This window comes from Gordionus sp. m RMFG-2023, chromosome 1 (assembly GCF_954871325.1).
Source record: "Gordionus sp. m RMFG-2023 chromosome 1, tfGorSpeb1-WG-v2, whole genome shotgun sequence".
NCBI classification, from domain to species: domain Eukaryota; kingdom Metazoa; phylum Nematomorpha; class Gordioida; order Chordodea; family Parachordodidae; genus Gordionus; species Gordionus sp. m RMFG-2023.
In genome coordinates, this window is record NC_088775.1 from 89,208,464 (window position 1) to 89,280,552 (window position 72,089).

General features: G+C 27.8%; 5 protein-coding genes across 7 annotated transcripts; 1 reads left to right on the top strand and 4 right to left on the bottom strand.

Annotated features, from left to right (window-relative positions):
* Positions 1-3,409: 3,409 nt before the first annotated feature.
* LOC135930910 (uncharacterized) lies at positions 3,410-4,837 on the bottom strand. Its single transcript, XM_065467710.1, has one exon. The coding sequence runs from the start codon at positions 4,835-4,837 to the stop codon at positions 3,410-3,412; it is 1,428 nt and encodes a 475-aa protein (XP_065323782.1).
* A 7,584-nt stretch (positions 4,838-12,421) lies between these two features.
* On the top strand, positions 12,422-28,845 carry LOC135931314 (probable ATP-dependent RNA helicase DDX28). 2 transcript variants are annotated; one of them, XM_065468345.1, is made up of 13 exons: positions 12,422-12,593; positions 12,640-12,766; positions 12,808-13,029; positions 13,070-13,127; positions 13,177-13,358; positions 13,639-13,745; positions 15,021-15,376; positions 16,008-16,087; positions 25,408-25,659; positions 26,341-26,674; positions 27,116-27,334; positions 28,195-28,286; positions 28,700-28,845. In XM_065468345.1, the coding sequence occupies exons 1-13, from the start codon at positions 12,448-12,450 to the stop codon at positions 28,793-28,795; spliced, it is 2,271 nt and encodes a 756-aa protein (XP_065324417.1). In that variant the 5' UTR covers positions 12,422-12,447; the 3' UTR covers positions 28,796-28,845. The 2 variants fall into 2 exon arrangements, with proteins under 2 accessions (XP_065324417.1, XP_065324418.1); XM_065468346.1 differs by lacking the exon at positions 12,422-12,593 and having other exon boundaries at positions 12,661-12,766; positions 12,815-13,029.
* Positions 28,846-38,344: 9,499 nt separating this feature from the next.
* Positions 38,345-39,486, bottom strand: LOC135931963 (probable ATP-dependent RNA helicase ddx42). The gene is made up of 4 exons (XM_065469285.1): positions 39,321-39,486; positions 39,107-39,278; positions 38,977-39,067; positions 38,345-38,933 (listed from the first exon to the last, which is right to left on the bottom strand). The coding sequence occupies exons 1-4, from the start codon at positions 39,470-39,472 to the stop codon at positions 38,353-38,355; spliced, it is 996 nt and encodes a 331-aa protein (XP_065325357.1). The 5' UTR covers positions 39,473-39,486; the 3' UTR covers positions 38,345-38,352.
* Positions 39,487-40,485: 999 nt separating this feature from the next.
* On the bottom strand, positions 40,486-42,201 carry LOC135931870 (homeobox protein 3-like). The gene is made up of 4 exons (XM_065469174.1): positions 41,976-42,201; positions 41,762-41,933; positions 41,632-41,722; positions 40,486-41,588 (listed from the first exon to the last, which is right to left on the bottom strand). Exons 1-4 carry the CDS (start codon positions 42,125-42,127, stop codon positions 40,918-40,920), a joined length of 1,086 nt encoding a protein of 361 aa, XP_065325246.1. The 5' UTR covers positions 42,128-42,201; the 3' UTR covers positions 40,486-40,917.
* Positions 42,202-50,974: 8,773 nt separating this feature from the next.
* On the bottom strand, positions 50,975-57,590 carry LOC135922028 (rac GTPase-activating protein 1-like). 2 transcript variants are annotated; one of them, XM_065456432.1, is made up of 10 exons: positions 57,448-57,590; positions 53,064-53,266; positions 52,509-52,633; positions 52,279-52,342; positions 52,121-52,232; positions 51,956-52,067; positions 51,701-51,833; positions 51,446-51,548; positions 51,291-51,348; positions 50,975-51,108 (listed from the first exon to the last, which is right to left on the bottom strand). In XM_065456432.1, the coding sequence occupies exons 1-10, from the start codon at positions 57,548-57,550 to the stop codon at positions 51,042-51,044; spliced, it is 1,080 nt and encodes a 359-aa protein (XP_065312504.1). In that variant the 5' UTR covers positions 57,551-57,590; the 3' UTR covers positions 50,975-51,041. The 2 variants fall into 2 exon arrangements, with proteins under 2 accessions (XP_065312504.1, XP_065312505.1); XM_065456433.1 differs by lacking the exon at positions 57,448-57,590 and adding an exon at positions 54,320-54,451.
* Positions 57,591-72,089: the final 14,499 nt, after the last annotated feature.

Below are 72,089 nucleotides of genomic sequence, written 5' to 3' on the forward strand. Positions count from 1 at the left end.
TTGATCTTCTTCTTTGGAAGCTTTTTCCAACATTGGCGGAGGAGCCACTTTTATCCAATTGCACGGACAGTAGCGAGTGGGTATATTCACGGATTCACAAGTACGGTTCCTTGGTATGAGTCGCAGCAAACTTATGCCCTTGTCGCTACTCGAATCGCTCGAGTATAATGTGTAATATTCTCCAGGATCATCTGTTACGGCCGAAGAACCTCGTTCGTTGTTCGTAATCTCAAGCAAATCGAGCAATGTTTTATGGAAATCGAAAGGGGTTATTAAACTCCGAGTGTTGGCTTCGAATATGGTTTCGTCCTGATTGTATTCGGTGAAGAAGTCATCTGGAGGGATTGCTAGAAGGAAAGGCATGCGATCTTCCATCATTCCTGTCAACGATATTTATAAATGGAATAGCAAAAAGAGTGTAAAGCAGATAAAGATCTGAGGCAACGAGGCTTAATAAAAAAAAATACCGAAAAAATATTCAATGAAAAAAACTGAGAAGAATAGCCCAAAGTTATAGATCTGTTTGAGATCTAATAATCAAACACCACAATTAGATACGAACTGTTAATGATATAAGAAGACCATGGGTTTGATTGCACGAAAATTTAAGGTCAGCAGCAACTTCATTTTGCAATTAATAAACTGATAAATTGTCCTCTTAAGCCAAATATTTTTTTTCCTTCCCATTATAAAATTTTGCAACCTATAGCGGACCATAAGCTTAAGAAGCCCCTGATGTTTTGACATCTACATACCTTGGGTTATGGGAAATCTAATTTGGACTCCCACATGCGGTTCAGCAGTCCCTGATAAATATTAAAACTATGGATACCCAGTGAATCATTCCCCGGGGGCAAAAAATTAAGATTTTTTAAAAATTAAACTATAAATGTTTTATCTTTAAGCGATCCAATTTAACTATTCTTTATTGATTTCAAATGTAGTAATTATTATTTTTTAAGAGAATGAAAGAGATTATTATATAATTAAGTGGGGAATGTATATTTTATAAATTTTCTTCGGGCAAATTGTTTGCCATTGTCAAATAAAAAAAGAATGATGATAATATGAAAATAGGAGGTGAATAAATATCGCATATACCTCGTTCTTGCAGCCACCAGTTAGTGAATTAATTGTTAATTAAGAAAAAAAAAGCAATTTTAATAAAATGCGCTTTTTTGGAATTGGCAAAGTTTGATAACACTAATTCCTAAAATGCGGCTATAAAAATTAGTGTCCTAAATTTCAGGGAGCATGAGTTATTTTTAAAACATAGTTTTTATATTTGACAAATGGAAAACGATTCGCTTGAAGAATAAATATTTTATAATGTTAAATATCGTTTCCCATTAATTAGTGTTGTTAAATCTTTTGAGGTAACTTCAACATATAATTGAGTGTTAGAGTTTTGAAAAGATAATCTTAACCTGTAACTGGTTACATTTTAGGGAATTTAAAACTGAAAAACATATGATTTTCTTTTTTTTATATAAATGTGGGACCATTATAGTGCGCACAAATTGAGCGTTTAAGTCTTGCCGTAATTTTTAAATAAAAAAAAAACGTAATAGTGCGCACAAAATGAGCGTTTCAAACGCTGCGTTTCAAGCGCAAATAATGCATTTCAAATGACCTCGTGCAAATTGGTAAAATTAGAGTTTGGCGTTAGCAACCATTTTAAAAAACGCAAATAGGTTTGCTTTTTCATTACTTTTTATTATTATTCGCTGTGTAATATTATATAAAATGTAGTATAAATATCTTACTTATATCCTAGAAAGGAATATTTAGAAATTAGAGAAATAAAAACGCAGACGATAATATAATTTTCAAAAGACAAATCCTTTTTTTAAAGAACTTATTTAAAATGTTGCGTTTGCAACGCAGCGTTTGAAACGCTCAATTTGTGCGCACTATAACGCGTCCCTTGTTTAAAATTGAGGTTGCCTTTTTTTTATAAATATCCGTCGATTCAAAATTTAAAATAAGTTCTAAAAAAAATAGGATTTGTCTTTGGAAATTATATTATCGTCTGCGTTTTCATTTATTTAATTTCTAAATATTCCTTTTTAGGATATAAGTAAGTTATTGATATTACATTTTTATATAATATTACAAAACGAAGAATAAATAAAGTATTGAAAAAGAAAATTTGTTTGCAATTTTTTTTAAAATAGTTGTCAACGCCAAACGGTAATTTTACCAATTTGCATGAGGCCATTTGAAAGGCATTATTGGCGCTTGCAACGCAGCGTTTGAAACGCTCAATTTGTTGCCGTTATTATTTAAGTTTAAAGTTTTAAAATCAGCTGAGAAAAAAACTTGTTCTACGAAACACTACGACAATACGCAATAAATGATATTATTATTTTTTTCCTTAAAGCTTGCCTTTTGTTTTTAATGCATTAAAAATAAGACATATTATTAACATCATATTTAGAAAAAAAATTAAGGTATAACTATAATATAACTATTAGATTTGAAGTCACCGTAACAATTACATTTCACGCAAGTCTTAAGATTTTGCTCATATGACATAAAGTTTTGGAAATCTATTAGTGAAATCTCTAGGCTTAGACAATATTCTTCTGGCTAAAATATTGAGTTAGCCGTTTTTAAAAATCTGCTCAAATCGAGCCGCTTGACCACCCTTATTATGATATGTTAGGTTTTGGGCAGGATAACCTTTGAATATAACTTGTTACTTTTTGGTTAAGTTTTTTTTTTGTTTTGAATGATTTTAATTTACTTCCTCAAATATAAACTCATTTCCCCATAATATTTAAGTTCCCTGATTGCCTAAGATTATACAACCCCAATCTTCATTTTCTTGATCTTCCTAAATTTGATCTCCATGATGAGCTGACTCATTGTAAATTAGTGCGGTTTTTTATAAACTTTATTCCCCATTATTTAGACCTAACAATTCTTTAATGCTGTAGTGGCTAAAATAATAAATAATTTTAATAAATTCTTTATTAATTTGTAAGATTTCTATTCTACTCTATAGATCCTAATAATTTTTTTTTTACTCTTCGAGTTTCCAATGCTCCAACATAGGAACACGAATAATAGAATAGATTATTTAAATAATAATAAATAACGGAAACAAAATAATGTGTAAACAAGAAAAAAATATATAAAAATTTTACTAATTTTAGCTACTCAGATGGTTCAAAAATTTTAAACTAAAATACTAAATAGGAAATGCCACGTATCAAAGAAAAGGGGGATAATTTAGCCATCCGCAAGGTCGGTTTGATCTACCCCCCTGCTTGAGTTCCAAATTTAGGTAAGCCTAATTTTTTTAAAAATTTCAGGTCGGGCCTAATAATATTTAAGGCCCGATGGTAGATCCATAATCGAAACATTGGACAGCAACAAGAAATTTTTTAAAAAATGTGTAAATTCATGTTATGAAAATTACGAAACCATTTAAATTATGTCTAAATGACCCGTATCTTAACCCGTGATCACCGAATAAGAAGATAAAAGTATTCTTTAAGCGATGACTCTCTATAAGTTCGTTAAAATAATTATACAAAAGTCCATCTACGTCATCTAGTCCCTGTAGTTGCGAGTGGGTGTATCTAGTTAAAAAGTTAAAATTAAAATATGGTTGATCTGATTCTTCCAGTTCCTGAATCAATCCTTTCGAATAATCCAGCAACATTTCTACCTCATTTTTGCCATACACACAACAATATTCTTCGGATGACAGTCGTCGCATAGTTTTTTCTAATTCCAGTGTAAACGGTCTGAAATAGAAATGAGAAGGGGATTTATAAAATCCGTATTTCTCAAAATTGTAAGTTGACCAATAGGGTTCGTCCTCTAAGTAAATGGTAGAATAACCATGTTTCTCGTATTGCCGCCATATCATGCTGATATTATCGAAATAGGTGTGCTCATCGCTAGGAATTTCCCGCGTAAATTTTCCGGTTAGGAGTGCGTTTAAATTCGGATACGTATTTTCTCCTATCTTAGCGTAGCCCTTGAATGTAAATACTTTTTTTCTTTTGCGTCTCAAGTATTCGTAGGTTTTGAGCAAACTTCTCTCAAAATTCTTATTCGATGTAGATTCTATCCCCATAAGTAATACGTTAAACTTGCGTACCGCTTCAATAACTTTATTGTTAGATCGTTGGGACATCACGTAACGAGACACTGATTCTCGGGGAACTGTGTGCACGTATTGATAAATTACCGACTTGTCACTATGGAAACATCTGACCCGTATGAATATATCGAAATTCTGATTGACATCATTTCGCTTTCGAAAAGAAGTCGAATTTAAATGAATAGTAGTGTCGTATTTAAACTTGACAGATTTTGTGAGAGTAATGCTGTCATCCGGATTGTCCGATTTTATGTCCCTCAATATTCGTTGGTATTTGCAATTTTTAAAATCGTCATCGCCACCATAATAAAGCCGTAAGGCGGTTAAATTTACCCTCATATTGAAAGAATAAACGTGTTCGTTTTCCGACTTTTCCTGCTTTCTACCCGAGTCAATGTATGTCAAAGGAACTGTCTTGCCGGGTACACATTCTAACCTCATATTCAGTTCTTCGGGTTCTGGATACTGTATATCAGAAGAATTTAATTTTAATATTTTGCAATGAGGTAGAACTAGTTCGTAATCCGTAAATTCTTTCGTCATTGAATGTCGAGTCGCAATATTAGACGAATTCGAATTCGAGTGATCAGTTTTTGGATATGTCAGAATCGTCGATATTTCGCGTTTCAAATACGAAGCGTAATAATAGTTAATGAAATAACACGTAAATATTGTCACGATTATAAAAATCCATATTCTTTTGATAAGGTCAGTCATTTGGGTTTATCATATAAGGGCTTATATAATAATGCTCAATTACTAGGGTAGAAGAGTTATTTAAAAATAATTAATAAATCTATACATAAATATATATATATACATATTTAATTAACCCCCCACCCCTTACCTTACCCATATTGAATGAAATAATATTAAATTTAACAAATTATACCTATTTTTTTGTTTGTTTACATATTATTTGTTTATTGCGACGTATTTCAAATTTTCAAGTTGTTTCTCGGTAATTTTGTATACTTATAGTGATTCCTTATATAAAATTATAGTAATTTCTTATATGACTACGTGGAATATATGGTTCCAACTGGCAGAATTCAATACAATAATAGTTTTAAAAACGAAGGATTATTTTATTCAATTTAAAGTTATATCAAGAACCTTCATATAAAAATAATAATCATTTAAACAAGAACGTTATTTATTTATTTATCAAAAATACATAACACTCTCTATCATCAATCACCATATCCATCTCTCAAATAATCATGATTACAACATATAATAAGAAAAGAATAGTCTTAAAAATTAAGGATCTTAAGCCTTTGGTTTGTTGTTGTTTAAATGGTCCAATTTTTGATAACGGCCAGATCAGGATTTTAGCCAAATTAATATTTATGTAAGCATCGACCCTAACTTTTCTGCCTGTAGGGAATAGGGGGATCGTAAAGACCAGAATATTCGGTAGTTATTTTGACTCGGTGATTTTTTTTTTGGGTTCGTATGACAATAATTTATATTCGAAATAAGATAATAAATGTTAAATATAAATTGAACATATTATATCACAACACTGCACTGCCTATCTATAAGCAAAATATCCAGGCATGTATAATATTATTTTGGCTAAAATCTTAAGCGGACCATTTTAAAAATCACCCCAAAATCGGGTCTTTTAATTAAACTACCCTTTGGTAATAGTGTTTGTTAAAACGAACTCGATTTGGCCCATCTTAAATCAAAATTTTAGTCAAAACAATATTACGAAAGAGCATTAAGATTTCCATAATAGATGTCCAAACCTTCCTGCCCCTCATGAGCGAAAATCTCCAGGCTAGTACTTCTTTTTGGCTAAAAAATATTTGGATATGCCATTTTTAAGAAATCGAGCCGTTTAACAACACTAAGTCATCAGTAGGGTAAAACTAACCTTTCTCAAGAAGGTCTACACCCAGCTCACGTTCCCTATTAGTGGGTGAATAATCCAACGTTTGATAAATTCTGCTTAACAGTGATAGGAGGAACTGACATCGTAATTGGTCCTCTGAATTTCTGTGCCTCAGATGTAATTTTTTTTTTATAAACTTCTAAAATTTATTTCGGACACCATATAAATTGGATTTCAAATATTTATTTTTTTTAAAAAAAAAGTTATTCCTTACATCTTAAAACACCTCCCCTCCCCCACTCCCTTACAAAATTTTATATATTATCCTTTAAATAGGCATTCAGAGTTAGCACAAATCCGCGTCTTTTCTTTCTTTCTTTCTTTCTTTCTTTCTTTCTTTCTTTCTTTCTTTTTTCTTTCTTTCTTTCTTTCTTTCTTTCTTTCTTTCTTTCTTTCTTTCTTTCTTTCTTTCTTTCTTTCTTTCTTTCTTTCTTTCTTTCTTTCTTTCTTTCTTTCTTTCTTTCTATACTTAACCGCAGAATTCTCGTTAACCATGAACGCAGGGTATGTTGTGCCCTGGTTTCGTTCCTTTCTAAAAAGAAAAACTTATCTATGCTTAACCCGGGCTAAACATGGATAAGAATTTGTTATAATGGGTTGTTGATTAACCAAAATCATCATAAAGTTAATTGGCTTTCATCATTTGAAAATTCATGCCACGATCAAGCTCGATTAGATATCAGATTATTCTTCGGGTAATTTCTTACGTTTAATTGTTGTTAAAATTTTCGATAATTTTAATGGAAGGGGGGGGGGGGGTGAAATCTTTAAAAAATATTTTATTTGTTAGAAGATTATCTACTTAGATATAAAATCGATTATTAATTTGCCACCCTCAAGATACTTACGGAAATTTTTTTTATAATTGATCTGCATTTTTTTTTGGTTATGGAATGGATTGTTCCCTTAGCCACAGCCTCGCTGGCTCCCTGATATTTTTTGTACATTTATAAATATATTAGAAATCAGACTAAAGTTGGGTTATTTTAGCCAGAAAAATATTGCACAAGCCTTCGAGATTTTGCTAATTAAATGTCCCAAACCTTTGTGCCATCTATGACCAAAAATCTTCAGGCTTGCCTAATGTTTACCTGGCTGGAATATTGAGTTAGCCGTTTTTAAAAATAGGCTTAAATCGAGCTGTTTAACAACACTACTTGGGAGACATACATTTTATGAAATAAGTTATTATCTTAATCAATTATATGGGTTATATGAATTTTTCCTCCATAAATTTTTTAATATCAACTTTATTTATGTACATTAATTAATTTATCTTAAATCTAATATATTTATTCAATTTTTCAAAAAAAAATTACTTATTATATAAATTAATTTCTCAAAAACTTAATAAATTTTATGAAATCGATATCATCTTAACCTAATAATCATGTTAATTAATTAAAGGTTACTAATTGCTCCAAAAAAAACTTGTATTATTTTTTATAATGTTGATGATGTCATCTTTCAAATAAAAATATAATGTAATCCTATTGACCAATGAATGTATCAGTCTAACCCCTGGTGATCTTATTTTTACGCCATTCTTACCTTCAATAAAAAAGCGAATCAAATAATTTTTCAATTCGTATTCGTTTCTCATAAACAGGGATCAAGAACATTTTTGCGTTCCCGTTCTGTTTCCTGTTCCGGTCAAAAAATGTTCTTTTCTAGTTCCGTTCCAGCTTTAGAAAAAATGATGTCTAAATGTATATTTTTTAAATCTACACACTTTAATTAATCTTTATATATGATTCTCTGTTGTGTTAGAATAAATAAATTTTTTATATATTTAAGAACATTCCCAGGACTTTCTGGAAAGTTCCGGTCCATGTCCCTGCTTATAAAAGAATCCAATGATATCTTATCCGTACTCACGCGAATAATAAATTTACTATTCGATTTGTATTTGAATAATTCGCATTTTAATATTATTTAAAAAAAAAAAATATATATGTATATTAATTCATAGCGAAAATATATATTAGAAAAATTTTATATAGTTTAAAATTGGCACCAATAAAAATTGATTGACTAATGCGAGTGAATCAAGATATTTTTATAAAATCTTTAAAAATTCTCTTAATTTTTTACAGTTTTAAATGATATTATATAAAAGGTTTTAACAAGTTATCTTTAGTTAATATATTAAAATATATTAAGGATATCCTTTTACCTTGAGAATTCATTACTAAAAATATGTCATAATTTATTTTGTATATCAATTTATCCATAATAATTTATTCATCCAAAATCAACGCGATATTTCTTCAAAAAATAAAATCAATGGCGATCTTTTCCAATATAATATAATGGCAATCTTTTTTCCGTTGAAACAAAAAATGAATCCTTGTGTTGCCACCGTGTTTACTTCTTTTACCTAAAGTAAATAAAATACATGGTCAACGACAGGGTCAATTATCTATTTATAATTACATATATATACTTATTTATATTTTTGTCTTTCTTTTAATTAATTAAATATAACAATTTAAAAGTTGACAATTTGCAGGCCTTTAGAAGATATTATTTTTACTTTCAACTCTTTTACTTTCGGGTGTGAATGAATGGAACCTTCTTTTTTTTGTAATGATTAATAAGAAGTAATTCTATCTTTCTTTTTCCTTACATATTATAATATTTTTTTTCTATTATTATTGAATGGGATAAAGGGGAAGGTGGGGAGTCGTGTTGTTAAACGACTCAATTTGAGCCGATTTTTAAAAATGGCTAACTCAATATATTATCCAGAAAAATATTATGCAAGCCTAAAGATTTTGCTCATAGATGGCATATAGGATTGAACATCTATTGGCAAAATCTCGACGCTCAGACATTATTTTTCTGACTCTTATATTGAGTTAGTCGTTTTTAAAAATATGCTCAAATCGAACCGTTTAACAACACTAGTGGGGAGGGGGGGGGGTTATGATGTTTGCTTCTATTGAAACAAGAATGGATTTAAAGGTTTTACATTCTACAAGAAAATTTACTCTTTCATAATTAGCCTATGTTAATTTGTTTAAAAAAAAAATAAATATTAATTTTAGCACGAAGTTAATCGTAACCTAATTTATAAACTTCATTTTCGAAATTTTTTATCTCGCAATTCGCGCAATCAAAAAGAAGAGAGAAAATCTGATAATGTATAAATGAGGGAATCATTTCATTATTTCGAAAATATTTTTTTGACCTTGGAAAGAACCCTTAAATGTTGTGAATTCATAAAATAAAATAGGCGATAATCAGTTTACATTAGCCACTATTCTTGTTAAGAGATGTAAGGAATTAATAAAAACAATGTATAGGCCATTAAAGGGAATCCCGCCGAAGCCCTGCAAAGGGCATGGCGGGGTGGAACCCGATACAGTACCGCATCGTAGGCCGTCCGCTCCTGAATACGAATATAGTGAAGGAATAGCTATATTAATACATTATAAATATTTTAAATATATTTTTAAAAAAAAGTAATAACCGGAAGAGAAAAAAAAATAAATTTAAAAAAATATGCATGGTTACATAGTTAACACTTAAACAGGGATCCAAACCGAACCTGAACCGAACCGTAAAACCGCTAAAACCGGTATTTTTATCGAACCTGAACCGAACCTAAACCGCTAAAAAATTCTAGCTGAACCTGAACCGAACCGCTAAAATGCCTCTGAACCGGTTCAAGCCTCATGATTTTATTCTTATAAAATAATATGTAAGTTATTTTTAGTATATAAAAAAATTTCAATTATATTCGAATTATTTTAAAGATTAGCATCAATCACATTTGATTGGTCGGTCATAATTTTTATAAACTTTAGTATATTGTCCTTTTACAACATTTTTTAAATATTTTAAGCTTATAAATTATAATGCTTAGAGAAAAATTAAATCCAAAATATTATTATAAATGACACATCAAATCTGATATCATATTGACAGTGTCGGCTATCCAAGTTAGTGTGGAAAGATGTTTTTCAACAAATAAATTTATACTATCTTCTTATAGATGTAATTTGAGTGAGAAATATATTAATTGTCCGGCTTAATAAAAAAAATTTAAGTAAAAAAAAGTAAAATATTGTTTATATTAAAATTAATTATTGATTTTTATATTTATAAATTTATAATGTAAATTTATTAAAAATGAAGGTTTTATATATGTGTTTTTTAAATTAATGATAAAATAAAAAAATATATTTTCCCTATACATAATTCGAATGTGGGTTTGAATACAAAAGTGTTCAAACCGGTTTTTAGAGGTTCAAACCGAACCGAACCTGAACCTTGAACCATTATTTTTATCTGACTCTGAACCCAAACTCAACCGATATTCGTTTCGGTTTGGATCCCTGCACTTAAATATCTTTTAATGTAAGTTGGCTATAAGTATTTTATTTGGCAATAGCTATTTTTTTTTGGCAAAAAAAGATATAATATGATTTCCACGGACAAGTATTTCCTTAAAATGAAATGAAAGGATTAAAACAACTCGGCTTAAAAAAAATAATATGTAGGAAAGCAAAATAAGCCTGATTAACAACTATAAACATTTTCAAAAACTTCAGATAGTAATCCCCTGCCCATAGGCGTAGCCAGGGGGGGGGGCAGGAAATCCCCCCTTTAGAAATTTATAACTTTTTATGAATATCATTTTAAGCTAATAAAAAATATCCCCCTTAGTTCTCCCCCCACTCCCTGACCCTCAAAAATGTATGCAGATATATCTTAAACAATAATTTGAAAGAAAGAATGTAGTTGATATTTTCTTATAAAATTATTCATCATAATTTATACATTTTCGGAAAAACGCATTTATATATATAAAAAGTGAACCAAAATTTTTTTTTAAGAAATGGAATATAAGCCAAAGATAAGTCTTAAGACAATTAAGAGAAATGTATTATAATTATTAATAATACATCCATAAAATTACTAAATAATATAATATATCAAAAATAATTTTTTATAAAGTGATTAATTTTAATTTATTTATCTTAATAAAAGTAAAATATAATTATAAAACTATTGATAAAATTAAATCATAAATTAAATAAAAAAATTAAAGCACAATACAAACAGTAGAATATTATATGTCGATCAACTATTGCCTACTTACTTTTTATAAATAAATTTCTTATACTAGTTTTGTTTGGAATAAATTATTACCATGCTTTTATTAATGTATATACAAGTAATACTAATAAAAATATATTTCATATTTGTTCCAGGCTTATTTTTTTTTATTAAAATTAACCTCTTATCTTGTAAAAATATTTTATGACTATATATAGACAAAGGTAACCCGGCCAAAGGCTCGCCTAAATTGGGGTCTGGGGGCGAAGCCCCCGGTAATTTTGTAATCCCTCCCCCCCCCCCCCCCTTTAGGAAAATCTTGGCTACGCCTACTGTCCATAAAGATCATAATGTAGATAACAGTTTTGAAATAGTTGCAACGAAAGCCGTGGGGGTTGTCATAGCGATTATTATAATGGTTGTAACAACTATTGTAGCGATCGTCATAGTGGTTGTCATTATAATTGTCAACGCTATAGTCGTTTGTCGTCACGATTGTCGAAACGATCGTCATAACGGTTGCCGCAACGATTGTGGAAACTATCGTGTCAAGAGATTGTCATAAGCACTTGAGTTCTGTATAGGTTTTGGCCTCATTAGCTTTCCCAGGTGTTTTATCTCCTCTTACATTCGAGATGACCTCCCTAAATATATAGCTTCATTCGCTATGAGCTTGATATCATTTGACTCTATGGTCCTTCCTCTAGACCTAGGTTGTAGATTTCTTTACTCATTGTGTTCTTAATTCTTCTAATTCTTTTGGAATTGTGTCCACCATGACCTTCTTAATAATGTTGAATAGCACTGAATTTGCAATCTTTATTTAGTCTGCCAAACTGATCCATGACGTTTTCTTCCTCGGTGAGCTTGGAATTTTCTGTCTTGGTGTTGTAGTTAATATTTATCGAGAAGAGCGACGGGGTGGAAGAGGTTTGCCTGCTGAATTCATTTTCAGGTAAGCTTAGAAGAAACAGAGCAGCCTTTTCCCTTTTTAAAATCTTGGTGGTGTCGATTTGTTATTCTCCTATATAAGCGCTATGGTCGTAGCTGCTAAATTTTAGGTAAGTCAATTTTTACAAACTCGGTCGGGAAGAGGAGTTGTTCGTTGTGTCCATATCTGTTGATATGTTTTAAATCGTTAAAGAATTTTATTTGAATATAAGAATCAAGCGATTCTCTGAAAATTTGTAAAACACGGCATCTAGTTTTAATACGTTTGAGCCCGTATATGCTTCCACCTAAAAACGCTAATTCATTCCATAATAATATTAATATTTTTATTTGACTGACATACTCGAAAAATATAGTACTTTTTAACAGCTGATATTTAAATGATTTATAAAATTTTTCAATAACTATGTCTACAAGATTGAATATAATTAGATCCCCGAAATTTTTTGATAAGAAACTCAAGAATGCAATCGCAAAAACAGAATATTTTAAAGAAAATATTGAAAAAAATAGAGCCTTTAAAAGATCAAGTGTATTAGTCATATCTTGCAAGTATATAAATTAATATATATTTTATAATTTTCTATATAAAAATTAGTAAAAAATATATGAATCATTATTACAATCAAACATATTCTAAATATAAAGAAATGCCACTTGCCTCTATTGGGTGGGGAAATACAAAATCAAAAGGAGATGTATTTACAATTAATTGTTATGAAAAGGTAAATTGAAATCATTTGATACATATGTAATGTATATTTAGAATCCAGCATATATGACAAAAGATAATACTGAAAAACTGGTCAACTATGATTTTGAAAAAGCAGGTGAGCTTTTTGATGATAATGGTCATTTATTGTCTAAAGTTGATGATAAAGCTCAGCAGATACAAACAAATTTAAATAGTAATAATTTTGACCTACTTCATTCAAAGATTAAACAAATTCTGACTTCTTTAAACATCAAAATACCAACGAAAATTCAAGTTTATAAATTTTATTATATATATTCATTTTTTTATATAGTCATCATCAATTCCATTGCTAATAGAAGATAAAAATATTCTCATGACTGCAGAAACTGGTTTTTAAATAGGAAATATTCATAAATTTTTTTTATAAATAATATTTAGGTAGTGGAAAAACTTTTGCATATCTTTTACCTACTTTAAATAAAATTATCAATGATCATATTAAATGGGAACAAAAGTGTTTATCAAACTTAAAAAATTTAGAAATAAATAAAGAATTTAATTTCATTTTACCCATGACAATTATCTTGTTGCCCTCAAAGGAATTATGTGCACAAATAACCGTATTTAACATTTTATATATAATTATAAAATAAATTACACTATCATTAAATTTGTACCATTTAAATATGGTAGAACCCAGTGTGAAAATGACAGTATTTTAATTTAAACAGCTAAAGAGCATTAAGAAAAGATAACAATGTTAAATAAGAAGTCTAAAATATCTACTGATGTCTCCCATGTTATGAGACCAAATCTAATTTTTTTTGAGAGATTGTTTTTTTTTACTGCAAGCATCATTATCATTTGTTTTATAAATTTATTTAAAATATATATTAACAGAATGTTGCGGAAAGATTTGCCAATCCACTTGGCTTAAGAATAATAAAATTTGCCAGTGGCTCCTTATATGACAATATTAACCTTTTAAATTCATCAGATGCTGAAAAGTATATATCTCAAATTCAATTACTACTATAAAATGTGGGCCGGGATATGTTGTAAAATAAAATTGATTTATATTTTAAAATTATTTTGCGAGAATTGAGATGCCAATAATTTTCGTGGAATATTTGTTATTTAGGATTTAAAAAAAAAATTAAATTTTTCTATCTTCAAAAATTCGGACAGGACCCGGCGTATAAATAATTTACATTTCCGGTTTTTTGGGACAAATTAAAAATAAATTCGTTTGAAATCGGGTCGAGTTGATGAAAAAGTTAAGCTCGTTTGTCGATCACAAATATAAATCATTATAAAAATTTCTAAACCCCATCTTTTATGATTTTTATATTTCTTAGTAACCATAATAAATATGCATACTATTAATAAACTATGTTTTTTTTTATAAAATATCTAGTGGGGGGGGGAGGTAAAACTTTTGTTGATCTCCAGGGTGCTGCTAGACCCCCAATGACATATAATAATACCTAGACTGACGATGCATTGATAATAATACATTTGAAAACGTCGTTGAATGTAAATCACACGCCATTTTGGTAACCCATATAGTAATTATTCTCATGTTAAGAACTACCTCCTTTAAATTGATAACTTGCTACCTTATTAACTCGATTATCAGGCAATTCTTTAATAAAGTTTGCATCAGACATAGGAATAAATTATCATATCGTTAAAAGTTTTCAACAATGATATGTGTAACCAAAATGGCGTCCCCAGCTGTTTTCATTGATATATATATTTTTAATGAATGCATCGTCTGTATAGGTATTATTATATGTCATTGTAGACCCCACGATACATCTCGGTTAATGATGCTTACTACCAAGTGAATGTATGGAAATATTTTAAATACCAATCTAATTTGCTAAATACCGACCAAAATTTATTAAAATGTAATAAGACCCTTATTATTTAATATATTAATACGGAATCACGTGGTCGAGTCCGGCCTCCTATATATTATCCCCCAAGGATGGAACCACCAAGTTAGAATAAGAAAAAAAACATGATCATTCCCGGGATTCGAACTAGGGACCATGGGATAAGTAAACCAAGCTCTTGCCTACTAGGCCATAGAGGCTTTCCAAAAATCACGATTTTTCAAATATATATTATAAATATATTTGGTAGTGCCTATCCAAATGAAAAATGAACAAAATTCAAATTTGATAGATGTACCTTATCATTAACCATACATCTCGACTCTCAAAGGCTTAACTCAAAAATGTTTTTGTTACATATTAATCGTTAACACAAAAAAGATATCGTCGGAATCTAGTCCACCTCCTTGTCACCACTCCAGAGCTTTTGCTAAAGGTAAGCGATCCCAAAAAGTTCTACAATATATGTCGTCCTAAACAAAGTTCGCACTCCTCCTCGAAATTCGTTCCTACCGAGTCCCAATCCTCAATATCGGATCATTCCGGGACAACGGGACACGGCGAAATGGAGTCGAGGAACGAAAAAATGATCGCACCGAAAGTCGCTCGCATAAACGCGTTTTACTTTGACAGGGATAGTGCCACGACGATCATCTTCGACGAGGCCGACACCTTATTCGACGATTCCTTTGAACCCATGACCCAGAACTTCATATCTCGGAGATCTGACGCACCCGGTTTGTCAACAATAATATTTTCTTCTCACCACTTTATCAAGACTAACATCGAGTGTTTTAAAGAAACAGCTGATTTATAATAGGATTCGAATATTTATGCTGCCCTCGCCCCACTCCCATCCATGTTTTGTATAAAAAATTTTAAAAAAAGTAAAAGAATTCTTTAGAAAAACTGAACCTTGATATTACTCATCCTCGAGAAAAATGAAATTCGCCTATGCTCGTATTTGACAGTTTGCACAAATTGTGGCGATTTATTAAGATAAATATCTGAAGGAATGAAAACAACGGCTTTTTTTTACTTTAAATCATATTATTCTGAGCCCCTCTTAATTTTAATAAATGTAATATAGCGGAAACTGTATTATTAGCTTGCGAATTGTTAAAAACCGACTCAGGTCGATTTTTAAAAAACGGCCCAAAAACAACCGTTGTATAAGCCTAAAGATTTTGCTCATACCTTGGCAGAAATGCTTGGAACATCTATTTCCCAAATCTCGATGCTTACTTAATATTATTTAGGGGGAGGCGGGGGGGGGGGAAGGAGAAATAGCGATCGCCATTTAATTTGCGAAAAATACGCGACTTCCTTTTTTATACATTTTGATATGTTACGTGTTTTTTTATTTAGGTCACTCGCCTCAATTGATATTCGTAGGAGCGACTAAACCTATGGGTCTCAACGATATATTGACCGATTTCGAGCTAAAGGTTAAAAATTACTCTCAAATTTATTCCTCTTTCAGATATAAATCCTTTCAAATTCTAAGGAATAGGAAATTATTGACACTTTTATTTTCGATCATTTTTGAACCCAAAATAAATATTAAAAAAAAATACCCTTTTCACGGAGATACACGAGGAACGATTACTATTGGTATGATCCCGATACTTAAAATCTTAGCCGATACGGTCGTTATTCTAAAATGGTAACTAACCTTAAAAAAGTGTTTTACTTTTTTTTTTACTCAACACTATGTTATTAATTTATATTTAAAAAGAAGGGAAAAAAATATCATATAAAAAATTTATAAACCAATAAAAAAAATTAAAGTAAATCGTATTTATAAGTTAATTTTTATAAGATTTATTAATTTATTATAAAATGATAGAAAAGATAAATGAAAATATATCTTTGCTATTTTTTTCTTCGAATGAATGTAATTTATTATTTTTTTGATATCGGTATCGGCTAAAAAGGGTGATATCGTCCCGTCTCCGCTTTTAGGTCCTGTCCGCTATACCGTAAACTTATTGACTCATAATGATAGATCGGTAAATCCCCATACAGAAAAAAAAATGAAGAAATTTTTAGAGCTACCGATCTTTTACCGAACGTAATTAAAGTGCGTGAGATGGGAGGGGGGGGGGAGAGAATTGATTCTAAAATTATATTAAACTTAATAATTATAAATTGACTTACTCACTGTATCGCATGAATTTTTGGGTCCAATCATAATAAAATCCGTTCCTTTTTATTAATCCATTTTTTTTCAAATCTAATAAAAAATTTTAAGCTCAGAAATCAGCACCCGGGTTTTAAAACCCGGCCCGTAAGTAGGTTATCGCAAGTTTCTTGGCCGAGTTCATTTAAATCGTGAAAAATTTTCCAGAAATTTCCATTTATCTAAGTTTTAATTTTTGTTAAAAAAACGTAGTTCTAAGATTGATCGGAAAAATATTTTGCAGAAATATTTGGGGGATGGGGAGATTCGAAAGGGACGTATCTCTATTATTAAAATAAAAACACGATTGTGTAAATTGAACTAAGCCAATTTTAATATCGGCGAAAAAATGGACATAGAACTAGTGTTGTTAATTTGCTTGGTCGCAAAATTTACGACCCTTTTATGTGCTCAGGTCGACCCGGGGTTCAGACCTGGGGTCCAGACCCACCTATGGATTACACCTGGGGCTCGGATAAATGAAAAGTAAGAAGAAAAAAATAAATCTCATTTAAGCTTTAATCTCATTTTCTTACCATTTAAATATTTGCTTAAATTTGGGGTCTTTTGATTAAAATGTTTTCCGACCCGAACCCAAATTTTTTTAAAAAAAAAATTTTTACCGGCATGGCCAGAATCTATTTAAAATATATAGTTAATTTTTATTTTACATTCTTTTTAAACTACGTATATTTATTTTTATAAACTAATCCCCCACATAATCTCCGATTACAGTGAAGTGAAACGTAATATTATTATTATTATTTTTAAATATACAATATAAGGTGGTAAAAATAAAAAAGTAAAATTTTATTTTAGTAATACATATTGTAATTAAATATAGACAAAAAAAAATAAAGATTAAACGTCATGCATGTATAAATAATAAAAATGAATTTTGTTGTAGAATTTATAATTTGTGATGAAAAATGGCAAAGTCTCAGTTGTTTATTAAACACAATTATACTTGCTTTTTAGGTAAATTTTTATAATTTTAAGCTCTTTTTAGAGCCTTCGATACTATTAATATATTTTTATTTAGCAATTTTATATATTTTTACATATTTTTATAAAGTTGTTATAATATTTTAGTGTTTTATCATTTTTTTTTTAAATTGTACCAATATCAGTATTATGAAATTAAAATTTAAAAAATTTGTTATTTAACTTAGAAAATTTTTTCTTAAGAAAATAATAATTTTAAAAATAAAAAGTTTTCTTTATATTTGAAGTTACGTTTATTATATAATTATTTATTTTTTTTATAAAAAGTGTAAAATTTTATATATCGTCGGTCTAGAATTGGAGTGTCCACTCCACTCGACATTTTCAAAATTTTTGAGTTAGAATAGAAGTGGATAAATAACTTAGTTATTCCCAATATATATATGTCGTAATTTTTTAAAGGGATCTGAACTATCCGGGATCTTCACGGGTTTTAAAGGTATAACTAAAAAAATTAGGATTTTAAGTTAAGGAATGATAATACGGTATTATCGCGTTTTAATCGTGATAAAGAGGAATCTTATTTTTAAAAGCGTTTTTTTTTATTTCTTTTTAATTTTATTGTTGTTTATTAATTTTCAATGTTGTTTTTTTTTGACTTTATGAAATAAGGTATGTCTAATATAGGGTATCAATCGATAGCTAATCAAAAGATCTATTCAACTAAAAGTCAATCTCTCCCCCTTAATAGGCGAGTCTAGGTCTGAGGGAGTGGGGGGTCAGGAATATTTTTTATCAAAAATGACAATATGAAGATGATTGACTTATTTTTAGTAATTATATGACAGATTTAAGTGACGACAAGTATTTCTAGGTGATATATGTGATATAGATGGACCCTAATAAATTTAACATATTTGACAATTTATTTTTATTTATTTACTTAGAATCAATACTTTTATATAAAAAATTTTTTAAAAATCTAAAAATAAAAAAGCGCTATGTGACACAACGTGAAAGGATAATAGGTACCCCGGGTGTTCATAAAACTTAAATTTTCATTTTTTAAATTTCGCATTAATTAAAAACTAAATGATTTTTTTCTCTTAAATATTAATTTCTACCGTTAGAGATATATGTAAAGAATAAAATTAAGGTAAAACATTTTAGAAAAATTGCTTTGTCCATTTTTTATAGCCCTTCAATTTTTTATGGACAAACTGTCCCCGGTCTCCCCTATTATATATTTATAGTTATTGACCAAGAATATTAACATAGTACGATTACAAATATATTTATTTTCAAAATTTGATTTAAATAAAAAAATATACAATGATATACAGAATACAATTTTAAATAATTATAGAATTTTTTCATTTTTCTTGATTGTGGATATAGACTTGAATTGATCATGCATACAAATACAATACCAGCCTAAAAAAATATTAAAAAATAAATTATTACTATGCCTTACAAATTATTGCCATATACCGTCATGAAGACCCATTATATTTATATCCCAAGACGATAGCAATATGCATTGTTTTAAGGTGTAGGGAGCCATCCTGTTCCTCAATTTTGTAATAGTATTTCCGACAAGAGAAAAAGTTATTTCCGATGCCACTGAAGTTGTTTGTTGACATAGAAAGTCTCTTGCCATCTTAGCTAAATGAGGAAATCGATTTGCATTCCCTCTCCACCAATCAAGCACGTATGTTGTCTCGGGGGCTACCGGCTCAAGAAGATAGGTCTTTATCTGATTGTCACTATCACCATTTGATGATACTTTTCTAAAGAGATAAATTTAAAATAAATAAAAATCATAGAATATATAATTTAAATTAATTCTATCAAAATATATTATATTTACCTTCTTTTCAATCCCTGCAATAATGAAATAGTTTTAAGGTTAGAAGGATTGATATTATTGAATAAGTACTCATCAAATGACTCCGTCGTATATTTTGAATAAATATCTTTGAATATAGCCATATTTTTAATTGCTGCATCTTCCTTTAAATTAGTGATTAATGTATTTTTAATCCTAGGATCCAGTATTGATGCAGCATAGTTGTTTGGTGTTAATATATGCTGGCTATATTCGTCGTATTTTTTTATCATAGATGTTGCTGCTTCTCGTATTGAAGCATCAGAATTACCTATTTCTTGATTTTTTAAATTCTCCAGAATATCGTTGAAAAACAATATCGCCATCCCTATTGTTGGAAGCTGCGAGCTTATTTCAACCGTTATTTGATAAAAAGGCTTTAGAAATTCTTCTAAATTTGAGAAGAATTCTATATTCTCAGGAGCCAAATCGGTTTCAATTAATCCAAGCTCACTGAGATGTTATATTGCCTTGATATTCTATAAATAGATATAAAAAGAAATAATATTATAAATATACAAAAATATTTTTATTTTATACTTTATTAATGGCTGCTATCATAAGATATACGCTGTTCCATCTTGTTTTAACTGGAAGAGGTATTTTGGTAGCCCCATTAAAAGATTGATAAGTCTGCAATCGTCAAACAATAACCATAAAATTTAGAGAAAATGTATCATATGCCTAAAAATCAACTTATAAAAAAATTAAATAATTTTAAAAAATAAATTTGCCTTAACAACGGACATCTGGGCATCCCATAATGGTTCATCTTTCTGTTCATTAACACTTCACTACATCAACGAAGACTGGAATATTATAAACATAACCTTAGATTTATTATCATTCCCCCATCCACATACGGGGGATGATATATCATCTCTTATGATAACCTCCATGCATGATTTCGAATTTAAAGATAATATAATATCTATTACGCATGATAACGGCGCTAACGCGGTAAAAGCCGTAGAAATAATTAAGAAGTATCACCATTTAAATTATAAGACTGTTTTATATAGTCATCGTTGTATGGCACATATCCTTAACCTAATCATCAACGAGGGACTTATATTTTTGGATGATAAATTAACAAATAGGCTTTCTTTTCCATATTACATGTCTCACCAAATTTATTGAAGACTTATCAATCTTTTAATGAGGCTACCAAAATACCTCTTCCAGTTAAAACAAGATGGAACAGCATATATCTTATGATATAGCCATTAATAAGGTATAAAATAAAAATATTTTGGTATATTTATAATATTATTTTCCTAATTTTTTTTATATCTATTTATAGAATATCGAGGCAATACTACACCTCAGTGAGCTTAAATTAATTGAAACCTATTTGGCTCCTGAAAATCGAGAATTCTTCACAAATTTAGAAGAATTTCTAACTCCTTTTTATCAAATTACGGTTGAAATAAGCGCAAAACTTTCAACATTCGGGATGGCTATATTATTTTATAATGATATTATGGATAATTTGAAAAATCAAGAGATAGGCGATTCAGATGCTTCAATAAGAGAAGCAGCAACATTGATGTTAAAAAAAATACGACGAATATAGCCAATATATAATAACACCTAACAACTATGCTGCATCAATACTAGATCCTAGGATTAAAAATACACTAATCAATAATTTAAAGGAAGATGTAGCAGTTAAAAATATTGCCATATTCAAAGATATTTATTCAAAATATAACTCTTTTCAACGAGAATGTTGCAATAATACATTAGAAATCAGGCTGGGCCCATATTTTTTTAAAAAAAATCATTTTCCTGCTGGGTCGGGCTTAATATCTTTTAAAAAAATCGGCCAGGTCGGGTTGAGCCACGGAAATTTTTTAAATATATGTAAATTTATCAATTTTACGTTGAATTTTTTATGTATAATAAAAATATTTGATTATATTTATAGAAACTAGTGACGCTAAGCCACGCGTTAATATCACATTTATATTTTAGATTTTAAAATCATGTACAAATATATAATTTAATTTTTTTATCATATAAGAAAACATGGAATTTTATTTAAAAAGTTAGCTACAGATACTTAATTTTAAACCGAAAATAAAAATTATTTTTTAAGTATATTATGAAATATTCGTCCTTTAGTTGATGAAATTAACCAAATTCGGCCTGAAAGTTCGTATCTAATTCTGAACTAGGATCAGGATGGGATAGCTGGAAATAATCTCTCAGCTCACCTACATAATAATTCATTTTAAACTAAAAAAACCCTAAAAACACCAACTAAACCAACTACTAACCTTAAACAAATTCCCGGAACTCAACCAAATCTTCTAAAAATAAACTGTCAAAAAAGTATACTAAATCAATAAAATCCAAAAAAACAAAGCTGAAAATATATATTTTATTCTTAATTTATCAAAATTAAATCCAAAAAAATAATTCCTAATTTTTTATAAAAAAAAATTAATTAATCAAAACAAATAATATCAACATATATTATTACATCTAATTTTATATCCAATCAACCTTATTTTAATCGGTTGATTGGCATTTCGCGTAAAAAATATAAAATGTTAACGTATTTACAAATACGTCATGCCACCCCTTTATGGGATCAGGGCATGTCGATAAACAAAAAAAATTTTTTTACATGTATAAAAAAAATGTTCATGCTCACCTTCATGTTAAATGAATATTCCTCACCCTAAGCCGACATGGGACTGCTCCAAAAATCCCCTGCACTAGTCGTCGGTAGAACCTCAGTAGCTATAGTAGCCATAGCTCTCTGCAACATATCTACCTCTCGATGTCCGCGAGATTCCCCTAATTGTGGCACTCCATCATTATAACTTGGTCTTTTCGGAGGACGCCTATCAGCAGGTATGGCCGGTCCCATAAGAACAGAAGTTGTCGGCTGCTCCACATTCATCTCGTTATATATCCTCTTTTGTCCCTCATATGGTTCTACCCGCGGATTCTCCGATAACACCCCCATAGGTACACGATCCCTGGGTAGTTGCGTGCATTGATGTCTAAGATGACCCTCTCCCTGACAATTATAACATTTTTTCCGTCTAATCCCATATGTCGGTGGCTGATTCTCCTTCCGGCGTCCTTCTCCCAATTGAAGTTTTTGTTGTTATAAAGTTTTTTTTTTAAAAAATTAAGTCATTACTACTAATTTCTGAAAACCAAAATAAAGAAAAGGTCCACGTATATCCTTGAACCAGATATCCACAAATATTTTATCACATTCGAGAAATGGAAACAATCTCACGACTTGTGGACCTTGGAGATTTCTATCTCCAGGTCACGTTAATCAAGAAGCATGATGGTATGACCCTGGGAGAAGGACGCCGGAAGGAAAATCAGCCACCGACATATGGGATTAGAAGGAAAAAATGTTATAATTGTCAGGGAGAGGGTCATCTTAGACATCAATGCACGCAACTACTCAGGGATCGTGTACCTATGGGGGTGTTATCGGAGAATCCGCGGGTAGAACCATATGAGGGACAAAAGAGGATATATAACGAGATGAATGTGGAGCAGCCGACAACTTCTGTTCTTATGGGACCGGCCATACCTGCTGATAGGCGTCCTCCGAAAAGACCAAGTTATAATGATGGAGTGCCACAATTAGGGGAATCTCGCGGACATCGAGAGGTAGATATGTTGCAGAGAGCTATGGCCACTATAGCTACTGAGGTTCTACCGACGACTAGTGCAGGGGATTTTTGGAGCAGTTCCATGTCGGCTTAGGGTGAGGAATATTCATGTAACATGAAGGTGAGCATGAACATTTTTTTTATACATGTAAAAAAAATTTTTTGTTTATCGACATGCCCTGATCCCATAAAGGGGTGGCATGTCGTATTTGTAAATACATTAACATTTTATATTTTTTACGTGAAAGCCAATCAACCGATTAAAATAAGGTTGATTGGATATAAAATTAGATGTAATAATATATGTTGATATTATTTGTTTTGATTCATTTATTTTTTTTTTATAAAAAATTAGGAATTATTTTTTTTGGATTTAATTTTTGATAAATTAAGAATAAAATATATATTTTCAGCTTTGTTTTTTTTGGATTTTATTAATTTAGTATACTTTTTTTGACAGTTTATTTTTAGAAGATTTGGTTGAGTTCTGGGAATTTGTTTAAGGTTAGTAGTTGTTTTAGTTGGTGTTTTTAGGGTTTTTTTAGTATCTTATAGGATAAATCACGGTTAATGTTCCGGCTGTCGGTAATAAACAAGGAAAAAGATTGAAATTGTGGTAATATATGTATTGTAAATGAATATTCCTCACCCTAAGCCGACATGGGACTGCTCCAAAAATCCCCTGCACTAGTCGTCGGTAGAACCTCAGTAGCTATAGTAGCCATAGCTCTCTGCAACATATCTACCTCTCGATGTCCGCGAGATTCCCCTAATTGTGGCACTCCATCATTATAACTTGGTCTTTCGGAGGACGCCTATCAGCAGGTATGGCCGGTCCCATAAGAACAGAAGTTGTCGGCTGCTCCACATTCATCTCGTTATATATCCTCTTTTGTCCCTCATATGGTTCTACCCGCGGATTCTCCGATAACACCCCCATAGGTACACGATCCCTGGGTAGTTGCGTGCATTGATGTCTAAGATGACCCTCTCCCTGACAATTATAACATTTTTTCCGTCTAATCCCATATGTCGGTGGCTGATTTTCCTTCCGGCGTCCTTCTCCCAGGGTCATACCATCATGCTTCTTGATTAACGTGACCTGGAGATAGAAATCTCCAAGGTCCACAAGTCGTGAGATTGTTTCCATTTCTCGAATGTGATAAAATATTTGTGGATATCTGGTTCAAGGATATACGTGGACCTTTTCTTTATTTTGGTTTTCAGAAATTAGTAGTAATGACTTAATTTTTTTGAAAAAAAAACTTTATAACAACAAAAACTTCAATTTAATAAAAAAAATATAATTTACTGGTTCAAGGATATACGTTGACCTTTTCTTTATTTTAGTTTACAGAAAATGGTAGTAATGATTTCTTGTAAAAAAAAATTGACTCTATAACAACAAAAACTTCAATTTATTTGGTATTTCTAAGCCCTAAGTAAGTGGTCTCGACTAAAAAAATTTTAACCATAAGCTGAGTTGCTTGCAGGATTTTTCTATCTAAGTTCGATATTATTGATAAATATTTTTTTATTTAAAATATTTGAAACAACATTATTCATCTGGATCCCATGTCTGAACCCCTGTGCTCGGGGTTCGTTCTCAGAGCTGGTTTAGTCGATTTTTTGATCCAAACCCTGGGGCTAGGTTTTACATAACCAACCAATTAACTACACTACCCATCAAGACAAAAAATGAATACTTTCAATCCAAAGATATTTAAATTAGATTTTATTTGATACCCATATCGGCGTTGATAAAAAATTCCTGACCTCTCCCCCCACCCCAAAACTTAGACCCGCCCTCTATGAGTGATTATTATTATTACAATAAAATAATATTTTAATTATCAACATGTTTATTAAATCGTCACAACACAGCAACACGGCCCGGGTCTGCTCGGGGTTCATGCTCAGAGCTGGTTTGGTCGATTTTTTAGACCCAAACCCCGGGTTTGGGTTTTACATAACCAACCAAACAACACTACATAGAACACTATGATATTCAGCCAATGAAGTGTTAGTGCTTTTAAAAAAAAGGAATTCTATGTTTTATCCAGCATGTGTTATATATATATCCCCTTTTGAAAAAAAAAGGATATTTCTTCGAAACCCCGTTATCATCATACTGCCAATCTCGAAGAGGCCGACGACAACGTTAGCGCACAAAATTCCAGCGTTATAAATTGCGTTCAAACTGGGCAGGTTCACAAGGTTATGCCCCACGTGACCCAAAAGTTTTTCCGGCTCATAAATCCGGATAAGCCGGGAAGATTGTTGAAGGATTTGAAGAAGCATTTGGTGGAGGAGCGACAGACCCATTTAAACCAATCGAATCACGAGAAAAAGGTATTTTATTTTTTTGAGTCATCACTTTTGGAGGTTGAAATATTCTGATAGGCCGTGAAACAGCTCAGTATTTTATCGCCCCCGTTATACATGCATTACGTTCTAAAAAATAAAGAAAATGGAGCTTTTTAAAAATAGTTTTATATAAATTTATATTGCTAGTTAGGGTTGGGCTTATTTTTTTTAAGTTCGGCCCGATCCGAAAGTATTTAGCCGACCTATATCCGACTTTCTTAAATCCGGTCAAAAAAATTGAAGGGAATATGGAACTAACAAACAAAGAGCGACTTTTTTAAGAAGTAGAAGGATGAAAGAAAGCTAGAAAAAAAGAAAGTTAGCTTGTTTTTTCCTCTTCTTGAATTAGATGCATTTGGAAAGCAAATTTATTTTAATATTTTACAACGTGGCCTGATTAGGATTGCAATTTTTAATATCAAGATCCGGGATCGACCCAGTCAGAGAGAATGTCTACCAGACCTTACGTATCGAGCAGGTCTGATTAATATGATTTTATAAAAAAAAAAATCGCTATTAATTATAATAGTTAAAGAAACAAAAAATGCTAGTAGTAGAATTTCGATTCCAGACTAGTGATTTTGTTCATCGTAAAATTGTATGTAATTTATATAAATAAATGTACCCCCCACCCCCTTCTCCCCTTACAAATCACATGTTCGAAAGGTAAAAACTTTCAGAGGAATCGTGTCCGATCATCCCGCGAATGTCGCCGATGAGCGGGTTTCGCGAATAATAACCACTCCTCCCGTTACCATGGTGTTTTGCCAAACTCACGAGACCGTAGATTGGTTGATGAACTTTTTAGCGGAAAATCTTCGAAATTGGGGGTTCTACGCTAAATACGGTTCCGCAGAGCTATGTCAAAATTCCGAAAGGTCTAAAACTGCTTATATACCTATCGTTAAAGCGATGGAAGCGTTTCACGGGAAAATGGATTACCTCACTAGAGATACCATTTTTAGGCGTTTTTTCTCCAAGGACACTGATATATACCAAGGTTTTTGTTACAAAATATCTCGACAAATTATAAACCGGATATTTAATTTTTGATTAATTTCCACTCCTTTAATTTATACATTAAATCTTTCCTTCTGGGATAAGCTTAAGTGTTTCTTTCCTTTCCTTTCCTTTCCTTTCCTTTCCTTTCCTTTCCTTTCCTTTCCTTTCCTTTCCTTTCCTTTCCTTTCCTTTCTTTCTTTCTTTCTTTCTTTCTTTCTTTCTTTCTTTCTTTCTTTCTTTCTTTCTTTCTTTCCTTTCTTTCTTTCTTTCTTTCTTTCTTTCTTTCTTTCTTTCTTTCTTTCTTTCTTTCTTTCTTTCTTTCTTTCTTTCTTTCTTTCTTTCTTTCTTTCTTTCTTTCCTTCCTTCTTTCTTTCTTACTTTCTTTCTCAATTACTATTCAAAAAAAACGAAATTTATATTATTCATAAAATAAATTAAGATCTCACTTCTAAAAGTAATCCAAAAGATCCCCGATTAAATTTAAACCTCAAAAGCCCTTTCGCCGCGGTTCCCCTCGTATACCTCATAACCACCGACGTAATGTCTCGCGGTCTGGACACGACGCACGTGAACAGGGTCATAAATTACGATTTCCCGAATTACATTTCAGATTACATTCACAGGATAGGGCGCGTCGGGAGATGCTCCGTTAATACCGGTAATCTCGCTCAATAATATTTAGTAAAAGATTGATCTTGTACAATGATTTATTATTGTATATTTATTATCAGTGATGTCGGGCCACCTAAGTTTAAGTTGCGCATGCGTCTATTATTGTTATAGGCAAAAAGTCAAACATATCCTAGATTAATCTTTTTTTTTTTTTGTAATGAAGGTTTTGTTAAAAATTGGAAATAATAAAATGAAAGTCTCGAAATACAAGAATTCTTTATTTTGTCTACCCACCTATTCTGTGAACCTTTTCACCGAAATCTTTAAATTTTTTAAAAAATTATTGCTATAAAATAAATATTTTAAATAAAAAAAATTTTTATTCCTACGCCAAAAAAAAAAAATTAATTTGAAACTAGAAAATTATTGTTCCCTTTTGGGAACTCTGTAAAAAATATATCAGGCTGCATATTGAGTTTTTTTGTTTTAAAATTAATTAATTATTTTTCTTATATTTATCGTTGTATATAAGTTATTCTATAATATATGTAATGTATATAGAATTTTTGATTTCCATTTAAATAAATAGTGCTGCTATTTGCCTATAACTTAGCTAAATTTTTTAATAGAAGGTAGTGGCTGCTGAATAAAATTTTAAATGTATGAAACCTTTTCTTAAAATATATCAACTTTTCCCCCGAATTTTGCAAGTTATTCAAATTTTCTTGATTTTTTTTTCGTCAAATATAAAAATTAACTTGGAACCAGTTACTTTTAAAAACTGTAAAATAACGAAAAGTTATCTTAACAACAATAATTATTAAATATTTTGTATGGTCTATTTTTATAATTATAAATTAGGGTTTATCCGACTATATCATCCCTATTTTATATATATTATTTTAGCCAGTGTTAACGATATTCTAAATAATCATACCAATTTGGTGCTCAATTACGTTAGCTCGCCCAGGGAAGCGAGATTGGTGCAGTTAATCGAAGTAATTATTTTTTACACATACAATCTTCAAAATTTTCGGGCTGTTTCCTGATTATCATTTTTTTTTAAATGTAACTGCTTTATATCGTTTAATATTATTAGAAATTTTTATTTAATTAGACAATTAGATTCACTTAAAAAATATCAAAATCTTGAAAACATTTACGTAAAACCAATAAAATATCTCACAAATAAACCTAAAAATGATACTTTAAATATGATCATAAATATATTATATTATCTATCGGATTTAGGTTATTATGATCAAATTGATAATTCATTTTAAAAAAAAATAATTATTAATTAAATCAGCTGTTAACAATAATATTCGTGAATATTTTACATAACAATATTTTCTATTTTTCGAGATTTGATTTAAAAAAATATTTGTTTTCATTTAAATATATATATTAGGAAGCCGTCAGAAAAAACAAACCGCTATATAACGTTAACGCGAATATCAAAAGAAAAATATCATCGTTAAACGAAAATAAACAAGAACCGCACTAATTTTATTTATTATAAATAATAGATTGATGGATGTCAATAAAAAAATCTATTCGAAGAAGATTAAAAAAAAAATCATACTATCGAAATTATATTACGATTCGAATATTGAAATATTCAATTCAATTTTATGATGTCTACTTTGATACATGTATCGCATTACGAAGTATCTTAACATTGAAAATGGTGTCTTTACTCAAATTAGTAACTAATTTATTTACCTTGTGCTGGAAAGTATTTACGAACAAATTAAAATGATTTGGCTGGTTATGGTTGTAAGTTTGTTTTCTAATCACTTATAAAATTCAATTAATTTATGTATATAAAATTACCTTGTAGAGATTAAGTTAGAATTTGGTCGTTATTATTATTATAAATTGTAATTGTTTATAATAGTAACTAACTTCTTTCTTATTGTTTATGTAAATTTTGATCAAAAATTACAATTTACTCTCCTAAATTAATTCACGAGGCGTAAGAAGTGAATGAATATCATATATGCTTTTTTTTTCTGGATTTTTGTAAACATTATTAATAAATTTTTGTTATATTCTTAAAATGGGAAAATATAAAAGCGAAAAAAAAACGAGAAATTAATCATTACATTTATTTTATTATTCAATATGTATTTTCTTCTGTAAAATTTGTCGCTAATTGCTACGATACAGATCTATTTGACTTGAATTCTAATTAATTGTGGTCACCAAAACACATTGGTTTCATTACCAAAAATAAGTAAGAATGAAAGTATATAATCCCATAAACATAAAAGTATTTTATGTTATCAATATGAAATCAAAGATGAATAATATAATAAATGTACAAATATTTAATTAATTCGCATATAATCGTCAGATATGTTTAGAGGATAAGTGGTTGGAGTAGGTCTAATTATACTGTAATGGTACACTTCAAGTAATCTGTAAGTTGGTAATGTCTAGTTATCTCAGTTCTATAGTAAGTTGTATGATTTGTCATAATTTTATGGTTAATGGATAAGTAGCTCTTATATTGCAATAACATATAAATGAATAAAATTTAAAAATGTAAAATAAAAGTTACTTTACTCAAAATGTAACAGTTACAGAGCTCTTTTTTTATTTACAAATTGATAGAATTACCTGGGTTATGTAACGTAGCGCTATTTGTAACTATAAAGATTAAGGATCAGAATTCGATTATATCACAAGAATTTTATTTTGCTTAATCGATAAGTAGAATAAAAATAATATATTTGAAAAATTCAGTACTTCTTGGAATTCTACAGGAACACCCTAGTCCTAAGAAATAATTCAGGACTATATATGATTTTTTAATGCCATGGCATACTAGATGGAAGTATGTATGACGTTTTCTTGATGTTGCTTTCAAAAATAATCTAAACTCAAAAGTCTATTGGTCAAATTAGATCTTTCATTTTTTAAGAAATGGAAGTTAAATTTTTTGGAATAATACACAAAAATTTTAGCTCTTGTTACCGATAAACTTCAAAAATAGGAAAATTTCTCTTATGGTGATTTAGTGACACTACTATTTGTGATCAGGAAAAGAGTGCATACACTTTTGCTAAATTATTTAAATATATTTTAGATGAGCATGCATATATTTTATTATAATTTTTTTTTTAATTATTTTAAATATTTTGTGGCATTGCTATCTTTTGTTTTTTATCTAATGTTATCTTTTGCTTTTTTTTGCCTATTTATCCGATACTTAAAAGAGGCTTAAATAGCTGGCTATTAAGTATTAAGCCGACAATGTTTTTCTTTTATTGTTTGCAAACTATTTATTTAAATATAATTCTAACGAATGACATATTTTATCAATTTGTATAAAAAAATTTATTATAATTACTTTTAAGATATATCAGGATAAAAGAATAATAAGAATTCTTAATTTAAACTTTTATATGTAGATATTACTTTATTTAATCGATTTTGAAATTATGAAAAATTTACAATAATAATTATATATATTAATATATATTGTAAATAAATAAAAGTATTTAAAAACAATAAACGCCAACTTGCGGATTGAATATTATTGAATTATATAAAAAAAATTTAAAAAAAATTTGACCATCAAGTCCCCCCTGGGAGGGGAAAGGTGTCGACGGGGTTCTTGGGTCCGGGATGGTCGATAAAGGGGACTGTGGAACCGGATTTGGCTGTAGGTTTAGTCATAGAAACTCAACAATCAAAACAGGAATTTATCGTAAACACGAATTTTTATTTACTCAGTTTTTACTATATTTAATAGATATTCGAAATTTTTTAATAAAATAAACAGCCATATCTAAATAATTTCAGAAATTTTTAACAATTTTAAAAGGAGTCGGACGAATCCTGATCGATTTGACGTGAAAGACCCTTATTTATAGGGATAAAATATTACTTGAGGAAGTTGTACTACTGTATTTTTTGGAACAATGTATACATTGTTTATGAATCTTGGTGGGGAGTAACAACAAAACTCCCCTTCATATCTAACGAAGTAGAAGAAGGTTCTGAATATTGTGTAGATTGTAATTGAGACGAAATTATATCTAATCCAACTTCTAACATATCAATGTCACTAGAATTCATGCTAAAAATAAATCTTCGATAATTTTAAATATTAATCTAAATAATATTTATTTCATAATATATTTATTTAACCTATATGTAAATAGATTAATGTCATTACTCAGGCGCGTTCGCAGCGGGAGGGGGGGGCAGAGGGACAAATCACTCTCCCCCCTCCCCCCAAAGCCATAAAATGCAGAAGCCGCATAAATTTTTAAAAGATATTTTGTTAATATTAATATTTATAATATTTATTCCTATCTCTTTCTTATAAATAATAAATATATATTTAATAATATTTAGTTATCACATTCATCTACCAAATTATTTTATCAATTAATTCCGATTTCAAGTTGGCATAATATTTATCTATTATTTTCAAATTTCTATTCAAATAAAGGGGTGTACTGGATTTTGGGGAAACCTAAAAAGCACACCTTAAATTACAAAAGAATATCTAATTTTGTTCAGATCTTTTATGATGGATTTAAATTTCAAAAATACATATCTAATATTATTTTTGGGAACAAGAGAACCCTATCCGGGGACGACCGAGCCTTTGCCCGGTACTGTTATAACCTCTGCTTAATTTTCTATAAAAGTTATATATTTTTTGTTAGGACATATGATTTAAAGCATAAAAGCAATATATAAAATCATTTATAAATAAACAAATGGGAACATTATTGACAATCTTTGCAAATAAAAAAAAAAATTGCAAAGCCATTATAGCTAATGTAAATTTATTTGCATACCAAACAATTATTTTTCTAATAAGATTTTTCGATTTTTTTCTTTTATTTGCTCTCTCCTTAGGCTTTTTTTTGCATGTCAAATTTTAAAAAAAGAGCAAAAAAAAGTTCGACTTAACCCCATAAAAATAGCCACACGCCTAGGCCTGATATCCCCATTAATTTTATTTAGCTGAATGGAATTAAGTATATTATTATGAAAGATATGATTGAGCAATATGGCGAATTGTGTAAGTATATTTTAATAAAGGGGTTGAGTTGGTTTAATTATTTCTTGGAGATAAATGGCTCGAAAGCCATCAACGCCTCCAGAAGAATCTCTTTTGAATGACTTTATTGCTTACAATATTTCCATCTCAGTTAGTGGAATGGTATTAATGGTGAAATGTCATCGTCAATCTCGAAAACTGGCTAGAACCAGTTTTGAGGATAAAATCATAACAGGTCCGATTCACTTATAAACGAATATTGTACAATAAGATGATATAAATTATAAAATAATTAAAAATACTAGAATTTTTTTATATTAATAAATTAAATTTAATATATGATATGTCATTTATTTATAATTTTGTTTATATCAACGAATCTCATCAATTAATAGAGTATATATAAAAACATTTTACCTATGTATTTGCAGTTTACATTATCATTTGTAGTTTACCAAGTTGTAGTTTAGTTAAAATATAAACGCTGAAAATAATCGGAATTAAAAATTCTTTTTTTTATAGGCAAAATTCACCTACACCCCCCCCCCCCCTACCTATCAAATATATAAACGTTGTATACAAATTTTTATAAAAAAAACTATGATAAAGAAACATTAAATTTAAAAATAAAATATAAAAAAAAATTCCATGACCAAAATCCCTTGATTGAACATCTAGTGCATAGAAAAGGTTTAGGGCTATTTTACTCCCAATCATATAGACATATGCGTTAAAAAGGGAACTTGGGATCTCAGTCAATAAAAGACAGCAAAAATTAATGACAAAAACGTGAATAAAGTTGTGCGCAAGTCGAGAGAATCAGTGGCCGCCTAAGGAAAACCAATGCTACTTTTTTAGATTGGGAGAATTCACAAATTTTCGCTTAATTTAGATTATTACTATTATACTAATTTTTATTTATTAATTTAATTCTATATTAATATAACTATTATTATACTTTTACATTAAATTATATTTTACATTGAGTGGGGTGAAAAAAATATTTTCAAAATGGGCTGGCGAATTTTTGATATTTTTAGGGGGCAAGATGGCCAAAAATGCTTCTAATTATTAAAGATTATTCTTTTTTTAATTTCATAATATTGCATATCTTACACCCGTAATTAAAATTACATTAAGATAAATGAAAAGCCAAACCAGCCATTAAAATATTTGATTGGCGGGATAAGCAAATTTTTTTAGATAAATATGTTGACAGATTAATTTTTTTAAAAAAAAACCATGGATGGATGGGCAGGTTTAAAAAAATTTAAAAACAATGAGTGGGAAGGCTTGTTAACCAAAATCTGCTCATTGCCGATCTCTCTTCTAGGCAGACTTTTAGCATCTATCATTTGAAATGTGCGTAACACTCTATCTAGTAGTAAAGTAAAATAAACAAATGGCCAATTTGGGCCAAATACTTCTAAAAACCCATAAGCCTCAAAACTTAACACTTTACAAATTAGGCCAGGGAACTTCGTTTTTTTATATATATAAAGACAAAATTTACATATAATTATGGTTCCTCTTTGGGAACAGAATTAACTATTGTATAATTTCTCTTTACCTTAGTAATTTTATAATTTCTATTTTATATATATTATAGGTTGACATGGCCAAGCACAAACTAGCCCGTTAAACTTTTTGAAAAGTTAGGTCTTGGACCATAATTATTTACCAAGGATTGTAATTAATTTATATAAATGGAAAATCAACTTTTTTTCAACACTATAGTCTGGCCAAGAGAACTGCAAAGTAATTTTTTCGCAACCCGAACCCGACCCGAGCCCGAATTTAAAATTTTTTTTTGTCCGAGCCCGACCCGAGCACACATTTTTTAGTCCAACCCGACCCGAGCCCGACCCGAATAAAATTTTGCAATTTAAGTTTTAATATCATAATAACCAAAAAAAAATTTATGTGTATTTATTCAGTTCAGTCACCTTAAATAAAAGTTTATTTGACGGCCATAATCTATTCAAGATATATATTAAATTGCATTTTATTAAATTTGTAAAAATATTATAAAACGATTACTATACAAGCGAATTTAAAAATTATAACGATTATATAATACAATAAGCATCATTTATGCGAATATAGATATGATATAAAAGTTAATAAATATATAAAAAATATAATGAACATATTATATTATATTGACCTCTTCAATATCATTATCAAAATTATCACAAAGTGAATAATTATGATATATAAATAAAGAGGCGTCCAGTTTATATGGCTTTAAACGAGTCCTTCTCTCCTCAAAGGCCCTACCAGCAGCTTAAAACGCCCTTTAACTGCTAGCCGACGAAGCAGGGATAGCCAGGAATTAAAGAGCTAAAATACTTAAATTTAGAAACTCATAATGGTTTGTTTTCCACCATTTTAAAATATTATCGTCATCAATACATAATTTCGGATCTAGGTATTTTTTTAGCTCGTCAACTTCGGCGCTAGCATCAGAATACGCATTGTCAGTCTCCCATAGAGAGAAGTCCAAAAACGTATCTACCACCTCTGTAGTTTCTTAAGAAAAAAATATTCATTAATAATATTAAGATATATATTTACTTAATTATTTTTAAATAAATAATTTTATTATTAATTTAATAAACCTTTATTTACTACTTTATCGGTTGAGCATGAGTTAGATGGTGAGTTGTTTAAAGACTTTTGCTCAATCACATCTCTGTTGATTTTCTCTGCATTAATCAACGTGTTGATATGTTGACACAAATCTTAATAATGTTCCCGGGATAACATTTTCATATCCCGAAATTTTGGACATAAAAATGTCGAAATTTGGTGGAATAAATCTATTTTAAATTTATCCACCAATATTTCCTGGGATCTTAATGAAAGCTGGTTTAGCTGATAGTTTAAGCTAGGATTAGCTAAAAAACTCAATATTTTATGATAACATAACTTTGTGAATAGCAGGTTTTAAATCACTCTCAAGTTCATCACTCGCAATTTTAAAAGGCGTCAGAAACTTGATCAGATCCCTCATCATTTCAAAATCAATATTTTCAAGTCTAATCGACTCTCCTCTGGAAATGAGGATTTCCAATATGTCATTAAATTGATTAAAGATCGATTCAATCATATTCAACCTACTATTCCACCTAGTCTCAGCATACATGTGGAGAGTTTTATCGAGGCGATTAACTAATCTAAAATGTAATGATATGTTTTAATAAAAAGTTAATTTAACATACCCACTCTGTTTCATATACGTTACTAAACTTTTACAGTCATTAAAACATTGATTTATCTCCGAACAAGATTCGAAATTTTTGTTATCAAAAGTATTTCTCAATACTGTATTTAATAGATGAGAAGCACAATTTAAACGCTTATGATTTTCAAAAGCTTTAATCATATTAGCTCCTTGGTCGGTAATAATTGGAATTTCCGATAAATAGGCCCTGCTGTATCCTGATACAAAGAATACATGGATTTTTATAAATATTTTTAATGAAATCAATACCTAACAAGGTGAAATTTCTAATAATTTCCTTTTTGATATTTTCCCCTGTCTTTATTTACTCTTCAAATTTGCATGTAAACAATACAATTTTATTTAGTTTCCAGGAATCATTTATAAAATGAATTGTTAGAGTTACATATGATATTTTTTTATAATCATCAGTCCAAAGGTCTGTGGTGGCTATAAAATATTATTAATAATTTAACCATATTTTCATAAATTTGTTACCAGCACATCGACGCTTTTTCATATGAGTTTAATATAGGAAATAATTTATTGCGGATAAGCAGTATCTACTAAATTTCTAGAAATTGTCGTAGGATTTGGAATGATGCTTTTAACATCAATATTTCCATATATTGAACCAATTTTGGCAAAATATTGGCAACAATCAACAAAGCCTTCCCCATGTATCATCTCAAATCACGTCCACAAAGCATAGTAAGCACCTTTGTGCACTCTTTTTTTAAATTTGTACAACTTTTGAGTTTTTTCGGATCAGTACCAAAAAGAATATCAATTTTTAATTGTGTCTTTTTACTCTCTGCTGTTGTACTTGTATTTGTATATACACATTTATGTCTTTTAAGTTGATTTGTGCCTAAAATAATTTAATAAGATCATATTTTAAGTATAAATATCTAACCTGTTGTTATTGAATTATATACATAAATAAATTTGCATATAATACAAATGACATAATTAAGCTTTTCTTTATTTTCATCATATATAAATGAAAATTTCTTCCATACATACATCGGATTTTCCATTAAGATTCTCCGTTACTTCATACTCTTTTGTCTTAATCTTTTCACCAATTCTTTTTAATTTTGCATCTATTGAGATAATTTTTTTAATATGGCTGTGTCTAAAATCTAAAAAAATATTTAAAATGACTTTAATCAATTAGATCGAAATAAACAGAGTTGGGCAGTACTGCGAATACTTGTATCTAAGATACATGATACAAGATCCCTTTATATCTTGTACTCAATATATTTTGACATTTTTAATAAGATACTAATATCTGTATCTAAGATCCTTAATTCTGAAAAGAATCTTGTATCTTTTTCATTTTCTTGACAAAAGATACAGATACAGATTCTTTTTAATATTCATGTTTTAAATTTTACATATCACAGTAAACATCTTATTTTCTTTGAGAATCTTGTATTAATTTCCTAATTTTTTTCTGCCATATTTTAAAATATTGACAGCCAAAATTAGCTGGAAAATTTACAACTCATATTAAGGTAGATAGATAAAAAAATAATAATACCAAAACGAAAAAAGTAAAGATTATATTTTATATATAAATGTAACTTAGAATATCATTACTAATTTTATATAATATTTTTTAATTTCTAGAAATAAGTTCCCCTGAATCAAATCCCAATCTTAAATTTTATATGGAAATTTTTTAAAACAAATGTTAAAAAAGACAATGTTAGGCTAGATATATAATAAATAAAACTTATCTTTAGTACATAAAATATGTCTTATCTTGTAATTCACGGGAAACACAATTTAGTGATAAAATTATAGGTTAGATAAATAATAAATAATGAATAAAACTTATCTTTAGTACATAAAATATGTTTTATCTTGTAATTCACGGGAAACACACAATTTAGTGATAAAATAATTTGGTATCCGGTTGTTAGGTTTATAAAATATATATTAATAATGACATGACATGTTAATATGATTGACATTTTAATCCTAAAATGTGATAAATATTAAATAATATGATTTTATAATTAATATTATAAATTATACTGACTATTTAAGATATTAATATTATTATTTATTTTTGGGTCGGACAGCTTTTACAACCCGACCTGAGCCCAAGAAATTTTTTTTTGATGTCCGAACTACGGACAGCCCTTGCCGTTCTCTAGCTGGCCCATAAAAATATTATGGATAATTTGTTTAGTCCAGCCCAAAAGACTTCTTGCCTAGTCTAACTCGAATAGGTTTTGGGGATTAGGGTCATTCCTATTGCTATACATTTTTTAAAAATATTTTAATTCAATATTTATATCAGATACCTGTAGGCCTGGCACTAAGCTCAGGTCATATTTTAATTTTTTAAATACATCTGGGCATGGCTAAAAAATTTTCAAAAAGGACGTATTTTAAACCCAAATATTTGAAATCACTATTAGCTATAAATATCAAAAATAAATATTTTTTTTAAAAAATGATAGCTTGGATTCTAAAAATATAAAATGGGGACATGGCCAAATTTTTTTTTTGAAAAAATACCAAATACCAGGCCATGCCATGCAAATGGAATCTCTGCAGGCCTATGATAAATATTCTCAATAAGAAGGTTTACAAATAAAAAATAGATCCTTAGATGTAAATAATTTTAAGAGGCAATAATACTTTACTAAATATCAGTGAACACATAGTAAGATTAATACAAAATATTGCTATCATAACAAAATATTTTTGTTTATTAAATATTAATCAATAACATTCAAGGATTATATAAAATATCTTACAAATAAGTATAAAATGTCCTAAAAATAAGTCAACGGTATTGATAGTTATTTTGTGCATTAAAGGGATTAAAATTAAGAGGTAAATTTTGATTCATGTATGGATTTGGCATATTAAACATATTATTTGCTGGATAGATGTTACTATTATAAGGATTTTGCATACCAGGTGGAGGGAAATTTGATATGCTATTAGGTGGGGGAAAATTGTGCATGTTATTAGGTGGAGGAAAATTTTGCAGGTTTAAAGGAGGAAAATTATTGTTGTTTATAGGAGGAAAGGCATTCATATAATTTCCAGAAAAATTGTTGGAACTAATATTAGATGGAGGAGGATAATTACGTGGACGTGTGTTATTGTTTTTAGATGTATAGTTAGAGTTATTAGCAAGATTATCTGGTTTATATATTTTTTTATCTTTTTGAAAATTGCTATTTTTATCATCAAATCTATCCTTTTTATGTGGATTATTAAATTTTTGGGTATTATTAAAGAATGACTCGGCCTTGTTGTTTTGATCAAACCTGTTTGATTTATTGAGTGATTCAGTTGAGTGATAACTTTTGTTTAAATTTGTTTGTGGATAGATCATTAAATTATTTGCATTGGAACCTTATTATTAAATTATTTTATATTGCAACAATTTTAAAGCTACCTGTAATACTGTTATCAAAGGGTATGAATGGAGGAGGTTTTAAATTATGTCCTGAACTATTATAATATGAAAGGCCACCTTTTTCGAAATCCTATATAAATGAATATAAAGATTATATTTTTAATAAAACTTTCAGAATTTGGTTATCAGCTTTATCATTGAAAACTTTTATGTCTTTATTAAGTTGTGGATTATACATTATTTTACAATTTGATTGAGTCAAGAAAAGTATGCCATTAAAAGATTTAATTTTATCTAACTGTATAATAATTGTCTGTCCTTTCAATGATAAGGAATTTGCGCTAAAATAATATATTATACTTTAATATATATTACACATATACTTTTTAGGAGCAATTGGTTCTTGTTCAATAGCATAAGCCGTGCTTCCATTAAAATTCAATACAAATTTCAATAAGCTCTTAGCAGTTATTTGATTTAAATCCTCAACTTTACCTTTGGATATGTCTATGACATCGACAATTTGATATGCCATTTTAAAATAAATGAATGAATATATATTAGAGACAAAATTTATAAATAAGATTTGTTAAGTTACAGATGGCAAAAAATGTATGGGATTAAAATGTTAGTTAAACTAAATAATTCTATTGTTAAAAAAAAGTGTCATCGATTAGACAATACTATAAAAAAAATTTAATTTAAAACATATTCATTTGTTTTAAGTTTTTGAATTCAACATAATTAGATATTCATACTAATTTAGAATATAAATAAAAAAAAACAGATATTCGAAAAAACATAACTAGAATTATAACTTACAGGAAAATTGTACTATACAGAACACTTTCATCGTTTTTACCAAACAAGAAAATCAATTTTTTATCTAACTAAAAGTTTATATGTTGTCATGTTGGTATGTAAGTAAATTGTATATAACAGTATTATTCAAAAATTTCTAAGTATTTCGAAAATAATGATATCCTATAACGCTTGATTCTAGGTTATTTAAATTTTTCTATATCGGCGAATAATTTCGCGTTTTGTTTGTACTAGAACAATCGATGAGGAAATATTTATCACTTTATAAATAATGAGAGGATATTTTTGAATAATATCGTCGACGGAAAATAATTTTAGTAGGATTATTATTTTAAAAAGACTTCTTTAAAATCTTTCGATTTATAAGAATATTTTTTTATGATGAACCGCAGGTTCACCTATGGAAACTTGTTACGACCTCAGAATGAGAGCTAGGTCAAATTTCAAGCTCAAGTTCGAAATTGATAAAGATCTCGAATCAAGACCTATTCAATGACCACACTAAATCATTTAATTGGTAGTAATAGGCGGTGCGTGCAAAGGGCAAGGACGTAATCAACGCAAGCGCATGCTCGCACTTACTAGGAATTTCTCGTTCAAAGAAAATAACTATAATGTCCCCCTTGTTAAATAAAACAATATAGATATATTTAAAGCGTAATTTTGAAAATAATATGAGAATATATACAACTTTAAAATTTAAAAAAAACGTAAAGTACAAGAAGATATAAAGATATATAAAGATGACATTATTAATATTGATTCCTTATTATAGCATCTAATAAAATTTACAATACATGTGGAAAGGAGGTGGAATAGTTGTAATTAATGTTGAGAATACAATAAATCATTTACATTGTGGAAGGTTGAAATATTGAGATTTATAAAGATGACATTATGTTATAACAATAATTAATATACCAACAATTCGAAAAGGGGAAGAGGATCTCCATTCTGTCATTATAATTTCCTTTAATTTTTAAAAACATAAATTATACTATATGGGGTTAATTGATCTTATATTGTAATCATAATTCCCAAAAATTAACTTTAAATATTACATTACAAAAGGACAATCTTAATAAATATAATGGATTAAATTTATATTACATTTTAACCTAACAATATCATAATTTGATTATAGTAAAAATTGTTATATTAAGTGTAAAAATTAACATTAAAAAAAAATTTAAAAGCAAAAATTATGATAAGAAAAATAATAATAGTATAATTGCTTTCTAATATAAGAAGTAAAATGTGATACATATATGGATTTGGCATATTAAATATATTATTTGCTGGATAGATGTTACTATTATAAGGATTTTGCATACCAGGTGGAGAGAAATTTGATATTCTATTAGGTGGGGGAAATTTGTGCATGTTATTGGGTGGAGGAAAATTTTGCAAGTTTAAAGGAGATAAATTTTGCAAGTTTAAAGGAGGAAAATTTTGCAAATTTAAAGGAGGAAAATTATTGTTGTTTATAGGAGGAAAGTCATTCATATAATTTCCAGAAAAATTGTTGGAACTAATATTAGATGGAGGAGGATAATTACATGGTTGTGTGTTATTGTTTCTAGATATATAGTTAGAGTTATTAGCAAGATTATCTGGTTTATATATTTTTTTATCTTTTTGAAAATTGCTATTTTTATCATCAAATCTATCATTTTTATGTGGATTATTAAATTTTTGGGTATTATTAAAGAATGACTCGGCCTTGTTGTTTTGATCAAACCTGTTTGAATTATTGAGTGATTCAGTTGAGTGATAACTTTTGTTTAAATTTGTTTGTGGATAGATCATTAAATTATTTGCATTGGAACCTTATTATTAAATTATTTTATATTGCAACAATTTTAAAGCTACCTGTAATACTGTTATCAAAGGGTATGAATGGAGGAGGTTTTAAATTATATCCTGAAGTATCATAATATGAAAGGCCACCTTTTTCGAGATCCTATATAAATGAATATAAAGATTATATTTTTAATAAAACTTTCAGAATTTGGTTATCAGCTTTATCATTGAAAACTTTTATGTCTTTATTAAGTTGTGGATTATACATTATTTTACAATTTGATTGAGTCAAGAAAAGTATGCCATTTAAAGATTTAATTTTATCTAACTGTATAATAATTGTCTGTCCTTTCAATGATAAGGAATTTGCGCTAAAATAATATATAATACTTTAATATATATTACATATATACTTTTTAGTAGCAATTGGTTCTTGTTCAATAGCATAAGCCGTGCTTCCATTAAAGTTCAATACAAATTTCAATAAGCCCTTAGCAGTTATTTGATTTAAATCCTCAACTTTACCTTTGGATATGTCTAAGACATCGACAATTTGATATGCCATTTTGGTTCGGGTCCTAAATATTCCCACAGCTGTTTTCGCGTTAAAAAGAAGAAAGATGGTAAATACAAACTAGACATTTTTAACATTTTTTAAAATTTTATTTTTAATTTAAAATTTTAATAAATTTATAAATATCAATAATTTACACAATATTACTACTGATAATAAAATTATTTATAAAAGTAAAACATATTAAATTTTTTAATTGTACTAATATAGAAATAATATTTAACTTTATATAAATATATATAACAATTATAAATAAAATATTTAAATATATATAAAATAATATTTATTTATATATATTTAGAAAGAATATTTAAACATATCATAATCCTCGATTAATATTAATGATTTCAGATAATAATAGAATAAACCGATAATCTTGCATCTATGTTTTGTCAGGTATAAAAGAAAGGTTATTGACAAATTGTCAGATGACAGGTATAAAGATTTAATATGACGTAAAATGTTATAAATTTTTATCCACTATTATCTATTTTTATCTAAGATAAAAAGCTTCAAAATATATTTTTTTAATATGCCCCACTGAGTATTTTGGAGAAGATATCTTAAAGCGCCCTACCTATTTTTTTCTCTCCCTTTCCTCATTCTATACTGTGTGTGTGTGTGCATTAGACTAAAAATATTTCAATTATTATCTTCATATAGCCATTTATGCCACTTATCCTTTACATTATTTTAACTAGATATACAAAAATACGAATCGAATCGAATAATTCATATTCGTAATAATAATAAAATGATTATTATATTCGATTCGTCGAATATTCAATTCAATTTGAAAATTTTATTTAACCGTAAATTAAAAAAGATAGCATATTAAATTTATTTTGTAAAATTTAACTTTGGATAAAAGAAAAACAAATTTTATTAGTAAGAGATTATAGATAATAGTAAATAATGTAGAAAAATCAATATAATATTCATATCATGTAGAACAAATATACCAACAAAAAATTTTTAAAGAAAAAATATCTGGTTCGCCCGTCATTCTTAACGGGATAGCTAGTTATTTAAAATTGTATATGAGTTATAAATTACATATAAGTAAATACTTTCTTCGTCCATCATAAAACAATTTTCGGAGGTTAATTTTGTATTATGAATTATTCGAGTAAAAACAGCCGTTAACAACATTTAGAAATATAAAATGTTTCTTCATTTTTCCTAGGAAATTTTATTAAATAGGAATAATTGTAAATAATTCATACTAATAATATATTATTAATAAATTATAATCGAATAACCTCAAATTATTCGATCGAATAATAGATAAAAAATTATTCGACGAATAATATATTTTCCTATTAAAATTTTTGAATCGAAATTGTGTTATTCGTATTCGTAAAATACGAATCTAATCAAATCGAATATCTTATAACAAATAATTCGTTTTAGGTATAATTTTAACTATTATTATTATAATTTTAGACACATCAAAAAAGAAACCAACTATCGATGATTTTTTTGGAATAATATTATTGAAAATCTTTTAGACGCATTTTTTTAAATCTAAAAATAATCGAATGAAAAATTTTGTTGATTTTACTTATATAAAAAAATATATATTAAATTTAATATTGCATTGCCCTCGAGTTCTAGGGTTGAATAATTTGGAGGCTATGTCTCCTACCCACCCCGGCCATGTAGACACTGATTATATATATTACCAGATGGAATCCTTAACTACGCATATATTTTAAATTTATTGTGGTGTTTATGTTTTAAGTCCATGTTACTTATTTGTAATAAACTGTCATTTCTATTGTATTCTAGGTCTTTAGGCTTTGTCTTCTGAAAATATCCAACCAAACCATTTTAAATTTCTGAACCCTTCAGATTCGAAGCTATATTAAACTTTACATTGATAGTGAAATGTGCATATATTTATCAAGATCTTTAACTGTGGATAACTAAATTTTGAAAAGTTAACATCATCCAGCAAATCTCATTAAGAAATTATTTTTTAATAATATCTAAATCAAAAGTGTTTAATTATTTCTAATCTATTAAATTGTTAAGATTAGGTAATTTTCAATTACATATTTATTTAAATTCTAAGTCTATATTTTTTGAAGTAATCAGATTTTATAATTTTTATACCTATAATTGACCAAGACATGTGAAAAGTCTAATAACTAATTAATGGATTGTTTTAAGTTAAAAATGTGAAATTGATTTTATGATACATTTCTTTTATAAATTATCTCCTTCCATATATTTATACATGATACAAAAAATATGAATAATAAAGTTTTATTTTAAAATATATTTTCAAAAATTCTCAATTTATATGACAAAAAATTAAAAAGCTACAAATATCCTATAATAAAATATAATATTTAATTATAAATAATATGACATTCCGATTCTATTTGTAATGTAAAAATTAATTGTCGAATTATAACATATTGAAAAAAACTAGACAAAAATTTTATGGATGAAAAAGATGTAATCGATATCACCAATCTTTTCCTCACAAATAGAACAACATACATCCACAATATAAATATCGATTCAGTCATATAATTTTATTTTTCCCCAAAAATAATAATTTCAACCTTTATAATTTAACGTTTTTTACGATTTTTAATAAAAATATATGCATAACAATTGAATCTGTTGAATGTGAATATGCAAGTTAATATCTAACATAATTTATCTAAGTAAAAGTGTTCAACTCTATAACAATTCTTTCTGTGAAAACTATTATCGGAATATTATTAAATATGAAGTTTACATTGACACATATTCACAACCAGCCTCATGAATCATAAGAATAGAATTATTTTTTAGTAACTATGAATAAACTTAAAGAACAAATTAGAGCTTACAACTATCAAAACATATAATCAAGTTATGCGTATTAGAAAAATAGATCCTCTGGTTCAACTCCATCCTAATGCTCTACCAACATTTCTATCTGTCAAAACTATTATGAATCGTGTTATTAGATCATTGAGACCACCTTTGCCTCTTATAAATTCTGATATCCGATTATAAATTAATACTTGATAATAAGACTTTTTTTAATTTGTAATGAAAATAATGAATTATTAATATTTTCTACACATGAACTACTTGAAAGTCTCAGTAATGCCGACCAAATTTTGATGGGCGGCACATTTTTTTCGTGTCCTATATTATTTAAGCAAATATACACTATTCATACAATAATTCTTTGCGCGTATATATTATTGCCAAATAAAAATAAAGAATTCTAAAAATAACTATTGTCGATCTATAGGTATTTTCTTTTCTCCTTCTAAATCCATTATAGATTTTTAAATGAGAGTACTTACAAACTCGAATAAATATTTCCAACCTGCTATTTTTATTATGGACAATGTATTTTAAGACGAATACAGGGTAATAGGTTGACAGCATATAGAATTCTTAATCCTGATTTTAAGAGATTTTATCGCAGACTAATAGCGATACATTTCTTTACCGAAATCGACATACCATTGGTATTGTCAGAATTTAATAATGAGAGGCCTTTAATTTAGATCCCATAAGAGATCTCTTTACATACTTTAAAAGTACTTGGATTAACCCAAACGCTAAATTTAAATATAAGATATGGAACATGTACAAATAACCATGTTGAAGAATTTTATCGTTCTCTAAAAGATTATATAACATATTCTCATCCTAATTTATATCTTTTTATTCTATAACATAAGATGTAAGACATGTATGATGTTCAAGGTGTAAGAACAAATAACCATGTTGAAGGATTTCATCGTTCTATAAGTGTATATTACCTATTGTTACTTATCCTAATTTATATATTTTTATTGATATGTTAAAACAAATAAATGGGGAAAAAGTTACCAAGAGAAAAAAAAATACTGCAAAATAGACAAGAAATATTTTTATATTACACTACCTATACACCTTAGTAGTATTTAGAAAATCAAAAAATCAAATATTCTACGAAGATATTTCTGTGAATTAAAATCTTTATTTTCGCATATCTTGGATAAGATATTTAATATCGAAAAAAACAATTTAAATGAAAAATAATCTAGTCAGCAGGTATATCATTATTTTTTTCGATATTAAATATCTTGATATTTTATGTAAATACTGCATTGGTGTATAAGTTGTATAATATAAAAATGTTTCTTGTCTGATTTTCTCGTCTATTATACAGTATTTTTTTTTTCTTTCGGTAACTTTTTTCCCATTACGCAATTGGATAAATTTTATATCCATATCTTGTTGTATTTGTTTTAATATATCAATAAAAAGATATAAATTAGGATGAGAATATGTTATATACTCTTTTAAAGAACGATGAAGTCCCTCAACATGATTATTTGTTCTTACACCTTGAACATCATACATGTTCCACATCTTATATTTAAATTTAGCGTTTGGGTTAATCCAAGTACTTTTAAAGTATGTAAAGAGATCTCTTATGGGATCTAAATTAAAGGCCTCTACTTCATTATTTAATTCTGACAATACCAATGGTATGTCGATTTCGGTTAAGAAGGGTATCGCCATTAGTCTGCGATAAAATCTCTTAAAATCAGGTTAAGACGACTATATGCTGTCAACCTATTACCCTGTATTCATCTTAAAATACATTGACAATAATGAAAGTAGCATCCCTTGACAGAAATGGTTGGAAAAATTTCTTCGAGTGCTGTAAGTGCTCCCATTTCGAAATCTATAAGTGCTTTAGAAGGAGAAAAGGAAATACCTATAGATCGGCAATAGTTTTTTTTAAAAGATTTAACATTTTTTGATACAATTCTTTATTTTTAATTTGCAATAATATATATGCGCAAGGAATTATTGTATGATTAATCATTATATGAATAGTGTATAATTGCTTAAATAATATAGGACACGAAAAAAATGTGCCGTCCATCAAAATTTGGTAGGCATTACAGAGACTTTCAAGTAGTTCATGTGTAGAAAATATTAATAATTCATTATTTTCATTACAAATTAAAAAAATCTTATTATCAAGTGTTAATTTATAATCCCCGTATAATCGGATATCAGAATTTATAAGAGGCAAAGGTGGTCTCAATGATTTAATAACACGATTCATAATAGTTTTGACAGATAGAAATGAGCATTAGAATAGAGTTGAACGAGAGGATCCATTTTTCTAATAAACTTGATTATATGTTTTACGTTTGCTTTGATAGGGGTACGCTCGAATTTTTTCTTTAAGTTTATTCATAGTTACTAAAATTGCATAATGCTCTTCCTCAAATTCAGAAGGATGTTTGTGAATATGTGTCAATGTAAACTGCATATTTATTAATGTACCTCTTGCCGTACAATGACTTAGTCTACATTTAAATAAAATTCCAAATTTATGATGAACATTTTGTTTATTTTTTTATAATTATTCATAATCATATCATGTTATGGGGTGCTGAAAGAAATCTGACTGATATTAATTAACTTTTTTTTACAGAGGATATCTGTTTACAATCAGTTATAAACATTGTAGTTCTTCAACTAATATCTGTATTAATTGTTTTTTTATTAAAACTGTCTTCGATTGTATCCAAGTCCAATCAAATTTGAAATAAGGATGAATTTAAAATAAGCTTTATAAATTGGAAATTCTATAGAACCCGCTTATTCTCGGTTGATTATTTCTTCCATATCTTCATCATCACTTATAATTGTAATCAAATTATTTACCAATGATATCATCCATTGCATAAAATAAAATTTAGCAGATTTGTTTTTGTAATAAAATAAATTTAGACATACTATTCAAATTGATTTCAAATATTATTTTTTTAATATAAAAAGTGAAAATAAAATAATATCAAAATAATCTAAAATTAGATATAGATACCACTAATAATATAGCTAGATAAACTTGTTATAAAACTGTATACAGTACAGATAGGCCATTTTTGTATCTAGATATTTTAACAACTCTGCTACTATTTTATATATGTTGATTATTTGTTTAGGCCAAAATGAGAAGATTAGAGTTTGAAATTAGAAGTAAATCAAGCCTACAATCCCATATTGAATATTTTTCATATACCCAAGAGATTGTAGGTCTGTCTTAGTGCATCCTCAGGAGACTGTGTGGTTCTTAGTGAATATTAGTGTGATGCATGGTATAATGAAGGTAACTTACTTGGCTGTAAAGATAATTGTAACTAGGTTTTACTTTTGTGTCTACTCTACCCAAATCTAAAATTAATAAATACGGTTTTTAAGTTCTTGTTTAGTAATTATATTACAAATAAACAATTTATTTTAAAAATTAATTTTTTAAATTGATTTGAACTATTAAAAGTCTAACAAATATAGACATACCGATTCAGCACATAGCTAAAATTTTTCTCGGACTTCTAAAATAGCGGCTTCGTCTTTAAAAATAATATATATTCTGATTTGAGCAGGCCTTTGATATTGATTTCCTTTATAGTGTTATTTATAGATACTAATAAAGTACGAAAGATTGACATGTTAAAATTTAAGCTTCTAATTCAAAGTTAGTTGATAACACCTCCATCCATTTAGATAAAACCTTACTACGCCATTCCTATATTTTAAACACATCTAACAAGTCACATTCATATAGTGTTGCTAAACAGTTCAATCTCGTCGCTTTTTGAAAACTGCTAACGCAGGATTTTCACCAAAATAAAATTATCCATTTTGAAGATTTTGCTCACGTTTGACGACAGAAAGGTTTGGATACTAATGGTTAAATTTAGATGGTAAGGTAATATTTTGGCCTTTTAATTTAGCCGTTTTAAAAAATCGGCTAATTGAGCAGTTAAGCAACATTACATTTAGCTGTAAACATTGCCCATATTTTAAATAACATTCTTTATTTTGGGGAATAAAATAAACTTATACAATTCATAAAAATTAATTGATTTTTTATAATTAAAAAATATTGGATCTTTATGACATTGGTTCAAAGATAGTAAATAGAAATAAATATAGATGTCGGTATCGGTTATCGGATCGGTTTTATAGTAATATCGGATTTGTGAAAAATTTGTGGATCGTCATGGCCCTTATTTAAATGTAGATGCAAGCTTCAAGTTTAATATGAACATTATATATAATAATTAATAATAACGATTTTATAGAACAATGTACCTATTATTAGTAGATTACAGTCTATTAATAAGGATCCAAAATCACATCATTTGTAAAGTGGGTAAACATTACTATTTAATAATAAAGGTGGCATTCTGAAAAGGTTTAAGTGGAATTGTTAAAGAGCGGTTCACTCCTGGAATATCAAAAAATTTTTCAAAAACCCCTAGAGCGCCTGCTATATTTTAAAAATTGGGAGGAATTTAATTTTTATTGTTAAATGTATATTGCAGAATGAATATAATAAAATTAATATTATATTTAAATAGTTGTTATTTATATTCTTTTTTCAAATCATAGAACATGTAAAACAATAGTGTTTTCATAGGTAGAAAATACTGAATTGGGTGAAATAAAATTTCCATTTCCTACAATAAATATTTTTTCTCCTCTAAACGAGTTGGATCGTAATGAAACAATATTCTTGGGGTTAACAGCTTATTGTAACGAAAGTCTGCAGTAGTGTTGTTAAACGGCTAGTTCTGAGCTGATTTTTATAAACGACTAAATCAATATTTTAGCAAGAAAACAATTGCCCAAGCATCGAGATTTCTCTAATAGATGTCTAAACCTTTGTGCCATCTATGGGCGAAATCTAGAAACTTGCGTAATATTTTTGTGGATAAAATATTGAGTTAGCCGTTTTTAAAAATTGGCTCAAATAGAGCCGTTTAGCAACACAAGTCTGCAGCCTTATCTTTATAGATAATTGTAGAAACTTTCTGTAGGCACTCAGTAAGAAACATCATTTTAAAATTATATATAACTTTCCTTTACTTTGTAAAAAGTTTGAGAATAAAATTCTGTAATGGATTCCTAACTAAGAGAGTAGAAGGTTATGATTTCCTACCACATCATTCAAGATGTGTTTGTCACGAAACTAATTTAGTGGCCGTAGCTGACTTGGAGAAAGTTTTAAAATTATATTCTAAAGTTCAGTTCAAAATTGTCAGTCTTTGCGGAATAAACCAAATGGCAAATTAATTAAAAAATTGAGAAGATATTTGATATATCGAAATACCACAAGATGGAATTCATATTATGAATCCATGGTATTGTTAGATAAAATATTTAGTGAAAAATCGCAAGATCTTGATAATTTATGTGATAACATTAGGCTTATGCACTATAACTCACAGAAATGTAAATTTATCAAAGATAATAAATGTCAATTTATCGAAATAAATAAATTATAGGTTATGGAGTCTTTGGAAACACCATGAAGATCCTTGAAAGTGACCTTCATATAGAAATGGGGGTTTGTTTTTAACTTTCAACTTGTTCTACTCATTTCAAAATTAAATGAACAGATTTAGTTTGCCAACTAATTGAAGATTCCCTTATACTCAGCATTAATAAAAGGTTTATAATTTGATAAAAATAAATGATATATTTCTAAATAACTTTACTGCAAATTCTCAAGTGTTTATAATGATAATATTATTCTACTTTTATTCAACCCATAGGCGCCGACTTAATAGAGGTAGTGGGGCTCTCACCCCCATTGTAAATTTCTACGTGGGCACATATGAATTAATATATCTCATTCTAAGATTGAAATAAAGAGAAAAGAAATATAATAATTATTATATTTTTTCCATGCTCTATGCTCATTCGTCTCTCCTTTCTCATTGATTCTCATCATGTTTCACAATTTATAAATAACTAAGCATTTATTTTATATCCGCATAACAAAAATGATTTATTTTATTTCCGTATAACAAAATGGTTGTATATATATATAAATTACAAAATGTAATTCACGATTACATAAGATTTAATAAGGTGTAGTAACTTTAGGCGACGTGAAAAATTTGTTCGGCAGTCTGATAGACGATCCAACCCTATTTATTTATATATATATAAATTAGATTCAATTATTATAATTTAATAACAGTATTATAAAATGTAAAACAGGAGCTAATTACTTGCAATGTTTTCAATAATTTATAGAATAAATAAAAATTAAAAACAAAAATTGCATAAAATTTTTTTTATCGTTAATTTAAAGATGAATTAAGTTTACTTATTTTTATTAGGAGTATTATCGTCTCTGTTAGCATTGGGGTGGATCAAATTCGCTTCTATATCAGTATATTATTAATAATAATAATAAAATACATAAATAATCTTGAAATATAGTCTGAAGAAATCATTCTTGGTTAAATAATGTTTAATTACTTGAAATGGGTCTAGGAGGCGTTTTTATAATAGGGACTAGGGCGTCTGTGTCAATATACTTGTTCCAAAAAGATGTGGGTAATAAGAGAAGCTGTTCAACAACCTTAATTTTTTTTAATACAAATGATTAGTTCTTTTTACTTACAATTAATATTCATTTATGTTTGAAATATTATTATAACCATTTTCGCATTATAATTAGCTTAAATTTGATTTCATGAACCTCTTCAAAGAGATTATATCATTTTTTTATACCAAAGATTGCTTATGATAATCGTTTAAGACAGAGTATGGCGTGGGTTCGGGTAAACTATAACCAACAATGGATGGGGCAAATATTGTAGCTAGGTTGGATATCGGCATCTTATTTTCATTTACTGCTGCCACTCTATATATATATTAGAAATGTATGAGTGAATATTCAACTAAATATATATAAATCGAGGTTTCATTACATTAATTTTTTTTTAATTGTAAAGAAATATATAACTATAAAAAATTTTGGGCAACTTTTGCAAATGAAGCATAAGGAATGATAGCGTATCTCTATTAGCTAAAGGTAACCTTTCTACCAGCTGATATAAAAGGGTTGTTCCACTAACCGGATCCTTATTTCTTACACCTAAATGTAAAAAATTTATGTTTTTTAAAAGGTTAATTTAAACAAATTATAACCTGCAGCATTAACAAATTCTTGCCAAAATGCTTTAGTAATCAAGGGTTCACTCAAGTTCCTTAAGAAGTCTTTTAAACACCCACATATAACATTTATGTCCTGTAGATTAGACTAAGAAAAATAATGTAAGTTATTACAACAATAAATTAGGTATTACCAAACAAGGAGGCCCCTTTCCTCGGAGAAATTTTTCTTTAAGATCCTTGACTTCCCTCTCCGAACTAGAGTAGCAATACATTTGCAAAACAATGTGTACATAAATTAATTAAATATTATAAGATATTAAAAATTCAGAAAATTCAACATATCTATTTTGTTAAGTTTTCAAAAAATTATGGTATATTTTACAAGTTTATCGAAAAAAATAATATTTAAAATGATCCTTACCCTGGGACCCTGTACAATCCCACCTCCTTCATACCACGACACTCAATCGCATATATACAATGTATAACTATTGCAGGAATATAGGGAGGATTTCCGGGAATGTATTCTGTTAAATGGTGCTGTCCCTGTATTTATATTTATTTTATAACAAATATATCGTAGTGTTCTACTCGCAAAGAAAGAAATCTCTTCTCTTCTAATATATTAGTATAATTGAGATATTTTAAGGTGATTTTAAATTTGCTTTAACTGCATTAGATTCAAATATTTTTGTAACCTTTGCAAAATAGATTTTCTCATTATTAATAATTAAAAAAAAAGAAATTAAAGCAGTCAATTAAAATTTTTTTTAACATATTGCCAGATCTAAAAAAACCAGTGACGTCACTAGGGAGACGCAAAAGGGTTCAAGCCCCCCCCCCCCCCCCGAGACTGTAAAGCTAGTGACGTCACTGAAGGAGACTTATAAATTTAATATATAATATAATTGGAATAAAATCTGCCAGATGGGTTAATAATAAATCATTTTCGGAGATTAAATGTGCGATGTGTGACCTGTTTGCCTTTAGGTGTATTGGACACTGGTATGCAAGGTACGGGCACTTGGATGTGACATTCGGCATGACAAACCGCTTTGCAGTCCTTGCATTTCATAACGCGTGTGCCAAACTTTATTCTTTTACCACACGGTGTGCACACACCTTGAGCATAGTGGGATTTGAAGGAAAAGATATGGGGACGGGACTTCACAAGTTTGCCTGATATATATATTTATTTTAAAGTTATTTGCCAGTTAAAATAATTGTATTGTTCTTTTTTTTTACTAAATCTTTAATATTGGTTATGATTGCCACCTTTCTTTGTTTTTATATGAATAATCCAAAATTCTTAAAAAGTGGCCAAAAAAGTGGGATCAACATCTTAAAAGTCATATCATCTTAGGTTTATAGAGCAAGAGAAGAGTTTAAAAAAAAGTTTAAGAAATGTGTAAAGAGTAGAAAAAAGAAAATTCTATTAAAAAAATACAGTAGGTTGATTTCTAATAAAATCTCTATATAGTATAAGAAGTGTAAATAAATAGTTAGTCTCATCTTGGTCAATGGTTCAGTGTCTAAAATACATTATAAAATTGGCGAAATATTTTATACAACATCATGTCCAAAAAAATACACATATTATTTGTTTGTTCTAATATTCTTTACTAGAAATAGTAACATTAATTAAATCCCGAAATTATTGGAAAATGGGAAAACAAAACTTCAAATCAAATTTGTATTATTAAAAAGAAAAAATTGCAAATATAGGTGTACCAATATGACTGAGGCCAATCCAATATCATATGTAATTTTGTATTCTGTAAAGATAACAGTGGTTATAATTTTTAATACCATAACATAATGCCATTTAAATATATTATAATGATGAGTTATATAGTATTATCTCAATTCAATTGCAATTCTAAAGGTATATAAAATATTTTTATTGATAAATCACTCATTTATATAATAAGTAAGAATTTTTACAATATCAGATCCTAATTTAGGGTTCATGCAAATCATATAAGTATATAAAAATTGTATTTATATCTAGATCCATTTAAAAAGTATATTTTAACAACTCTGCAAAATACACACAATTTCATACAAATTTTTTTTTTTAAAAAAATGAAAGGGTTCACTTTTGATAATCGATTTATAATTTTCTGATTAAATGAATATTAAATTCAACAATATCTATTTTGTTATTTCAAAAAATTATCGCATCTTTACAAGTTTATTGAAGAAAAAAAATATATTTAAAATCATCTTTACCCTGGCACTCTGTATAAACCCACCTCATACCTCAACATTCAATCGCATATATACAATGTATAACTATTAGGAATATGGGAAGGATTTCCAGGTATGTATTCTGTTAAATGGTATTGTCCATGTATTTGTATATTTTTTCAAACAATTGTAGTGTTCTATTCAAAAGATCTCTTCGAGTATATTAGTATAATTGAGATATTTAAAGGTAATTTTAAATTTGCTTTAACCCTCACATGATATAGATTTTCTCATTATTAATCATTTTAAAAAAAGAATTAAAGCAGTCCAATAATTATTTGGCAATTAGAAAAACTTAACATATTGCCAATGTAAAAAAACCATATCCTATTGAATGTAAAGGCAGATACAATTTAAAAAATTTAACTGGATGTAAATACAATTTTTAGAATGTAACTTGCTACAAATACAATTTTAAAAATGTATTTAGATACACATACAATTTTTTTATTGTACATATAAGGTTTGCATAAACCTAAATTAGGATTCTTTTGCAAAAATTCATGAAATGAGATTACTTATTATGTAAATACATTAATGTTATTACTAATTATATAAATAAGTGATATATCAAATAAAAATATTTCATATACTTTTGGAACTGAGAATGTAAACTTAAACTGATCATTATAATATATATGAATAACATTATGTTATGGCATAGCTAAATTATAGATGTTATTTAAAAAAAAATATCGGTACATTCCTAATTGCAACAAAAAAATACTATCTTTTAAACAAAATGGTGAAAACATTTTTAAAGTGACCATTTGTAATCACCATATTGTATTAATATCATTATCATATCATTTTTGGATGATAACTGTGTTTAAATATAAGTTTTTTTCTATTTTCGGGGTTCTGAGAACTACCTGGGTTCAGGACATTTTTCGGAACCCATAAAACAATCAAACTATTTTGTCCAGTTTTTGTATTAAAAAGTACACTAAAATCTGGGCTGGTATAAGAGAAAGAGTTTTTTCAAAACATTTGCCAGGGTCAATTATCAAAAAAAAATCTAAGCATAATAAAATTTAGTCTAAACTTCGATCAAAATTAGTGGACTAAATCACCAATATATATATTTTTTTTAAATTTTATCAATTTACAGGAAACTATGGCCTCATTTTAATTTTTTGATATTATAACAAATTCTGTAATTTTTTTATACAATTTATTAATAAAAACCAAAGCTGGGTATATAAGCGTATGCCACATTTAGGGAAGTCGACTAAATTTTGAGTGGGCGAAAATGTTCATTTAAATTAACAATGGAAATATATTTTTTAAAATTAGCGATTATTATATTACTCTTTAAATTAAATATGTTGTGATTCAAATTTCATCGTGTATACATGATAACTAGTCAAGATCGATGGACCTGTCCTAACGGTCTCAGATCAAAGTCCGGACCCGGTCTGTTATTAATATATAAATAATTCGTATTACTTTTTTATTAAATTATTCTGTATATTATAATGTTATCTTATATTATTTTTTCTAGAGGAGTTACTTTAGTTTTCCCTTTTCTGGCTTATGCTTAATTATTTGAAAAAGGATTTTTATGTATAGAAATAGTTAAAATTGGCTGCTCTCATCTAAAATAAATTGGAAACAGATATTCAAATAGCAGAGCTAAGATCTTTTTAGATGAAATATGAGCCGAAGAATTTGCCATTTGTATATAGCAAAAACTAGATGGGGGAAATGTAGTGGAAATAGTGGAACAAAGGTTTTAACATATATAAATCAAAATCTAGAGGCTTAAGCAATATTTTTCTGGCTAAAATATTGAAGCTGCTTAACAACACTAATAAAAGGTGAAGACAACAAAAAAATTCGAAAAACCAACTCCTTGCATTGCTTAATTTTTTTTTGTTCTTATTAAAGATCTTTAGAGATTTTATATTATTACTCTAAATAGTTTTTGAGATAAACAAAATTTAAAAATTTTACAGATTCAAGTCACTATTTTTCACATCTTTGAAGCATTGAATCCTTTTTTTAACCTATCTAAATAATTCCATAAATTTATAAGAATTTTAAAATAGGTCATCTAAATCATTATCGTTTTCACATGGAATGGTCCCTTAGTGCCATCTATCAGACTCTAATATTTTTTTTTGGATAAGATATTGAGTTAACCATCTTTTAAAATCAGCTCAAACTAAGCTGTTTAACAATAATGACAGTCAGTGAGTGATGAGGAATATCCACAGTGAATAGTGAAATCTGAACTAGTTGACAAACTGGTTTATATACATTTCATTCAAAGGAATATTCATGAATGCTTGATTGTAGTTGTATTTCAAAATTTATTGTATTTTAAAATTTTATTTAAATGATCCTCATTATATAAAAAATTTGCAAATGGGATTTCCCATTCCTAGATGATTATGCAGAATAGAATATGGATTAGGTAATAAATAAAAATATACAATATATAAATAATTGGTAAATGATTAAATTAAGTAACATCAATAATAATTTATGTTATACTAAGGTTAATTTATTAAAAGCTAAATATTTTGTTGGGGGGGGGGCAAAATCTTGTGTTCCATGAGCATGGCTAGTCTTGGATGTACTGGATTCTAAAATTTTTATTTACCTGTCCATGCAAAAATTTAATTAGTTTAATTCTATTCAATAAAAAATAAATTTAACATATCTAGGTATATCTTCAAAAATAATATAATTACTCAACAGTAGTGTTGTTAAACGACTCGATTTAAGTTTATTTTAAATGGCCAACACAATATTTTAGCCAGAAAAATATTGTCTGAGCTTCAAGATTTTGTTAATAGATGTTCAAACCTTTGTGCCACCTATGAGCAAAATCTTAGGGCTTCCATAATATTTTTCCTAATAAAGTATTAAGTTAGCCATTTTTTAAAATTCGGTTCAAAATGAGCCGTTTAACAACACTGCTCAACAGTATAAATATTTAAAGGTTACATTTTTTTGTGTTGTAAGAAAAATATAATCTGTTTATAAATTTTTGAGATAATCAAGTAAAGTTGGAACAAATCCATATTTGGAAGATCTGGCCCAGTTTTGGTAAAAACAATCCTAGATCCAGTATCTTCAATCTTAAGTATTAGAAAAGTTACCGGCAGAATTCCAGGTTGAAAGAGAAGGTGTATGTATTGTATTACTCCTATTTCTAACTCCATATGTGGGAAATTCTCTAGCTTTATCACTAAAAACATGCATTGCTTTATCGCCATTAATGTTTGGAGTATGATTATATTCGTTCTCATCATAATCTGGAACTATAGTAAATAAAATTAATAAATTTCAAAATAAAAACTTAGGTTTGTTAATGATGGTTCACTGTGACTTCTATTTAAAAAACTTTTTCTGCCAGATTTTTCATAATCATCTGCAGTTTCAATGGGAGGATATAGGGTCTAATAAAAAATATATAATTGAGATATAATTAATTTTTACATTTTTTGGCTTTTTATTTTGAAAAGCAAGTAATTCCTCATCAGATAGCCTTTTATTACTTGTTGAACTAACAGTATTAGTTTTCAAACATTTTGCCCTTTCTTGCTCTGGTGTTTTCATAAACTTTATTTCAGGTGCATTTTGTAATTGTTGATAATATTTATTATTTTCAAAATTTTCAACAGCAGCCATATCAATGGAGTCATCAGTTTCATCATATTTAAATGGAGCTAATAAAGATGCTGATCTTCTATCATGTCTACAAGAATTCTTAATTTATAAAAAATTTTTATCAAATACCTTTTAGGTTTAGTTGGAGAATGATTCATTAAAGCACTAGGTATATCCAAAAATGAAAGCTTAGCCTTTTGTGCTTCATTTAATACTGAAACCTTAGTATCAAATAACACTTCTTTAATCATGGTCATTTGATTTTCCTTTTAATATTTAATGAAATATTAGTACCATGATTAAATAATTGTACCAAAAGTTTATTATTCTTCTCTAAATGTGAATGTTTATCCAAAATATCTTCTAGCATTTGACGTGCATTTGTCAAACGCGATGATAAGGATGAATTTTCACTAGCAAGCATATTAGCTTTTAATTCAATTTGCCGGTAGTTTTCTTCATACATGTTACATCTTTTAATTTCATCACTCAACTTATCAACCAATTGGAGAGAATCTTAAAATATATATTTATTTATTAGTTATAAAAAATTTACATGTTATATATTCTGTGGGATCCAAGGCTTCAACTTGCCATTTCAATAAACGCACTTTTTCTTTCATTCTTTTTTTTTGAATTTTTACCAATCAAAACCAAATAATTTTATTTTTCTAATAAATTTAAAAATATTTAATATGTATATAATATTATATTTAAGCTTTTTATAAGTAAATGAGTACTACCTTACTTTTATAAGTTAGTACAATAATTATTTTCAAAATAACGATAGTGATAACCTTGATACTTTTCTATTAAATTAAATAATATTAACTCTTATATTCTTTCTTATCTAACATTTACTTGATAAATATTTTGATTATATAATCATCCATATACATGAATATATCTTAAAAAATATCTTTAACACTAAAAATAGAAACTAGAAAATATAATAGGAAGTTTTTTTAAATATTAAAAAAACCGCCAATCATTGATAACTTAACTAGTGTAATTTAATTGGTTAGTTGTGTAAAACCTAGACCCGAGCAGTGGCGTCGATAGGGGAGGAGCGCGCAGGGGCTCGAGCCCCCTGAAGCAAAATTTTTTTTTTTAATGGCTTCTTAATATTCCCTTGAACTAAAATAAATTTTTTTGATTGCCTAGTGAATGATTTCTTTTATAATCCAATTAAGTAATATATATAGATATAATTTTATTATTTAGAAATTAATAAAACTATTTAAATTTTTATTAAATGAATATTATTTTAATTATTAGATTAGATTAATATATATAATTTTCACATGTCATCTTGCATTCAAATTCTGTATTTAAAATATAATATCAATAACTCACTAAATATTAATTTAGCTTTACCAGTTGAAGTTTTATTGACTTTTATTATTTAAATTATTATTTAAGCCTAATTAAATAAATATTATTTGAAAATTAAGAAATTTAATATTGTAATTAGCCGAGTTCAAAATGACTAATCAACTGTATATTTATTTTTAAATTTTATTATCATACCTTAAAAATATTTTCAAGGTCCAAATAAGTATAAGATATTTCTTTGTAAAAAGTAAGTAGAGATATAGTTTATAATCCTACTATATACAGTTGTTTATAATATTAGATATAATACCACTATTATAGACTATTTGACAGTTATATAATATATTACAGTTAATTTTATAATAAATTTTACTAATAAATGGTTTTGATAATAAATATAATATCAAATTGCATTCAAGTATTTAATGCCATCTATTTAGTTATAAATAATTTTAAAATTAAACATTTTAATATTCATCCTGCAAGAGATGTAATAAATTTGATAACTTTTCTTCTCTTTTTTACGTGTTTTTATAAAAGCTATTTTTTTCTTCTTCGAAAAACAGTTTTGAGTTAAATTTTTAATACAAATATATTTTTGATATTATTACAAACTAATATTATTTTAAGAAATATAAATAAAATATAAAATCTTAATTGCATTCATCATATCACTCTCTTTATTAAGTTACAAAATGTTTCATTTCTAATATGGCTTCCTTGCCCTGTAAATAACTCAAGGCTTCAATATGTTTGCTTAATTTCTTCTAAAGATTTTTAGTGTTGTTTTATCAATTTATCTAACATGGTAAATATTGATATGAGTTAACATCGTGAGTGTCATGATGACTCTGACTGAATATTATCCAGGATCTATTATTTGTGTGGCTTTGTAATTTAGATTATTTACAGCTGCTGAGAGCATATGAGTAGTGTTGTTTAACGGCTAAGCCGAGTCGACTTAGCTGCGACTCGAGCCTAGTTTCTAGTCGATAAAACTACTAGTCGGCTCACTTAGTCGGCTCGCGTAGTCGGCTCACTTAGTCGGTTCGCTTAGTCGGCTCACTTAGTCTCTTAGTCGGCTCGTGTAGTCGGCTCGCTTAGTCGGCTCGTGTATTCGACTCGTTGGGTCTGCTCAATTTTTTTGTTTTTTTTATAAAATCTGGTAAATTGCTAAATTTTGGGAAAATGATTAATGTGAACAAAATTATAATAAGAATATGTTGTTTTAGTTTTTCGTATTTTTTTGGCATAAATGGGTTAAAATAAATATTGCTAAGGCTAACATGTTTAAATAAAATTTTAGTGAAGATGTACCATAGATAAGTCACAATTGTCATAATCGTTGTTTTTAAAGTTTTTCGAATTTTTTTGACGTAAATGGGCTAAAATAAGCATTGCTAACATGTTTAAATAAAATGTTAGTGAAGATGTACCATAGATAAGTGACAATTGTTATAATCGATGTTTTAAAGTTTTTCGAATTTTTTGACGTAAATGAGCTAAAATAAGCATTGCTAACATTTTTAAGTAAAATTTTAGTAAAGATGTACAGTAAAAAAGTGACAATTGTCATAATCGTTGTTTTTAAAGTTTTTAGAATTTTTTTGAGGTAAATGGGCTAAAATAAGCATTGCTAGCATGTTTAAACAAAATTTAGATACAGGGTTTCCCATTCAAAATAATAAAATCATAATATTTTTTTTTTTGTCAATTTTTCTTAAACTTTTATTTATTTTATTTATTCCTTTTTAATTTATTTCTAAATTTTTCCGATTTCTTTACGTTTTTTTTCTTATTGTATCTTTTCTCAATTTATTTCTAAACTTTTGCGATTTTCTTTACTTTTATTTTTCTTACTATATCTTCTCGGAATTTATTTTTTTTCAATTTATAAATTTAGGTCCATTTTTTTAACAATATACGTTTTTTTTCATATACAGATATAATATTCTTTTTATGATTTATACAATTTCTTGTTGAGACCGTGATGATTGCACAACTGAATATAAATAACTCGAATTAAAATCCATGGAAATATACTTATAAAAAATTAATTTTATTTAGTCTGTCTTCCCTTTTGTATTAAATAATAAAAATTATCTACTGCGTTATAAAAATAAGAATTTAAAAATTATTATTTTTTTATTAATTTAAATATCGTTTGGTATTGCAGTTAAGGTAAACCAAACGATTAATATATAATTTAGCAATTGTAATTATAATGTCTGTCAAAAACTATAAATAAAATTTTAAAAAATAATTATCAAAAATGAGAAGAAAAAAAAATAGATAAATGCTCAAAAAAATAAAGATTAAAAATGACCAGATTAAAAATGTATGCAAAAGATTAAAATGTATATATCATAAAAAGAATATTATATCTGTATGTATGATGAAAAAAACGTAAATTGTTAAAAAAAATGGACCTAAATTTATAAATTGAGAGAAGATATAGCAAGAAAAATAAAAGTAAAGAAAATCGCAAAAGGTTAGAAATAAATTGAGAAAAGATACAGTAAGAAAAAAAACGTAAAGAAATCGCAAAAATTTAGAAATAAATTTAAAAAATAACTAAAATAAATAAAAGTTTTAGAAAAATTGACAAAAAATTAAAAAAATATTATGATTTTCTTATTTAGAATGGGAAACCCTGTATCTAGGGTACATCTTCACTAAAATTTTATTTAAACATGTTAGCAATGCTTATTTTAGCCCATTTACGTCAAAACGAAATACTTTAAAAACAACGATTATGACAATTGTCACTTATCTAGGGTACATCTTCACTAAAATTTTAGTTAAACATGTTAGCAATGCTTATATTTTAGCCCATTTACGTCAAAAAAAATCGAAAAACTTTAAAAACAACGATTATGACAATTGTCACTTATATGGTACATCTTCACTAAAATTTTATTTAAACATGTTAGCAATACTTATTTTAACCCATTTATGCCAAAAAAATACCAAAAACTAAAACAACATATTCTTATTATAATTTTGTTCACATTAATCATTTTCCCAAAATTTAGCAATTTACCAGATTTTATAAAAAAAACAAAAAAATTGAGCAGACCCAACGAGTCGAATACACGAGCCGACTAAGTGAGCCGACTAAGCGAGCCGACTAAGCGAGCTGACTAAGCGAGCCGACTATATGAGTCGACTGAGTGATCGGCTCATTCGGCTCCTTAATCGGCTTAAGTCGGAGCCGTTTTTACGACTACGACTCGAGTCGCAAGTCGTAAGAACTCGACTTTTTAACAACATTACATATGAGTGCATATTTTAGATAAACAATAATGGTCATTTGTGTAGTCTATAGAAATTTAATATCTCACAATAATTTTCTCGATTACTTATTTAGCTTCCATCATGTCATCTAAGAGGAAGCTCTAACCACCATATTGTTTTATGATTTGGATTGATCGTTTAGACCAAAAATTGTTGATTTGGTTTAGGCATATAAATTTTTCCTTATTAATCCATTCTATAAAACATAGTCTAAAATGGTAACAGAGAGTTATACTAGTTTGATAACCTTTTGTCAATGTAAGTTGCTAAGAACTATATTAATGCACTATGTGGTTTTTTATATGCCAGTTTATTTTGTATACATAATATAATAAATGACAAAATATGAAAATCAGAATAATTGTTCAGAGTTAACAAATTTTAAAAAAGTATAGTATATTTATATAAATATGGGGGCTTCGCCCCCCTTAAAATTTTTTTAGAGCCCCCTGAGATTGTGAAGGCTAGCGAGGCCCTTGGACCCGGGGTTTGGGTGTTGATGACTTTGACATCTTCTCATTTTTATTTTCAATTTTGTTTTATAAAAAAATACTTATTTGATAGATTTTACCTTGTCTTATTTACTCTTAATTTGTTTTTATAAAAAAAGTATTTATAATATTCAGATTAATTTTGCCTTTTTTTTATCTTGATTGTATATATATATATATATAGTATAATTATTTTACTAATATATAGATGTAATTTTTTGATGATGATTCAAAATAAAATTTTTCATTTTGTGTGTAAACCATAGTGCAAGTTCTTTGAAGGTTTAAAATCGACAAAATTAGCTCAGAAAAACACGAACCCAGAGCACAGAACTGGGGTTCATGCCTGTAGTTTAGATCTAGGGTTCCGACCCATGGTTTAGACCCAAGATTCAGATAAACCAAAACTAAGAAAAAATAAATTTCATTTACTAATCTTAAATCTAACTGTACATTTTAATTATAAATGAAAGCTTTGTTTATTATTTTGTTCTACATTAATCTCATTTTTTAACCATTTAAATATTTATTTAAATTGGAGTGCTTTTGATTGGAATCAATTTGACCTAACCATTTTTTCTTTTCCAGTCCAGACTATGTTAAACACATATATAATTATTAGTTTATATTTAGTTAACAATCTTCATAACTTTTGTGGGATTTATAGAATATCTACTACCAGCAACTTTACAAAATTTCGTAGTTACAATATAGGCAATTATCTCCTGAACACATTGGTTTTTAAACTTTGCCATAATTATCCTCAACAATTAGCATATGTATTATTTATATTTTTGAAATAAAAAAAAATAAAAATAAAATGGTATTTAGATAGATAATTTTTTTTATTATTAAATATAACTTTCACTATAATTTTCCCTATTCACATTCTTCTAAAGAAAAAAAAATTCAATTCCTAGCTCATACACTGAGACATCCCAACTCCAACTTAGCTCATGATGCTCTCACATTGCTCTTCACCTGCAACGGGAAATCATACAGTAAATATAAAACACTCTGGTTCCACCGAGTTCTAAAAGATGTGGCAGACCTGAACTTTGGAAACAAATCATCAAACTATATAACAATAAAAAATCCATAAATCTCCTTAAGGTTAAGTCTAATTATCTGAAATGATACTTTCTTTTGCCACTCTACTCCCCCCCCCCCTTCAACTACTTAAATACTTATAACAAGAATAAAGGTTTTATTTCTTATTTAATTATCATATTTTTGTACTCAGACTCTTTAAATGTTAATTTCTAGAAAGCCTTTCCCGTCTCTTTTACTTTAAATACAAAAGGGCTGTAGGTATGTGTGTGGGCTGTCTTTTCTAGTCCTCCCTATCTGAATCAGTCCACAGACGTTTAAACAATAGTCTTTATAAAAATACAACTAGATGGAAATGAGAAATACCTAGCGTAGTTCTCTTTTATTCTTTTATCTACAACGTTGAGAGGGCATGTGCGCTTTATATCACGTAATTATTAAAAATAAAATTCCAATATTTTTATATTTTTGAATTTAAGTCAATTAATTATTATTTTTCAGTGTTGTGATGATTTAATGAAACATGTTGTTGATCAAAATAAAAATAAAACCCATTTAGATAAAAATATTTAGTTTACAAAGATAATTGAAATATCCATTTAATTTTAAAAACTTATAAAGAAAATGTTGAGAAAAACATTAATTTTTAGCCAGATAAAAAATCGCCTACCAAGTTTTTTAGCCGAAAACTATCACTCTGGCTTTTTGGGGTTATTCTTAAAAAGATAGAGGCTCAAATTTGGAAGAAATTAATATAAATAATAAGGCCTAAATGTTTAAAAAGTTGTTAACAAATAATCTTTTATTTAAATCTTATATTATTGAATTTATTATGTGTGTGTTACAATTTAATAATATAAGTTTTATGAAGTATATATAAGAAGATAAAAAAATTTTTGCATGGTTTTTTTTAGAAATATCTTAACATTAAAAATAAAACCAATCTTTAAAAATCGAATATATTTTTGACAGGGTAATAATTTTGCTTGAATATGATGATATATATTATTGAGTTTTCTTATATTTTGTTTAGATTCCTGTAATTTGTTCTAAAGAAAATTTAATTTTTAACTTTATTGGACAGGATTTAACAAATGCAGAATTTATTATATTCCAAAATTATATTTAACCTGTCATATTTATTTAAATCCAATGATATTGTTTAGATCTGAAAATTAAATGATAATTATGCTAATAATAGTAACAATTTAATAAATAATGTATAAAAATATTTGCATTTAACAATATATATATATTCCAATTCCAAAGCTAGGCCAGAAAACCAAAAGGTAATCTCAACCATTTGTTAAAGGAGGTTATATAGATATTTTTTAAAAAATTTAAAAATTATATCGGATAGAAGGCATTTTTTTTTTATATAGCACCAAAACTTAAAATTTAGATAAAAACAAAACAGCAATGAGATAATATAAAATTAAAATAAATAGTAAAAAAAAAAATTGTTTATGTAAATTTCTTTAAATAAATAAATAAGTTGGTTAATTGTCTATTTATATAATAATAATTGATTATTTGTTATTATATATAAGTAAAGTATAAAGTAAGTATTCAAGATTACCTTGGATTTTATTTTCGAGATATAACAAATTTTTTGATCCCAAAGTAAATGAATAAATTATGATAGGAACAGGAAGTTTTATTAAAATTAGGGACCACATTTCTCCGAGAATCCATATAGTATTATATGGATCCAAACAGAAACAATATCGGCTCGGTTCAGGTTCGGTTAGGATAAAAATAACGGTTAATAAGAACCGGTTTAGAACATTTTTGTATTCAAATCTACATTCGAATTATGTATAGGTAGGTATATTTTTTATATTTCATCAGTTAAAATAAAAAACATATACATAAAACTTTCATTTTTATTAATTGCAGATTATAAAATGCTATTTAAAATTATAAATAATACAAATAAATATCCCTGATTAATTTTGATATGAACAATATTTAACTTTATTTATTTTAAAAAATTTTTTATTAGGCCGCACAATTATATTTTCAAAATTCGTCTCACTCAATATTTAATTGTTGAAAAACATCTTTCCATACTAACTTCGGTAGCTCGCACTGCCAGTATGATATAAAAACAAATTATATAATTCTGGGCATCGATTACTCTGATTTCTCCAATAGTTTAAAATATTCATAGTTTAATTTAACTTAGGTTTCTTTAGAAAAATTAACTATAATATTTATTTCTTTGATTATATTTTGCTAAATACTTAGGGCTTATTCGCAACATTAGATTGAATATTTTGAAAATTAATTTTAATTTTACCCACGTTTTCTAATATAGGATCATAAATTTTTTAAAACCGTTATCATCGATTAATTCGAATGGTCTGCCATTAAAAGTGACCAACTCAGTACAAGCATCGATTATTATTATTTTTTAAATTTAGTTTTAATGATATTGTTTGTTCTATTAATGCTTCTTCTATCGTCTGTTGGCTTGATGACATCTTAAACTTTTGTATTTTACAGGGTTTTGTTGTGATATTTTGTTAATTTTATCGAATTCTAGATGGTGGTTTTTTTTATGTGACGCTCAAAATTTATGATGACCTTTCATATTTATTTGTCAATCAGCAATTATTACATTTTGATGTGTCATTTATAATACTATATGTAAATAATTTATATATTGGATTTAATTTTCTCTAGGCATTATAATTTATAAAAATATTTTTTAAAAAAATGCTGTAAAATGGCAATATACTAAAGTTTATAAAAATTATGACTGACACTTATCAATCAAATGATTGATAATAATCTTTAAATAAAACAATTCGAATATAATTAAATTTTTTTGCAATATACTAGTAATAACTTACATATTATTTTATAGGCATAAAATCATGAGGCTCGAACCGGTTCTGAGGCATTTTAGCGGTTCGGTTCATTTCGGTTATTAATTTTTTTAGCGGTTTTGCTTCAGTTTAGGTTCGATAAAAAATACCTGTTTTCGTCCCTGCATAATGTACACCTTCAAATTACTACAGTGAGGAGTTAATCACCCCCATAAGATATACCCCCTAAAGCATTTTGATGCGCAATCCTCCTTGTTTACACTTGGTTATTGGGGTTGGAGACAATGTTATTTGACTACATTTTTCATTATTCGTGGGATGTTAATTTTGAATTAGTGGTGTAAGCTTTACTTCAAAAGAGAAACGCGTTATTCTTAATGTTTGAAAAAAAAGAACGCGTTACCATTACTGTTTTACCTCGTGGGGGAAAAAAAGGAACGTGTTCCTCGTTATTCTAAAAAAAAAAATATAAAATATAATATAAAAAATTTTATTTTTTTAATTTTTCTGTACATTTTATAGAGACTTGCAGGCCCAGCCCGGGTACACAGGCAGTACCTTATTTTATCGCTATCATTAGCTATAAAAATTAAAAATAAATATAATATATTTTAAAAAAAAATACGGGCCGGGTAAATGGTACCCTACAGGTCTCTGATATATATATGTTAAAAATAAAAAATTGTTTAATAAAATTTAGTACGTCGTTTAGTAAATTTCAATATTATAAGATGGAAGGTAAGATTTATCTCACATTTTTTACCCTTATTGACACTCTAAAGTGATTAAATAATTAATAATTTTTTTTTTAACACGACATTTATGTTGGGATTTGTTTAAGATACGGTAGTTTAGCAGGAGGCCCCTAACACTTGCTATACTACTCATTTAATTTAGAAAATATCTAGAAGACAACCGTAAATTTTTGTAAAGCATAACAGATTATTAAATTCCTCCAAACTTTTCTAAATATATGTTTTTCCTTACAGAATGTCTTATTTTTACAACTTTAAATCATTTTTTTTGAGCGCGTTTTTAAAAAATTTAAAAATCTGATTTTACCGGAAATATATTATTCCATCATGTTTAGAAAACCTATCCTACGAAGAGTCAAATATAATTTATATAAAAAAATATATGGAAAAAAAAATTCTAATATAAATTAAATTTAAATGTTCATAAAAAAAAATGTGTGAAATTGGTAAGGGTAGGTATTCCAAGCAGGATGGAAAACATTTCCGGTAATATCGGAGATTTTTAAAAAAATGATTTAAAATTGAAAAAATAACACATTGCCGGAAAAGGCACATTGACGCTTAACATATATATTTTTTTTTATATATATGTCGTATGGGGATTCGGAATCTCTCAATTTGTTAAATCAATTACTAAGGGGCTATTTTTGGGTTTAAAATATCTAATTTTACAGGAATAGGTGTGTAAGTATCTACCCTATAAATTTTAGCCATAGATATTTTAGTATTTTTTTTAAAATCTCTATAAAAAAAAATCCATATAAAAATTATTATAAATTAGAAGTAGTTTCTAAAGTTCACGGCAAAATTGTTCGAAATTTACAGTCTGGGTTACTCTATACATGCTGAAATACAATTCCTGTAAAAATCAGATTTTTAAAATCCAAAAATCGCCCTTAGTAAATGATCTAAAATTGAGAGATTATACGAGAGACCTGCAGAAGTACCATTTAAACGGTCGGTTCCTGATTCTTTTCCGGCCGGGCCGGACCGAACCGGGCTTAGGGCCGGGCAGCAGGTCTCTGATATATATACATAATTTTAAATATATTCCTTATTTTGTTTAAAAAAATATTTTTTGAATTTAATTTTGTTCGTATTTGTATTTAATATTTTTTTTTTTAATGATGATGAAAAAAAAATTCACAAAATGATATATTGATTGAATAAAGAAATTATAATATTACCTTTTTAATTATTTATGACGTAATTTCAGGTAGTGATCTGCATCGGCGGCGAAATTCTTTTTTAAAAATTCTGCCGGCCTGCCGACCCGGCCTGAACCCGAAACTTATTTTAAAAAAAATTTACCGGCCCGAATTTATTTAAATATAGAAATTAATTTTTATAATTACTCAAATAAATTATATATGTTTATGTGACATCTAGTTTCTATAAATTAAACCCAAATATTTTTATTTTGTTACATTAAAAATTCAACGTAAAATTGATAAATTTAAGATATATTAAAAAAAAAATTTCCAAAGAAAAAATATAAGGCCCGGCCCAGCCCGGCCCGAACCTGATTTATTTTAAAATAAAATAATCCCGAACCCGGACCGGCAGCGGGCTTCGGGCCGGGTTCGGGCCGGGCCTACTTTTGCAGATCTCTAATTTCAGGAACACATAAGCTATTTAGTGACTAATTTTTTTCGATAATTTTATTTGATAATTTTTAAAAGATTTATTTAAAAGATAATTTTTTTTAAACAAAAAAAGGGGAAATTTATTTGAAGAAAAATACTAATTTAATTATAGAGTGTTAAATTAGCCCCGGCGTAATTATATATCTTTTTTAAAGTGCTTTTTGTTTCTTCATTTGAAAATTTTTTACGTTTTTTCTAATTTTGGAAGTTCAGACAAATTAACAAGTAAATAAAACTTTTCAATAAAAATTTCAATTAGTAAAAACAAAATAAAAATTTAGTTATATCAAGACAATCAATTAATCCTCTTAATTGATTTCATTAAGAGAAATAGATAATGGCGTAATTATCAATTTCGTTCATTTATTACTTATATATGGGGGCCGGGGGTGGGGGCTACAACATATAGTTAAAAAGACATGAATCATGACCCTCTTACACATTCGGGTTATTTTCGACGCCAGGGTTTTTTTTATTAAAAAGAAAGCGATCTCCAATATGAATAATAATATAAATGTAAAACAATTGTTATTTTTATCCTCCGCCCTTATGCAGAATCCTATACAGCTCGAAACCTAATGGTTCCGCGTCGAAATAAACGAAGAAGCGATTATGGCCTACGTATTCTTTTTTTTACTAGCTGACCGTTCACTTCGCCATATTGAAAATATTCAAAAAAAAAATAAGAAGGCCCTAATTCACGAAAAGATTAAGCAATCATCCTGAAAGCCAGTGGGAACTCTTTAGCGATACCAAGAGAGAGAAATATCTACTAATCCTTACCCTAACCCTATAAAACGTATTATAAGCTAAATTAAAAAAAACTATGAAACCGCACACCTTAAGAGTTTGAGATCTGGCCAAACTTTTTGGAAGCTATAATTCTGATAGCATAATATTATTAAACAGAAACGGAAGTTATTTGCAAAATAGGAAGGAAAAAAAATTCAAAATGTGCGTCGTGTGTAAGAATGGGAAATATTAGAAGCGCTTACTGGTTCCGCCAATCTTTACAGAGTTTGAAGGGTTCTTCAAAATCGCACGCCCATATTCCTGGCAGGCGTGGTCGGGTTTCATAAAATATTTCTAACATTGGGAGGGTGGCGGGCGATATAAATTAAATTGTAAAGTAATTGGCGGGCATGAGCGGGTAAATTTTTTAATAATTTTCAGGTGAAATGAGCAGAACAGACTACTCGATTTTACTAAAAAAATAATATTCAATTAAAAATAAATGGACGAAGAGCCAAACCAGCCATTAAAATAATTTTTTCAAGCATTACCTCGAATTCATAGTGGCGCGATTGCGATCGCGATTTAACAGCTGATTGATTTTTAAAATCTGTTTATGAGATCAATTTTTATTTATTAATATTAATTTTATCTTTAATTCAAATTTTAATAATAATCTGAGAAATAATGATTTTAATAAAGAATAATTGATCTCATAAACAGATTTTTAAAATCAATCAGCTGTTAAATCGCGATCGCGATCGCGCCACTATGAATTCAAGGTTAGGCGGGCGGGTGGGTTATACAAAATTTAAATCAACGAGTTAGCGGGCTTTTTGGCTAAAAACCCGCCCATTGCGGACCCTCTAATCTATGTCAGATTTGCCAGACATAAATTTGTAAATTTTACATTCTTAAAAGATACCTCCTCAAGATGGGGAGGAAGAGGGTGAGGGGGGGGGTGGGGTACTTCCTAATTGTCGCACCTTCATCGTACTATGTTTGCATTATATTATCGACATTTTGTTTGTACATTTTCTGCCCATCCATAAGTGGCCTCAACACAGTGTTAATAATAATCGTTACCCAATATCTTAGACATTTTCAGAAATGAGGCCTTTAATTTTATTAAAACCATAGGCCAAAAAGCGAGCCCAAAGAAGGGTATTGCTTTCGTCAGCAGATTTCTTCTTTGTAAAATGCAGGTTAATGCTATAAGCATCCACACCTCTCTATGAATAATTATATATATATATTATTTCTTCCATTATGATTTTTTTAAAATAAATTCTTATTTGTTTTTTATTTTTTTTAAAAACAACAATATATTTCATATTCGATATCGATGTTGTATTTTATTTCTAATTTTTATTATTCACAAATAAAAAAAATAATATTATTAATAATTATTTTTCAAAAACTTCAAAATTTAAAATAAATTAAGAGATAAATAAGCTTTAAATGTGATATATATTTTATTTAGTTAAGTTGTTTTTTAGCTTTAAAATTGGAATTTTTATTATTTTTTTAAAGAGATTCCGATAGAGAAGGTGCATTTGTAAATTATAAGTTAATATATTAAGGTTAACTCATATTTTTTGATCAATTCAATTTTTATGGAAGAACAGCACCAACTTTGTTCTAACTCTTCAACGTTAGGAATACTACTCGGAAGTCACGATATAAATAGGTTTATTAGAATTTTCTCCATACCTATTTTGATTGCTGGACTCGTTGGAAATTTATTCGGAGTAATTACGGTATATGATACAGCCGTAATCATTGATTTGTGCGCTCGCATCAAGGTTTTCATTAAAAGGGCGAAGAATTTGTTGATAATTAAAACCATAAAGCGATCAGCTGAAAAATGGTTTTGTACACAATCGTCGAATGGAGTTATCTCGTCTTCGGATCCTCAAAATTCGGTGTCAATAAATACAGGGTGTGGTAATTGTAGCGCATTCTCCTTTAAAAGAGTAAAGGGTAATTTT

Excerpts from the sequence above, each read along its gene's own strand:
- LOC135930910 (XM_065467710.1), bottom strand. The coding sequence starts at position 4,837 with ATGACTGACCTTATCAAAAGAATATGGATTTTTATAATCGTGACAATA.
- LOC135931870 (XM_065469174.1), bottom strand. The coding sequence starts at position 42,127 with ATGGCATATCAAATTGTCGATGTCTTAGACATATCCAAAGGTAAAGTT. Across the intron at positions 41,934-41,975 it reads GAACCAATTGCTACTAAAAA|CGCAAATTCCTTATCATTGA; the intron begins GTATATATGTAA and ends ATATTATTTTAG. Across the intron at positions 41,589-41,631 it reads CTTTGATAACAGTATTACAG|GTTCCAATGCAAATAATTTA; the intron begins GTAGCTTTAAAA and ends TTTAATAATAAG.
- LOC135931963 (XM_065469285.1), bottom strand. The coding sequence starts at position 39,472 with ATGGCATATCAAATTGTCGATGTCATAGACATATCCAAAGGTAAAGTT. Across the intron at positions 39,279-39,320 it reads GAACCAATTGCTCCTAAAAA|CGCAAATTCCTTATCATTGA; the intron begins GTATATGTGTAA and ends ATATTATTTTAG. Across the intron at positions 39,068-39,106 it reads CTGATAACCAAATTCTGAAA|GATTTCGAAAAAGGTGGCCT; the intron begins GTTTTATTAAAA and ends TCATTTATATAG.
- LOC135931314 (XM_065468345.1), top strand. The coding sequence starts at position 12,448 with ATGTCTACAAGATTGAATATAATTAGATCCCCGAAATTTTTTGATAAG. Across the intron at positions 15,377-16,007 it reads TCGGAGATCTGACGCACCCG|GTCACTCGCCTCAATTGATA; the intron begins GTTTGTCAACAA and ends TTTTTTATTTAG. Across the intron at positions 26,675-27,115 it reads GGACACTGATATATACCAAG|ATCTCACTTCTAAAAGTAAT; the intron begins GTTTTTGTTACA and ends AAATAAATTAAG.
- LOC135922028 (XM_065456432.1), bottom strand. The coding sequence starts at position 57,550 with ATGCATGTTTTTAGTGATAAAGCTAGAGAATTTCCCACATATGGAGTT. Across the intron at positions 51,349-51,445 it reads GCCTCCTAGACCCATTTCAA|AAGCGAATTTGATCCACCCC; the intron begins GTAATTAAACAT and ends ATACTGATATAG. Across the intron at positions 51,109-51,290 it reads AATACTCCTAATAAAAATAA|GGTTGGATCGTCTATCAGAC; the intron begins GTAAACTTAATT and ends ATAAATAAATAG.